The following is a 71,392-nucleotide window of genomic DNA, read 5'->3' as shown; positions in this document are numbered from 1 at the left end:
GGAAGGCTGAGTCAACCTTGAGCCGGCTACCTGAAACCAACTTCCGCCGGGATCGAACTCAGGTTGTGAGCACAGCTTTTGACTGCCGTGCTGCAGCTTTACCACTCTGCGCCACAGGGCTCCTTTTGAGAAGGTGCCACTCTTCAACTGAAGAAGGGCCAGCAATAACGGCTGTGCCCAGGGGCGGACTGGAAGCGGACAACAGCCTTGGAGCAAGACAAGGTGAGTGACCCTCTAAGGCAGTGGCCCACCGGGAAATTTCCCTGTAAGTCAAATGGTCAGTCTGCTTGCGGCTTCTGTCCATTGATTTGCTCCTGCACAAAGTGTGATAGGCACAGAGCTTCCACCTCCACCCCACCTTGCAGAGGTTTGGGCCGTTCTCTTCATGTTTCTACACTGCAGTTCCATCATCAGGAAGCAGAGGAGCGTGTGTTCCTTTCAGCCGTGTCCGATCCGACAATGCATTAAAAAAATTCCCCACAAGGAGAAAACAAGCATATTGTGCCTAGTTCTCCACTTGCGGAGCACTAGGCATTCTGCCACTCTGGGACGCTGCTGCTTCATTCTGCTGCCTCTATAGGTCCAGCTTCACAGTGGGCTGCTGAAATACATAAGGGAGGGTTCTGTCCAGTTGCCTGGAGCTGCTTATATTGGAGAGGCAGAAGTCCAGGGCTCTTTGACCATGTCTCTGGTTACATGGAGAAAACAGAAGTCTTGGAGAGTGAAGGCTTCTTATACAGGGCCACATAGATAAAAGGAAATATTTTTTCACACAACACATAGTTAAATTGTGGAACTCCCTGCCCCAGGATGTGGTGATGGCTGCCAGCTTGGAGGGCTTTAAGAGGGGAGTGGACATATTCATGGAGGAAAGGGGTATTCATGGCTATTAGTTAGAATGGATACTAGTCATGCTGCATACCTATTCTCTCTAGTATCAGAGGAGCATGCCTATTATATTGGGTGCTGTGGAACACAGGCAGGATGGTTGCTGCTGCAGTCGTCTTGTTTGTGGCTTCCTAGAGGCACCTGGTTGGCCACTGTGTGAACAGACTGATGGACTTGATGGGGCTTGGTCTGATCCAGCAGGGCCTTTCTTATGTTCTTAGATCCTGCTTACTCAGTTGCCAGGACTGGCTGTGGGACCAAGAGAATGGCTGCAGATGAACCTTCCTGTGAGAATCAATGAGAGAACCATTTTATGCAGGAAAGAGTTCCTGTAATAAATGTCGTTTCCCTACAGGAAATGTACTTACGTGTTTAAGATATTTGTAATCTTCATCCTTCATTACAAAATGCTCAAGTAGTTGGTGGAGCACCGTTTTGCCTGATCTAAGCCTTTGTTTTTAAAGTCAGACTTTTATTTTGATTTGGCCCTTCAAGCACTGTGTATTACAGTGTTTTATCATATTATTTTAATGTATTTGCTTAATTCATTTATATGCCACCTTTCTCCCCAGCGGGGACCCAAAGTGGCCGACAACATTCTCCTTGCCTCCGTTTTATCCTCACAACAACCCTGTGAGGCAGGCTAGGCTGAGAGTGTGTGACTGGCCCAAGGTCGCCCAGCAAGCTTCCATGGCATGTCTGGGGACTAGAACCTGGGTCTTCTAGATAGCAGTCCGACACTCTTAACCACTGCACCACCCTGGCTCTATTGTATTGTTTTAAATTGTATAATCCGCCTTGAGTTGCAGCAAGAGATGGACTATAAATGAAGTAAATAAATGAATAAGTTCTTCACAGATAGCAGAAACTTCTGTTACTGTATAATTGACCTCTAAATTATATTACAATATCTATGAAGTGTTTGTTAGTGGCAGAAGCGTAAGCACTGGATAAGTGCAGAGGCTTTTTGCTCCTTATAATGAACACCTTTAATAGAACTAAATATCTACAGACTACTTTTGAACTACTCTCCACATAGGGTTGTCAACCTCCAGGTGGTGGCTGGAGAGCTCCCATTATTTCGCTTCATCTCCAGACGACACAGATCAGTTTCCCTGGACAAAAATGGCAGCTTTGGCAGGTGGGCTCTCTGGTATTATACCTGCAGAACTCCCACCCCTCCCCAGGCTCCCTCCCCAAAATCTCCAGGTATTTTCCAACCCAGAATTGGCAACCCTACCCCCACATCGGGGAGGCCTCTCTGGGGTTCCTTTTTCCCCTGACCTCAATTTCGCAGAGGTCTTTGGCTTGTAGCAGTGCTGAGGTGTCACCTCCATGACTTGAATCCCACCCTTTAAGATTTGGTTCTCTTCTTGTCTGTGTAGCTTGACATCTTCCAGCACAACACAGAAAGCATTATTTCCTTCTAAAGGTTTAAATACGCCATTAGGGGGCGCATCTGAAGTGAAGTGAAATACGGTCCTCTTGAATTCCTTCCTGCATGTTTTCGCAAATGACTCTTCAATTGTTTTTGTGCGTCTGAAAAAAATTTTTTTTTTTGGGTTGGTTGATTTGTATTTCCTCCATCGGAAATGTGATTGTAAAACCCCTACTGAATGGAATAAATATTCCCTTTTAAAATGTCTCTCTTACGCTTTCTGCTCCAAGTTAGAAACATTCCTGGACGCATGCACAGAGCGCACGAGGGAATAGGATGGAAAGGCTTGCATTTTACCGTCATTTGTGAAAATGCTTTACAAGTAAGAGCGAAATGGAGCATTAAAACGACCCAAGTACATGTCCAGCTGGTGATCTCACAGGGACGACTCGAGTCAGGCTTGGTCAACAAGTTTTAGGATTGCCAACCTCCAAGTGAGGCATGAAGATAGGGTTGCCAACCTCCAGGTGATGGTTGGAGATCTCACGGAATTACAACTGGTCTCCAGCCCATAGAGATCAGTTCCCCCAGAGAAAATGGCTGCGTTGGAAGCTGGTCTCTAAGTAGGCTTGCCAACCTCTAGGTACTAGCTGGAGATCCCCAGCTATTACAACTGATCTCCAGCCGATTGAGATCAGTTCACCTGGAGAAAATGGTCGCTTTGGCAATTGGACTCTATGGCATTGAAGTCCCTCCCCTCCCCAAACCCCGCCCTCTTCAGGCTCCACCCTCAAAATCTCCAGGTATTTCCCAACCTGGAGCTGGCAATCCTATCTCTATATTGTACCCTGCTGAGGTCCCTCCCCTCCCCAAACTCCACCCTCCCCAGGCTTCACCACCAAAATCTCCAGGAATTTCACATCTCAGAGATGGCAACCCTCCCTGGAAATCTCCTAGAATTATCACTGATCTCCACACTTTAGAGATCACATCTCCTGGAAAAATGGCAGCTTTTGAGAGTGAACTCTATAGCATCACATCTGGGGTTGCCAACCGCCAGGTATTAGCTGGAGATCTCCTGCTATTACAACTGATCTCCAGCTGATAACATCAGGTCACCTGGAGGAAATGGCCGCTTTGGCAATTGGACTCTATGGCATTGAAGCCCCTCCCCAAACCCCTCCCTCCTCAGGCTCCACCCCAAAAACTTCCCGCCACTGGCGAAGAGGGACCTGGCAACCCTAATCACATCCCTGCTCACTACACTCCCCAAACTCCACCCTCGCCAGGTAGGATTGCCAGGTCCCTCTCTCGGCAGGAGATCAGTTGTAATAACAGGAGATCTCCAGCTAGTACCTGGAGGTTGGCAACCCTATCACTAGGCTCCTCCCTCAATTTCCTGGCAGTCCCATCAACTGCTGTGATGGCAGCAGGACTTCTTGTGACCAGGTCTGAACCAAGTTGCTGCACTGTGCCAGAACCTTTGGGACTATTCTGCTCAGCAGTTAGATACTGTTCACCAGTAGCCCTCAAGGGCAGTATGGAAAACTTTCCCTATATATTAAAGAATAGGGCTGCCAAACTCCAGGTAGCACCTGGAGATCTCCCACTATTGCAATTGATCTCCAGATGACCAAGAACTTTTCCCCTGGAGAAAATGGCTGTTTTGGAGGGTGGACTCTATGGCATTTTACCCTGCTGAAGTCCCTCCCCTCTGCTCCCCAATCTCTACCTTCCCCAGGGCCCATTTCTAAAATTTCCAGGTATTTCCCATTCCCAATCCAGATTTGGCAACCCTATTAAAGAATTGATCTGCCCCTGCTTATGAGAAGGGTTTTTTTGCCAGTGTCAAACACACTTTTTTTGGGGAAGGGATATTCTCAAGCAAATTCTTCCAGTTTTTTTTCAACTGAGCATGTGCAGAGTGCCTTACTCTTGCCACTAAGTAATTCTTGACCAGAGATTCTGGAACACAGGTAGATCTATTGAGAACCACCACGGTCCTCTGGGCAAAAATTCAAGAGGGCTTCTCTGTGCAGGCAAGAGGGTAGCACTGTACAAAATATTTCACAAAGTTACTTGGATAAATTGTTAGGGACTGTGGTCTCTATACTACTGTGTATAGTTTGCTGTAAGCTGGATCTTATGTAATTTTGCATCATTTAATGTGTCTTGTTAACACTTAAGCTTTGCTTCAGTCCTGCTTTTTTCACTTATGGTTGGTTCTACAACCCAAATCGTATTTTATTGTTTATTGATTGTCCCATCTTGTTTGTTATATTGCCTCACTCTGTGTAATCTTCCTTGAGTCCCAGAGAGAAAGGCAGACTATAAATGATGTAAATAAAATAATATGATAAAAAATGACCCTGATCCAAATCAAATATCACTCACAACAAAAAAAAAATCACTTGGCTGGCTGTTACCGCACATATTTAGCAATAAAATAATCTACATGTCCATCCATCTGTCCACTTGCGGCAGGCATAACTCATCAGAATCTCAAAGCAGAATCTCAGTCTAGTAGTAAGCTTTGCAGAAAGGCTTGGCTGGCAGATAGAGCTACTGCTCTATACTTTGCTCTGCCTCCCCTACGCCCCTAGTGACTGCAGTGCAGAACTGCATTCAAAGTTAAATAAATAAATAAATAAATAAATAAATAAATAAATAAATAAATAAATAGAAATGCATTTCATGAATGCAACATAAGGGGGCCCTTCAGGGGCCCTCCAGCTGACTTGGACCTCAGGAATTTTGTCTCCCCAGTGCCGCCATCTTGGCAGCCCAGAACACAGGATACAACGTCTAAGCAGGACTAAGCATCAGCGCTTCTTTTCAAGGTGTGTTCCCAGGTGACTAACATCCTGATCAACCCATAAATGATGTGTATGATCCAGACTTCGAGATCGAAAATTCTATTGCTCCCAGACCTGGATTTATGTGCAAGCTCCGTAAACTCCACTTTAAGTCCCCAGTTTAGAGGCCTCTATAGACAATTGCTTAAAATTACTAAATTGCCATTGGGGGGGGGGGTCTCTTAACCTTGACATAGTTGAGGACCTCAGCGTTTCTTCATCCAACCCTGACTGCTCCTCTGTTGGAAGAGGATTGTGAGGTAGGGCTGCCCATCCTTGGCTGGTAAACCTGGGAGGTTTCAGGGGTGGGACTAGGTGTGCAGCATTGCATGATGCTGCTACATCACTTCCAGCTGCCTAACTGGAAGCGACGTCACATGTCACTGCAATGCTCTGGCAGTCTCCCAGATCTCAATGGTTTTATCCAGTCTGGCATCCAACTGCAGGGCTTTTCTACTCTGAGTAAATAGCAAGCCACCTGCTCTTGTATCCAGAGACAGGGCTGGGTTTGTACTAGGGCTGCCAGCTCTAGCTTGGGAAATACCTGGAGATTTTGGGGATGGAGCCTGAGGAGGGTGGGGTTTGGGGAGGGGAGGGACCTCAGCAGGATATAGTGCCATAGAGTCCACCCTCCAAAGCAGCCATTTTCTCCAGGGGAACTGATCTCGGTAGTCTGGAGATAAACTGTAATATCGGGAGATCTCCAGGGTGTCACCTGGAGGCTAGCAACCTAGGGTTGCCAGGTCCTTCTTCGCCACTGGTGGGAGGTTTTTGGGGTGGGACCTGAGGAGGGCGGGGTTTGGGGAGGGGAGGGACTTCAACGCCATAGAGTCCAATTGCCAAAGCAGCCATTTTCTCCAGGTGAATTGATCTCTATCGGCAGGAGATCAGTTGTAATAGCAGGAGATCTCCAGCCACCACCTGGAGGCTGGCAACCCTATGGCAACCCCAGTTTGTACACAGATACAGCTGCTGGGGGAAGGGGTACTGGAGGGCCTCCCAAGAGATCACCACGATCAAGCATCAGAAGTGATGCGAGCTACAGATAAAACTCCAGCAGTGAAGCCACGGCCCTCTGGCTTCCAGTGGGCCTGGCCTCTCAGCCATCTGCTTGCCTGGCGTAACTCTAGCCTTGGTCTCCCTGAGCTTCCCAACCCCTGGAGCTGCTGACTCAGGTGCTGCTAATTGAAATGGCAGAGCAGGGACTGGCGGGCCAACGGAAACCCGGTCTGATGGGAACTAAATGTGCTGTTAAAACCCAATTAAATTAAGATATTTCCTCTGTCTTGCTCTCTTTCCCTCTGTCTCTCTCTCTCTCTCTGCTCAGTCCATGAGCCTTAATGCTCAGAGCACTCAGCTAGTGATGGCACTGTTGACAGCTCTACCTTATGAATAGGGTTGCTGACCTCCAGGTACTAGCTGGAGATCTCCTGCTATTACAACTGATCTCCAGTCGATAGAGATCAGATCACCTGTAGAAAATGGCTGCTTTGGCAATTGGACTCTATGGCATTGAAGTCCCTCCCCTTCCCAAACCCTGCCCTCCACAGGCTCCGCCCCAAAAATCTCCAGGTATTTCCCAACTTAGAGCAGGCAACACTACTTATGAAACCCTTTGGATTTTGGCCATTCCATGACGGTACCGGATCCAGGTTGGGAAAGTCCTGGAGATTTGGGGATGGAGTCTGAGGAGGACAGGGACCTCAAGAGGGCTCAGTGCCATAGAGTCCCCCCCTCCCAAGTGCATTCCCACTGAATGGGACCACTTCACTCAGTTGCACGGCTAGACCAGGGCTTGGAGGAAGATCTGATGTTGGGAAGGGAAAGTGAGGGGCAGGCGAGGGACATGGAAGCGGCCAGCCTCTTACCACCCTCAGTCTGCTCCCATCATCACGGCGTGGCTGGATTGGAAAAACACACACAATGACCTCTTGTGGGATGTATTATAAATATTTGATAGGCCTAATGTAATCATATACAATCAATAAAGGCAGGAATCTCTCCTCCCCCCACCTCCTCTGGCCCGCTCACTCACTCTGCCCCGTCCTTCCTTCCCTCTCTCTCTTGCTCTGCCTTTCATTAATGCATTCTTTGTTTTACATTATTTATTAACTTCCTTCCTTTTTTTATTTTGAAAAAAAAATTAAATAACATTGGTGATCTGCTGTCTCGGACACTCGAGCTAAGCAGTTTGGGGGCCAGGGTAAGACTTTTTGCGGGCGTGCCTGACTCTGAAAGCTGGGGGGAGAAAGCTCCCATCCCACCACCTCCGCTGGCGACTCAGCCCTTTCCCAAAATGCGTCAGGCGACCTCCAACAAGACCTGCTCCCTGTCTCTGACAGTGTGCAGCATGGATTCTGCTCCCAGGCACTGTGTGTGTGTGTGTGTGTTTGCATGTGTGAGAAAATGCAGAATGCAAAGAACCACTTATTCCCCTTCCTATCCCCCTGCTGTCAGAATATATATCTGACATTCCCATACCTTCATGACAATGGGCATTTGGCTCGTAAGCATAAGCACCAATGCCTCTGTGCGTGCACAGAGAGCCTTTCCTGCACCATTGCGGCAGCCAGCTGTTGCTGGAATAAGGAGCCAACACTTCGAAATAAGCGAGCCCCAGCTGGCTATGATTACGTGGCAGGAAAGAACACCCTGCGCATGCTCGGAGGCACTGTTGTCTTTATTAGCCATTAACCAAATGCTCATTGTTAGGATAGGAGGGCACCAGGAGGCCAGCAGTGCAATCGGTAGGGTTGCCAGGTCCCTCTTCGCCACTGGTGGGAGGTTTTTGGGGCGGAGCCTGAGGAAGGTGGGGTTTGGGGAGGGGAGGGACTTCAATGCCATAGAGTTCAATTGCCAAAGCAGCCATTTTTCTCCAGGTGATCTGATCTCTATCGGCTGGAGGTCAGTTGAATTAGCAGGAGATCTCCTGCTACTACCTGGTAGTTGGCAACCCTAGCAATCGGACACAGAGCTACTCCAGTCCAAGCCTATAGATTTCAATGGATTTAGGCCAGAGTAACTATGGGGGGTTGTACACGTATGTGTATGGCACACAGGAAGAGGCTGCTTATGTCTACCCTTGCCCCCCAGCATTTCCCCAACTTGAAATGGATGTGGGGGAATCTGATTTGCTGTATTGGGGAAGCCTTTGAGTACCCCATAGGTTCGTGCAGACCCCAGTTGGGCAGATAGCACCCTCAGCCTTTTTAGGTTGGGAAGATGTTGTGGGTGGGGGGTTAAGGCTAAGCCTGTTCTCATGCTTCATGGTACCAATCTAAATTGGGTTCTGTGCACCTCGGAATCAAATGCCCAGTGGGGAAATTGTAAGCATATGTGGGTAGACCAAACCCTTGAAGAACCCAGGAAAAAAATAGGGATCAAAGGTCCCCAACCTTTTTGAGCCTGTGGGCACATTTGGAATTCTGAGAGGGTGTAGTGAGTGTTACCACAACACGGCTCGCACATAGGGTTGCCAACCTCCAGGTACTAGCTGGAGATCTGCTATTACAACTGATCTCCAGCTGATAGAGATCAGATCACCTGGAGATAGGGTTGCCAGGTCCCTTTTTGCAATTGGCAGGAGGTTTTTTGGGCGGAGGGTGGGGTTTGAGGAAGGGAGGGACTTCAGTGCCAAAGAGTCCAATTGCCAAAGCAGCCATTTTCTCCAGGTGAATTGATCTCTATTGGCTGGAGATCAGTTGTAATAGCAGGAGATCTCCAGCTATTACCTGGTAGTTGGCAACCCTACCTGGAGAAAATGGCCGCTTTGGCAATTGGACTCTATGGCATTGAAGTCCCTCCCTTCCTCAAACCCAACCCTCCTCAGGCTCCGCTCCAAAAACCTCCTGCCAGTGGCAAAGAGGGACCTGGCAACCCTACTCCCACACAAAGCACAGCCAAATTCAACATGGCTGCCACAGGAGGTAGAGCCAAATTCAAATAGGCTGTCACAGGAGGCGGAGGCAAACTCAATGCCTCCCTCCTTTCTTTGCAAAAGGATTGCATGGGCAACCATGCTGAACACATGGAGCTGCCTTGTTCTCAGATTCATGCTGCTGCTCTGTCAAAGGTAGTATTATCTGAACTTTGAGTGGAAGCATGGTCCGTTGTCTGGGAGGCCAACAAGCTTGGAGAAGGAAGAAAGCTTGGAGGCCAGGAGTGAAGAGGAAATGGAACCCCACAGCAATTAAGGAAAACCCAGATGCTTCCTGCTGGCCCTACAGTGGCCATGGTTACTATTGCAGCCATTTGAATGAAGGCAGCCAATAACCAGCCACGCCTTACAATGCCCACTCTCCGAATAGCTCAGTGGGGTCCAAATAAGGTTGCCAGCTCTGGGCTAAGAAATACCTGGAGATTTTGGGGACGGAGCCTGAGGAGGGTGGAGTTTGAAGAGAGGAGGGACTTTAGTGGGGTATAATGCCATACAGTCCACCTTCCAAAGTGGCCATTTTCTCCAGAGGAACTGAGCTCTGTCACCTGGAGATCAGTTGCAATCTCAGGAGACCTCCATCCACCACCTGGAGATTAGCAACTCTAGGACAATCCACAAGAACAATTAGCTGGTGCAATTGTAATTATATCATTATATATTTTTTCAGTAATCCTGGGTTACAACCCACAAGGAATTAGATCATATGAAAGATCCCTGACCATCTCATGTTCACCATCCTCCCCATCATAAGTGGGTATCTCAACATGTCTCAGTCCTTCAATCAAGAACGGGTCAATTAGGCAGGGCATTGAACTGGAAGGACCCAGATTCAAATCCCTTCACTGCCATGAAGCTCACTGGGGTCACTCATTTGCTCCCAGCCTGGTTATTATGAGGATAAAACAGGAGAGGGAAGAACTGTGGACACTGCCTGAGCCCCTTGGGGGAAGAGGGGGATGCAAATGTGAACGGCAGAGTGGCCTGTCTGTGTCTACCTACTGAATTGATGGCGGAGATGTTAAGAGTTGCACCAGGGTCTCAACTTTACCAGCTACACTGTCTGCAAGTCATTCCATTAGTCACTCAACACAAGTGTTCACACTTGCCAATCCCCCCCCCACTATACCACAGGTGGGCTGGCAAGAGCTCTCTTTGCTATCACATTGGAGCACAGTTCTTGCTTCTGGCGTGTGTGTTTTTTAAAATAGCTCTCTTTCTCCCTCTATCTCCCTAATTAAGGTGCATCATTCGAATTGCATTCCAATCTGTTCTTCTCTTTGTTCAAATGCCACTCATCCGGAGCACAAAGCTCCGAATTTGCCTTGTTTATTGTTTTGTTCTCCCCTTGTAACCTTCTTTTTTTTTAAAAAATGTATTCCTACGTGAAACTAATTGCTCAACAGCCCAGAACTGGAGAAAAAAGTAAGTGCAGGAGAATGAAAGAAAAGTAGCAATTAAGCAAGAACTAGTGGGGGAAGAAGCTGGTACCTGGGGCCACATGAAAACATGAAGCTGCCTTATACGGAATCAGACCCTTGGTCCATCAAAGTCAGTATTGTCTACTCAGACTGGCAGCAATTCTCCAGGGTCTCAGGCAGAGGTCTTTCACATCCCCTACTAGCCTAGCCCCTTTAACTGGAGATGCCAGGGATTGAACCTGGGACCTTCTGCATGCCAAGCAGATGCTCTACCACTGAGCTATGGCCCTGCCACTTTTCATGGCACATGCTGCCACAAAGACTGTGATTCTCCTTAAAAGGTAGAGAAAATCGGCATATAAAATCCCACTCTTCTTCTTCTCTACAAAGACAACCATGCTGGGCTGTTTTAAAAAAATCCCTGACATAGGACCAAGCAGATTACCACAATGGAACAAGCAAGCTTTTGAGTTCCCCAGAACCCTTTATAAATTTTGATGTGCAGTAGAAAAAGAATGGGGAAGGGGAGAGAGGAAAAGATGTTTCAGGGCATGAAGGAAAAGCCCCAGAATTGCAGTTTGTAGCCTTCTTTAAAGGGAGAGCTGGAGGTATTGCAGATCTCATTACATTAGCTGGTGCTGGGTACAAAACAGATTTCCAGGGGCAATTGGAACAAACACAAAGATGGTGGTTCCATGCACTCTAATGATGACCCAGTTTGCATTGGCTCTTTAATGTCAGGCAATGCAGTAGGTAGTCAAGTTGGGTACTATTCCTAGTGGTTAGAAGGCCTGTAACTTCTGTAGCCAGCGTGGTGTGGTGGTTAAGAGCAGTGGACTGTAATCTGGGGAACTAGGTTTGAGTCCCCACTCCTCCACATGAGCGGCGGACTCTAATCTGGTGAACTGGGTTGGTTTCCCCACTCCTACACATGAAGCCAGCTGGGTGACCTTGGGCTACTCACAGTTCTTTCTGAACTCTCTCAGCCCCACCTACCTTACAAGGTATATGTTGTAGGGAGAGGAAGGGAAGGAGATTGTAAGCCGGTTTGATTCTCCTTAAAAGGTAGAGAAAATTGGCATATAAAAACAAACTCTTCTTCTTCTCTACCCCAGGAGCTTCTGGCATGAAATTTGTTTTGCATCCAGCACCATTGAGAGCCAGCGTGGTGTAGTGCTTAAGAACGGTGTTTTGGAGTGCGATCTGGAGAACTGGGTTTCATTCCCCACTCCTCCACATGAGTGGCGGAGGCTAATCTGGTGAACTGGGTTGATTTCTCCACTCCTACACGTGAAGCCAGCTGGGTGACCTTGGGCTAGTCACACACTCTCAGCCTCACCTACCTCACAGGGTGTCTGTTGTGGGGAAGGGGAAGGAAAGGAGATTGTAAGCCAGTGTCTGTTGTGGGGAAGGGGAAGGAAAGGGGATTGTAAGCCGGTTTTATTCTTCCTTAAGTGGTAGAGAAAGTTGACATATAAAAATCAACTCTTCTTCTTCCTCCTCTTCTAATGAAGGCAGCTTCATCTGGTCTCTGTTTCAAGAAAGCTACAAACTGCAGCTCTGGCGGCTTTTCTATCATACCCTGAAACATTGCCCGCCCAAGGAGGGCCAAATATTGTGCTAAAAGGAATACTCATGGCTAAATATACAGCTGTCTGTTGCTAACTCCCCTCTGCTCCCGTCACTGTTTTTTTTCTGTTAACTTACTGAATAGTACTCCTGAGTTCCGGGCATCTTGCTCATTTCTTTGTGGCCAGGGTTGCTTGGTCCTAAGAAAAAGGGATGCCCGTGACGTTGTGGCTCTGAGGTTCTGCTCTGCTTGATGGGAACGGGGGAGAAGTGCTGATGATCTCCCACACTGTGTAAAGAGCCCACGGGGCACGCAAACGGTGTCCGGTCCCCATCAGCAGGCATCAGGTCCTGGAGGGGAAGGAGAGCCTGCCTCCTGCAGGACCTAGGAGAGCTCCCGATGAGCTCTCCAGAGCAAGAGGAGGGATGGTGCTTCAAGCGTACTCTGAGCACCCAAATGGCCAAGCAGGCCTGTCAGGTGACTAGGGTTGCCAGGTCCCTTTTTGCCACCGGCAGGAGGTTTTTGGGGCGGAGACTGGGGAGGGCGGGGTTTGGGGAGGGGAGGGACTTCAATGCCTTAGAGTCCAATTGCCAAAGCGGCCATTTTCTCCGGGGGAACCGATCTCTTTCATCTGTAGATAAGTTGCAATAGCAGGAGATCTCCAGCTAGTACCTGGAAGTTGGCAACCCCACAGGTGACTGAGCCGTGCCCCTCAGCTAAAATGGAAATGGCCAGAGTCCTGTTATTTGTCAGGATCTGCCCCCTATGATGGAATGCTGCCGTTCACCTTCATCACTACTCCCCATCTCTCTCTTTAAAAACAAGTACAAAACCCACTTAATATCTTTTATTACTTATTATTGTGAATTATGGCAACCCCTCGAGGGGTTTTCAAGGCAAGAAATGAGCAGAGGTGGTTTGCCATTGCCTGCCTTTCTAGAGCAACCCAGGTCCCTCCTTGGTGGTCTCCCATCCAAGTACTTTTATTATTTTTACGGTCTTTGACCAGTAAAATGTATATTCACATATAGAAAACATTCAAGTGAAAAAGAAAATAATTTTCAATAGGACAACACCAGAAGACTAATTCATGATAATAGTAAGACTGTTTTACCACTTGTATAATTCCAGCGACAACGGAGGCTATAAATAAATCAGTAAAAGCTAAAATAAAAATAAAATACAGTAAAAATATTAATATAAAATTTGAAATTTAAATCCATTTAACATATTTCCCATTGCGCTTGCTGCGAACCTTTTATACAAAAGCACAGAACTTAGCAACGTTACTTGTGACCTGTGAATTTTCATCAGAGAGTTTTTTGAGTCGAGTTTTTTCAGAATGACCTGGGATTTTCTTTAGTAGAGGGTAAATAATCTTCTTAACCTGCTTAGCTTCCAAGCTCTAACAAGCTTGGCTAGTTTGGGCTGCTCCATGAAAACATTGTGCAAGCTTTCAGGCTCAGCAGAGCTCTTCATCAGGCTGGATGTTACAATGTTCTGGGGAGTTTGGAAGTTTGCACAAATTCTTGTTTCAATTTGGTTGGTCCAAATAAAAGGTGTGACACAGATTTTGTTCTTGGTTTTTGGATTTTGATGCATGGACCAATGCGGCTGTTTCAACTTCCTTTCTCTGTTCAAAAGCCTGCTGCGATGCACAAAGCTGTCTTATGACAAAGAGATTCTGATTCCCATGCAGTTTTTAAAACTAGATAATGCTCCCCCTTTGTGCAAACGTTTGTGTTTGAATTCCCAGGAGATGCCAAGAGAAATGCCCTTGTCTGGCATCAAAGCGATGCGAGAGTTATATCAATGGACATAGCAGCTGGTCAACAGAGGATGTATCATTTAAATCAGTCCGTCCTAGTGGTAAATATGCTGTCTGTCTCGTGAGATTGATGGCTGGCTATTTGGGATTCCCCCACCCCCCCAGAGGCAAATTCCGTCTGTCCTCACTTTTCTACCGATTATGGACAAAGCTGCCAAAAGATGAACGCTCCATAAAAAAAAGTTATGAATGAGCAGCTGCCCTACGCGGGCAGGGCTGATAGTTTTCAGTGACAGAGCGCTGAGCTAAAAGAGAAGAAATGGGATCGTGCGCCGAAGGGATACAGACCCCTGCTTTCAGCTGCAGCAAACCTGCGCAGGGGAATTTCCAGCAGTGGGGTGCAGAACCAGCCCCACCCATGGTGGCTTCCAAGCACAGCAGAATACCACCACCCCCGGACCTCCATGCACCCCACAGCCAGTCCCTCCAAGCAGCGGCAGGATCCTCAACGCAGTCAAAGCCAGCAATGCACATTCTCCGGTTACATAAATAAAATTTTTACAGCAGGGTGGCAGGAAATGCAGGGTGGCAGGAAATGCATTTTCAGTTCATCTGCAGCTATTAGGTTACCAGGAAATGGCTGTCTGGCGGGGAGCCAGGCCTCCAGCTTCAAGAGAGGGAGGAGGGAGGCAGGAGCAAGGGGAGAGAGAGAGAAGCCCTGAGTAATGGGCACTCTGCTGAGCCACCTCAATGGGGTATAACGCAGCAGCCTTGGGCCAGACTGAGGGGGAGAGGTTAGGGGTCTGCAATGAGGAACTGGAGTCTGAGGGAGCCGGCGCGGTGTAGTGGTTAAGAGGGGTGGTTTGGAGTGGTGGAGTTTCATCTGGAGAACCAGGTTTGATTCCCTGCTCCTCCACATGAGCGGCAGAGGCTAATCTGGTGAACCGGGTTGGTTTCCCCACTCCTCCACATGAAGGCAGCTGGGTGACCTTGGGCTAGTCACAGCTCTCTTAGAGCTAGGGTTGCCAGGTCCCTCTTCGACACTGGTGGGAGGTTTTGGGGTGGAGCCTGAGGAGGGCAGGGTTTGGGGAGGGGAGGGACTTCAATGCCATAGAGTCCAATTGCCAAAGAGGCCATTTTCTCAAGGGGAACTGATCCCTATTGGCTGGAGATCAGTTGTAATAGCAGGAGATCTCCAGCTAATACCTGACTGTTGGCAACCCTACTTAGAGCCCTCTCAGCCCCACCTACCTCACCAGGTGTCAGTTGTGGGGAGGGGAAGGGAAGGCAATTGTAAGCCGGTTTGAGTCTTCCTTAAGTGGTAGAGAAAATCGGCATATAAAAACCGACTATTCTTCTGAGAAGTTCTCCCATTCAAAGCTGCCAAGATGGCAAGGCTGATAGGGGTGTGTTGTCACATGTAGGTACTTCAGTCCCCTTTGAGGCTTCTGCCCTTATTGCAGGCAGCGTTTGGAGAGAGAGGCCGTGGCTCAGTGGCAGAGCATCTGCTTTGCACACCTAAGGTCCCAAGTTCAATCCCTGATATCTCCAGTTAAAAAAAGATCAAGTAGCAGGGGGTGTGAACGACCTTGAAGCTGAGACTCTGGAGATCTACTGCCAGCCAGCATTGCTGCTGGTGACCTTGACAGACCAATGGCATGACAGGTAGTGATGTATGTTCTGACATGTGACATGGGCAGAAATGCAATGGGCGCAGTTTTTCTGGGCGTGGAGATGCGTGGTGGCAGTATGGAAACTTTACCTGTGGAACTTCTAGCAGGCATGCAGCTGTTAAAATCACAGGTGCTCTTCCAGGAATCAAATGTGGCATGTCTGAGAATCCGTGTGATGTGGAGTTAAAGTGATAAACTAAGACTTGGGTTCGAATACTTATTCATCTATAAAGCTCAGTGAGAGAACCTGGGGCAAGAATTATCTCTCAGCCTGACCCATCTCACAGGGCTGTTGTGGGGCTGAAACAGAGGGGGTGGGGAGAGAGCCACATATACCACCCTGAGCTTCTTGGAGGAAGGGTAGGATGGATACATTTTCATGCATTGAGGATTTCATGTGACTTTTACACGTGAAAAGTCTATGTATCTCAGGGAATAGACCATCTATGTAGTAGTTCAAATATGGCATGAACCTCAACAAAGACCAAGGCTTGTTTTTGGTTTTTAATGTCCCCAGAACTACCTTTAAAGCAGGCCTCAGTGTGATATAATGGCTAAAGACCTAGACTGGAGGGACTGAGTTCAAATCCTTGTCCGTCCATAAAGGTTGACCTTGGCCAGTCTCATTTCCAGGCTAACTTAACCTCACAAGGTCATATGAAGACGAATGCGGTGGAAGAAACCACGCTCGCTCTCCTGAGCTCTTTGGAAGGTGGGACTGAAACCTAACCAATAACAACGAACTGAGTGGCCCGCGTTCAAGTTATGCCTCCATATGAACTCAGGGACAACAAACGGGAATCCATTACTGGAGAGCAAAGCCTTTGCGAACAGCGTTTGCTGTGATTCACGTTGCTGCTTTTGGCCCTGCGAGCCCCAGCCCCCAGGAAAGAGTATTTGAAAGAGTTAAATATCTTTTGCCTAGAAGAACAAAGGCTGTAGGTGAGACCAGTCTATTAATACCTTCAAGGTAACTGTTAATGAGCCCTGGAAATTGCATCCCCTCCCTGGTGCCTGGCAGAAGCTGAGGGAAAAGCCTTTTTTCAGGTTAGAGGAAGCTCTCAGAGGTTACTGCGGCCAGGATGGCTACTGATAGTGCAATCCTAAGCAGAGATATTCCCTTTTAAATCCATTGAAGTCAATGGGCTTCGAAATGTGTAACTCTGTTCAGGACCCCTCTGCGAATGCTCTACATAAAATTAGTTTAAACAAGCTGTAACTTTCTTCTAAACTCTCATCATTAGATCATCTTCAGGGTTGTGACTGTGAGCCAGCTACATTTTTTAAAGCAGATTAAAGTCCCCTGTCTTTAAATTAATCATCAATTAAATATGAATATATTTGCATCCAACCTCAATGTAAGTGACAGTCTAGAACTGGAGCGACATGGCTTCGAAACCCCATTCTGCCCTTATGCTGCATGGAGGATCTTGGGCCAGTCACAGTTTCTCAGCCTGTCCTACCTTGCAACCCTGGCGTGATGATGAAGCATGTACACTGCTCCTTGTAGCAAGTGTGAAGTCATAAACAAATTAGATTAAAGAAATAGAAGTGGTAAAGCACACTCTTTTCCTGCAGCGGGTCCTTGGTTCAAGCATAGGCGTCTCTAGTTGAAAGGATTGCAGAATCAGAAAAGGCCTTTCTCTGCCTGATTCGAATCCTGGGCAAGACAGACCAATGGTCAGCAGAAGGCAGTTCTGGGTGTTTCTGGATACACTTCTTCCAGTTATTATAGAACAAACAAAAGCTGCCACTCATTGTTAGGGGGAAATGCCATTATTTTGTTCCTTCTTACAGTGACATCCAAACTACCTGGAACCCCGGCACCAACACAGACAATATCAGCAACCCAGGAATCTGTGGCCTGAGAGAATACATAAGAACATAAGAAAGGCCATGCTGGATCAGACCAAGGTCCATCAAGTCCAGCAGTCTGTTCACACAGTGGCCAACCAGGTGCCTCAAGGAAGCCCACAAACAAGACGACTGCAGCATTATCCTGCCTGTGTTCCAAAGCACCTAATATAATAGGCATGCTCTTCTGATCCTGGAGATAATAGGTATGCATCATTTTTTAATATAATTTTTATTGCATTTTTCATAATGAAAACATAATAAAAACATACAAAGAAATCTTAAAAGAAAAAAAAGGAAAAAAAAAACATAATACAAAGTAAAAAAAGGAAAAATACATAAACAAAGCACTAATTAATTACTATTACATTGTTCAATTTAAAACCCTATTAGTGCTTTGTATGCATCATGACTAGTAGCCATTTTGACTAGTAGCCATGGATATCCCTCCCCTCCATGAACATGTCCACTCCCCTCTTAAAGCCTTCCAAGTTGGCAGCCATCACCACACCCTGGGGCAGGGAGTTCCACAATTTAACTATGTGTTGTGTGAAGAAATAATTCCTTTTATCTGTTTTGAATCTTTCACCCTTCAGCTTCAGCAGATGACCCCACGTTCTAGTATTATGAGAGAGGGAGAAAATACCACATAGGTGTGCTAACCACGTACCTCTAGGTGCCAAACCTGGGCTAATGACACTGAATGAATGGAACTTCACATCAGTTAGCCTTTTATATAAACTAGTGGTGCATTCTTGGGACTGAGAAAAAGACCCCTTCCTTTGAAAATGAAAGCGCTGCCCTTAACTCCTCCCTTGATAAAGTTTTGAGAACACAGCAAAAAAAACAACAACGAAGGAAAAACCTCAAAGAAAAATCTGAGAAAAAGAAAGGCAAGGGAACAGCAGGTAAGCCCCATCTCAAAGTCTGCCAGTTAAAAAATTAAGCAAACTAAAGTCAAAACATCCCATGTATAATATGATTTATTTAAAACATTTTTATGCCACCTTTCTACCCGATCAGGGTTTCTAAGGTGGTGCACATAAAAACATTAAAACACTTGAACAATTAAAAAACAATTAAAATTATTATTATACAATAAAAGTAATTAAATGCCAAAGATGGGGTGATCAGGACCATCTTTGCCTGGTTATGGCATGATAGTAAGGAAGGTATAAGATGGCTCTCCTTTAATGTAAAATTTCATATTTTTGGATGCCACTACAAAGAAGGCCCTTTCTTCAGTAAAAGGTAAAGGTGAAGGTCCACTGTGCAAGCACCGGGTCATTCCTGACCCATGGGGTGACGTCACATCCTGATGTTTCCAAGGCAGACTTCGTTTGCGGGGAGATTTGCCAGTGCCTTCCCCAGTCATCTTCCCTTTATCCCCAGCAAGCTGGGTACTCATTTGACCGACCTCGGAAGGATGGAAGGCTGAGTCAACCTTGAGCCGGCTACCTGAAACCGACTTCCGTCGGGATCAAACTCAGGTCGTGAGCAGAGCTTTGGACTGCAGTACTGCAGCTTAATACTCTGCGCCACGGGGTAATCCACATCTAAATTCACCAAGGGGGGGCACATGAAGAAGTCCCTAAGATAATGAGTTCACCTGCTGGGTAGCATTGACTGAGGTTGTCTTTCAGATACCCTAGTCCAAAAAAGTGGAGTTTAAATGTGTGGAATGCTTATTTTGGACTTGTGCTAAACTTTATACTGGGCCCTTATTTCATATCACACAATATCCTGGGCCTTCAATGTGGTAGTGATTAGAGTATCAGTTTAGGATTTGGGTTCAAATCTCCCAGGTACTAGTTGGAGATCTCCTGCTATCACAACTGTTCTCCAGCCAATAGAGATCAGTTCCCCTGGAGAAAATGGCCGATTTGGCAATTGGACTCTATGGCATTGAAGTCCCTCCCCAAACCCCGGCCTCCTCAAGCTCTGCCCCAAAACCTCCCGCCAGTGGTGAAGAGGCAACCCTAATGCATATATATGAGCTGTAAGTTCTTTTGAAAGGCAGTCAAAATTATGGAGGCTCTAGAGAGAGCCAGCATGGTTTAGTGGTTATTGTAGGGTTTGAACCCCAAACCCCTGGACCCCTGGCGAGCTGGCAGACCACCGCCAGAAGCACAAGGCCTTGCCCTGGCGAGCTGGCAAACCACTGCCATAGCGCAAGGCCTTGGGGGGACGGTCCAGTGGCAGTAGGGGTTTAAACCCTAGACTAGGTTCCTATAGGGTATAGGGTTTTGGCCTACCGATGGTTGCTGGCACACCACCCATCAGTGACGTTGGCAAACCAACGTCACCAGGCCTTGGGGGGGGGCAGGCTAGCAGATCACGCCATCTAACAAGCTGCCTTTGTTCTTAGGTTAGCAACTGCTCCTTGCAGAAACCTATATTGCAACAATATACCTTAGCAATGTACAAGCTGTTCTAGTCACTGAATCTAGCTGCTTTCTGCCTTGCTCAGCTTGGCTGCTGATTACAATTGCTATAAAATAAACTCAGCTCTCTGCAAGGGAGTTCTGTTTTACACTGACACTGAAGCCTCGCCTCAATCCTTCCCAATTCCCACAGGTTATGGTATCGGACTAGAACCTGGGAAACCCAGGTTCAAATCCCCACTCACGCCACGGAAGCTTGCTGGGTGACCTCAGGCCAGTCGCACACTCTCATCCTGAAACCTGGCTAGTATTTAGAATGGAAACCTCCAAGGAATACAAGGCCTGACACGGAGGCGGGCAAGGGCAACCACCTCCAAACGTCTCTTGCCTTGAAAACCCCACTAGGGGGTTGGCGTAAGTCAGCTGCAACTTGAAGTTCCGGCCCCATCAACTGAAGACCACTGCCTTCGAACATGCTTTTACAAACCGGAATCCTTTTAGTGTCCTTTTCCCAACAAGAGCCAAATCCAGACTTAATTTTTCCTCCAAGGAGGAAAAATTTGAAACACTTGGGGAGGGGCTGTGGCTCAGTGGTAGAGCATCTGCTCGGCATGCAGAAGGTCTCAGATTCAATACCCGGCATCTCCAGTTAAAGAGACTAGGTGAAAGACCTCTGCCTGAGACCCTGGTGTCTCCGGTCTGAGTAGATAATACTGACTTGGATGGACCAAGGGTCTGATTCAATAGAAGGCAGCTTCATATGCTCATGTGTTCAAATCCTCACCCAGGCTGGAGAGGTATGACTGCAATTTCCTGTGGCTTGGAGTAGCCATTGGCCATCAAAGGCTAGGTTATAAGGAGTATAAAAACCCAGAGAGAGGGGGCAATTTGCCTCATCAGCCAAACCACTTACAACACCTGGGATATCTCATCAAAACAACAACCATGAGAATTACAGGGAAAAAGCAAAAAGGAGAATAAAACAGAGTGAGAGAGAGAGAGGAAGGAAGGGAAGGAAGTGTGAACCAGAGCAAGGAGGTTTATTAAAGTTTAACAGGCAAGAAGCCCCAGCAGGCTATATTTAGCCCTGGCTAGGATGTCAGCTGTGAAAATAGTGCGCTGGCAGATGCTGATGATGCGGTCCCCCTCCCACAGCTGGTGGGGCAGGATGCTCTGGTACACCCCAGCCCAGATGCTCCTGATATCCACAGTGTTTTGGCCTCCTCGGTTTTCCAGTTGCTCCGATTCCTTGACAGTCAAGAAAAGGAACTGGGGTGGGGGCAGCTGCCAGGGCTTGCTAAATGCTAGGCCTGCTAAGTGACCAGAGAGGTGGGCGGGAGGGGCAACATTACGCCGACTCCCTCCCACTCCGACACCGGCTGGAGTCCTGGTGACATTGAGGCAGGGAGTGCTGAATCCACAGAAAAGGGGCCTGGCTTTCTGACTGCTGGATGGATGTCTGCAGAAGGTGGAAGGGGAAGGCTAAGGGGGCTCGGCCAAGCAGAGGGAAGGCACTAAGGTTGCCAACCTCCAGGTGGTGGCTGGAGATCTCCCGCTATTACAACTGATCTCCAGCTGATATAAATCAGTTCCCCCAAGGGTTGCCAGCCTCCAGGTGGAGGTACAAAACAGGAATACCCTTATGCTATTGTGCTAAAGTGAATAAAAATAGACAGCATAAGTCAGAAAAGTACAATACCAGCAGTCTGTCAAATAGTACCAAAACCATAAAATATACACAACAATTACATATGTTCTCAGACAGAGTAATAAACAAACATACAGTTATATTATATTTAAGTCTTCAGACTAACACATAATTTTTTCTCTATCTCTTGCAGGAGATTTGAGCATGGTGGCTGGAGATCTCCCGCTATTACAATTGATCTCCAGGTGACAGAGATCAGTTCCCCTGGTGAAAAAGGCTGCTTTAGCAATTGGACTCTATGGCATCAAAGTCCCTCCCCTCTCTAAATCCCACCCTCCTCAGGCTCCACCCCCAAAATATCTAGGTATTTCCAAGCCAGGAGCTGGCAACCCTAGTTCCCCTGGAGAAAATGGGCACTTTGGCAATTGGACTACGGCACTGAAGGCCCTCCCCTCTCCAAACCCCACTCTCCTCAGGCTCCGCCCCCAATATCTCCAGGTATTTCCCAACCCAGAACTGCCAACCCTAGAAGGCACCCATGCTTGCCAGGAGCATGGCTTCTTGAGCTCAAAGAGTTGTCGTTCTCAGTCAGAATCCTTTCTACATAGGGGATCAGATCTTTAACTCCGGGTAATGAACTGAGATTATCATGGGGAACTCAGTTAAAAATACCGGCAGTAAATGAAATAAAAAATGCGGTTCCTTTACCATGACTATTGCAAAAGGATAGCCGTGTTAGTCTGTTGTTGCAAAACAAAACGAATGTCCAGAGGCCCGTTAAAGTTTTAACATTTATTTCCGTCTGAAATTTTCTCAATAAAATGTTGCTAGTGTTTAAGGTGCCTCTGGACTTTTGTTTTATTTTGTTCTCCTACTAGGGTTGCCAACATCCAGGTACTAACCGGAGATCTCCTGCTATTACAACTGATCTCCAGCAAATAGAGATCAGTTCACCTGGAGAAAATGGCTGCTTTGGTAATTGGACTCGATGGCATAGAAGTTCCTCCCCCCAAACCCCACCCTCCTCAGGCTCCATCCCCCATACCTCCTGCTGGTGGCGGGAGGGACCTAGTAACCCTATCTCCTACTTAGGGTTGCCAACCTCCAGGTACTAGCTGGAGATCTCCTACTATTGCAACTGATCTCCAGCTAGGGTTGCCAACCGCCTGGTACTAGCTGGAGATCTCCTATTACAACTGATCTCTAGCTGACAGAGATCAGTTCCCCTGGAGAAAATGGCCGCTTTGGCAATTGGACTCTATGGCGTTGAAGTCCCTCCCCTGCCCAAACCCCGCCCTCCTCAGGCTCCACCCCAAAAACCTCCCGCCGGTGGTGAAGAGGAACCTGGCAACCCTACTCCTACTGGCAGTTGTGTGTGAGGTCTTTTCATTATGGAAAGAATTCCCCCTCCCATGCCTATGAAGAGCTACATCTACTGCTAAAAGATTTCACGGCCTGGGTCTTTACGCTTCCTGCAAACTTGAGGAGCAATCTGTTGTGAAATGTCTTTGCTGTCCAAAAGAGGCCCAGGTAAAAGCCACCCATTTTCTGGCCCAAAATGTATTTTTTTAGGACTCATATGCACAACTGTTTTGGTGTGCTAGGCCAGGTCGTCTCGGGTTACTGCCGGCTACTGGTCTTGAGAGCAGGCTGTTATCTCAGGAATGCAGGAATCCGGGGGAGTCCCGCCAGGAGCTGGAAACCAAAATAAAGTCGGCATGCAGAGGGGAAGTCAAAAGTCCGGTCCAAGGGTCAGAAGTCCGTTTATCAAAGTCTAGGAGCGTCAGCAACAAAGTCAGAGATCCTTTTGCAACAATTGCTTTCGCAACGTCTGTCTGTTCCAAGCCTGGGTTTAAGCTGTTTCTCTTTGCCTTAGTTCTCATCCTCAGACAACTCACAGGCCATTTATTCATGGAAGGTTTTGCATTGAATTTGCCACTCTTTAGATGCACTTTTCCCCCATCCATATTCTCAATACTCAACAATAAGCCACCATGCAGAGTTTTGAGAATTCAGATGGGGAAAATGTGCATCTATAGAGTGACAAATCCAATGCAAAACCTTCCATGAATAAATGGCCACAGTCTTGGAGCCTTCTCCTTAGAGCCTGCAGACGCGCACTTCTCCTTTTACTTTGCAACTCCATTCTTCCTTTTTTCCTGTGCTGTTGTTGAGTGGCTTCAGGTGAGCTGGGTGGGTCCTGCTTCTGTGGAGTTACAGCTGCATCTGGTTGTGCCGAAGGAGGTGATTCTGTGTTTACTTCCAAATCCTCAGCAGGGCTGGTGTTTACTCCTACCTGTTGTCCTTCGCCCTGCCCTGCATTCTCAGCTGTCTGAGGTGCAATGCCCGTTATTTCTCCCTGCTCAGGCTCTTCCTCTGATGATGCTTCGCCTGTTGAAGCCTGGGCCATGACATTTGGACAGCCATGACATCTGGACAGGCCGTCTGTGAATGTAAACTAGAAGAAGAAGAAGAGTTGGTTTTTATATGCCGACTTTCTCTACCACTTAAGGCAGAATCAAACCGGCTTGCAATCGCCTTCCCAATCCCTTCCCCTCCTCACAACAGACACCCTGTGAGGTGGGTGAGGCTGAGTGTGACTTGCCCAAGGTCACCCAGCTGGCTTCGTGTGCAGGAGTGGGGGAAACAAATCTAGTCCACCAGATTAGCCTCCGCTGCTCATGTGGAGAAGTGGGGAATCAAACCCGGTTCTCCAGATCAGACTCCACTGCTCCAAACCACCGCTCATAGGCATGCTGGGGCCCATTTTTTAATTGGGACTGTGGCATGAGGGGCTTTTAAGTAGTTAAAAATGGCCCCAGGGAAGCACTGCTGAACCCATTGTGAAACACGCCATGTGAGCTGGTTCCTGCATGCCTGCTAAGGGAGTTTAAAAAATGCTAGGAGTTCTGTATGCAGAACTTACCATGCATTGGATAGCTATCTCCTACAGTCTGGCCAGTAAACGTCAAAGCCCTGTATGGTTTGATACCAACATACCCAAAGGGCCACCTAATCCCTTATGAACCCGCCCAACCATTACAATCATCTTCTGAGGCCCTGCTTTGGGTGCCCCCATCTTCTGAGATTGCCCTGACCTGGATGGCCCAGGCTAGCCTGATCTCATCAGATCTCAAGTACTTGAGGGGCTGTCATATTGAGGATGGTGCCGAGTTGTTTTCTGTTGCCCAAGAAGGTCGGACCAGAACCAACGGGTTGAAATTAAATCAAAAGAGTTTCCATCTAGACATTAGGAAGAATTTTCTAACAGTTAGAGCGGTTCCTCAGTGGAACAGGCTTCCTCGGGAGGTGGTAAGCGCTCCTTCCCTGGAGGTTTTTAAGAAGAGGTTAGATGGCCATCTGTCAGCAATACTGATTCTGTGACCTTAGGCAGATGATGGGAGGGAGGGCATCTTGGCCATCTTCTGGTCACTAGGTGTGGGGGTGAGGTAGTTGTTAATTTCCTGCATTGCACAGGGGGTTGGACTTGATGACCCTGGTGGTCCCTTCCAACTCTATGATTCTATTCTATGAATCTATCTCAGAAGCTAAGCAGGGTCAGCCCTGGTTAGTATTTGGATGGGAGACCGCCAAGGAATACCAGGGTTGCTGTGCAGAGGAAGGCACTGGCAAACCACCTCTCTGTTAGTCTCTTGCCATGAAAACCCCCCAAAGGGGTCTCCATAAGTCGGCTGCGACTTGACGGCACTTTACACACACACACACACACACACACACACACACACACACACACCTTCTGAGATTAGGCCTTCTCGGTCATGGCACCAAAGCTCTGGAACTCTCTCCCTAAGGAGATTCTTCTGTCCCCTTCTGTTGCTGTCTTCCACCAGCAGGTGAAGACTTTTTTGTTTCATTTGGCATTCCCTCAATGAGCCCTCCTTCCGAACAATTTTTAAAAAAATGTTTTGTATGTATTTTAACTGTTTGGTACAGCCAGTGTGAGAGCCAGCATGGTGTAGTGGTTATGAGCTAGTCTAGTGAAGGGTACCAAGGCCTGTTGCATCCGGTCATCCTCTCTCAGGCAGGAGGGTGCTTCTCTGTGCAGAAATTTTTTCACCAAGCTTAACCGACAGCATCACAATGTTGAGGAGGATGAAAGAAGCACTTAGTGCACGGAAAATGTTAACTGGCAGTGTAAATGGAAAAATTAAAAAGCCACCAGCCACGTGTCTTCTGACTCCCGTTAAGCTGACAGTTGCATTACGATTCTCTGGCCGTCTGCAGCAGCAGCACTGAAACCTAGCAGAAATCTGGATTGTATCTCGTTCCCAATTCTTAATACCCCCAGTGGTGCAGAATTGCTGCCCTTGTGCCATGTAAAGCCTGAATTTCAAATGAAAACATACCCACTGAGACGTCCCAAGAAGGGTTGCCAACTGCCTAGAGAAAAACAACAAGAAAATCCTGTGTCTTCGATAGAGGCTTAATAACATGTTATTTACCAGGTGTTATTTGCCCCCATGCCATGAAAACTTTCAGCTGCCCATTTCTACAGATTGAAGCTCTACTAAAGGGACAGGACATTTCCTCCTGGCCTGTTGGCAACCCTAGTCTCAAGCAGTGACCTAGGTGGACCTACATTTTTGGGGCCCAGAAGCTTGAACTGTTATGGGGGCCCCTTCGCAACCAGCAACAATAGGGCAACATCCAACAAGGTCCAAAGGGCAAGGACCTCGAGGCCCAAATGGTGGAGAACAGGGTGGTGGGGTGGAGTCCTTGAAAATGGGTCATACAGTGATGAAAGAAAACCACAGAACTATTAAGCCGTGCACCAACGAAGGATTTGAGGATCCAGCTGCCCAAATGTAGGCTGTGAATAGATTCTGGTGAGCTCAGTGAACCCATACAGCTGGGGGTTCGAGCGCTGCAAACCCCAGAGAAAATTTTGAAATTTGACCAATTACAGGGACATTTTCAGGCCATATGAAATGGGTATTAGAGCATATTCTAAAGTCAATATTAAGTACTTCCACCCTTTGGCTTATGATTCTATCGCTAAAAAACATCGATTTTGTTGAGAAATTAACTCATTAAAAAAAGTTGCTTCAGAGAGCCCCTCCAGGATTAGGGCCCCTGAAGCTTAAGCTTCATTAGTTCCACAGTAGATCCGCTTCTGGTCTCAAGTGAGCCAATGCTCTGCCACCTATCCCATGCCCCTGTTTTGATGGCTAGAGACTCAGACCTGGAATATGCGTAATATATCCAGAGTGGTGTAGAGGGTAGAGTGTTAGATTAGGATCTGGGAGACCCAGGTTCAAATCCCTACTCTGCCACGGAAGTTCATTGGGTGAACATTGGGCCAGTCACCAACGTGGTGTAGTGGTTAAGAGTGGTGGTTTGGACTGGTGGACTCTGATCTGGAGAACTGGGTTTGATTCCCCACTCCTCCACATGAGTGGCGGAGGGGAATTGGATTTGTTTCCCTGCTCCTACACATGAAGCCAACTGGGTGACCTTGGGCTAGTCACACTCTCTCAGCCGCACCTACCTCACAGGGTGTCTGTTGTGGGGAGGGGAAGGGAAGGTGATTGTAAGCTGGTTTGATTCTCCCTTGAATGGTAGAGAAAGTCGGCATATAAAAACCAACTCTTCTTCTTCTTCTTCTCTGTCTATCCTACCTTACAAGTTTGTTGTTGTGGGGATAAAATGGAGGGGGGAGGATGTGATAAGCAGCTTTGGGGCATCATTGGGGAGGAAAGCAGGGGTATCAGCAAACAAGAGAAGAGGGTGCCTATAAATATATGCAGAACCAGGTCTGGTCCAAGACGTTTTCTTTTATGCAGAGGACATATGAACATAGGAAGCTGTCTTATCCTGAATCAGACCCTTGGTCCATCAAAGTCAGTACTGTCTACTCTGACCAGCAGTGGCTCTCCAGGGTCTCAGGCAGAGATCTTTCATATCACCTACTTGCCTAATCCCTTTACCTAGAGATGCTGGGATTGAACCTGGGACCTTCTGCATGCCAAGCAGATGCTGTACCATTGAGCCACAGCCCATCCCCCAAAGAAGGCAACGGCAAACCACCTCTGTTAGTCTCTTGCCTTGAAAACACTACTGGCTTGCCATAATTTGGCTCCAACTTGATGGCGCTTTACACACACACACACACACACAGAAACATCCAAATAGTTCTCCCAACAATAGTAAAAACTAGAAAAGATTACTGGGGCAATCCTATGCAGAATGCATTTTAGAGAATGTACCGTTCAACATATAATATTAGCCATGTGACCACTGCACCTCACAGTCAGCTGGCCTACAAAATTCCCTTTATCACGAGGGTTGCCAACCTCCAGGTACTAGCTGTAGATCTCCTGCTATTACAACTGATCTCCAGCTAATAGAGATCAGATCCCCTGGAGAAAATGGCTGCTTTGGCAATTGGACTCTATGGCACTGAAGTCCCACCCCTCCCCAAACCCCTCCTACATCAGGCTCTGCCCCAAAAACCTCCCACTGGCGGTGAAGAGGAATCTGGCAACCCTATTTATCACTAGGGTTGCCAGCTCCAGGTTGGGAAATACCTGGAGATTTTGGGGGTGGAGTCTGAGGAGGGCAGGGTTTTGAGGGGAGGGAATTCAATGCCATACAGTGTATACGAATGGAACAAAAGTTCCAGTCGGAACAATCAACATAGAATCGCCATGACCCAAGAAGCAGACGCAAAACGGGATAAAATACCGGAACCCCATTGTCAGTGGCCTCTATGGACATTTCTATTGTGTTGTGTTATGTACCACAAATATTGAAAAGCCACTTTATTGTGAAAAAATTGTAAATTGTGATACTTGTTAACAATTGTACAGCGGCAAGGTGCTCCCCTGCTAGCTGGCTACACACTGTATTTTACAAGTGTCAAGGACCTAGATAAAGGTTGCACTATTCTGAAATAGGCTTAACAGCTTTTTTATGCCATAAGTGCTCAATTTTTTGATTTCACAGTCTCCTTTGGGGAACTAGTTATTTCTGTTTGACTCCCAACCACCTGGAGGTTGGCAACCCTATTTATCACTGAACGGCTTCAGCCTAGTTCCCTGCGCCAGGGCAGGAAATGTAGTTTCCAACAGGCTGTTCCTTTCAAAACCAAGCACTGCACAAGGGGAAACAGCCTCCCTTCCCAGCTGAGCTACACTTCGTTTCTAACCACAAGTCATGAGGAATTGCCAAACGTTTTATACTGCTTATGGTTGGCGATGGGTAATATTGATGTAGGAGGTACCCTGCCCCCCCAGTTCCTTCACCCCAGTCACAGAGCATTTGGGCTGATTCATGGCAGTTAATTATTAGATTGCAAAGAGACAGAGCTGGGGCTGATGAGCCTGGAAGGTAAATGGAGAGAGAGAGAGAGAGAGAGAGAGCGCTAATGTGTCTCGGAAATAGCTCCAAGCTCTCCTTTCCCCTTGTTAGTCTGACAAGGAAATTTGGAATTTAGGAGTCCTCCTGGCTCCAAAATTAGCTACTTTGTGTAAAAAAAACAAAAAAACAACCATTTTAAAACATTAAAAAAATAGACCAAAGGAAATTGCCTGTATTACGAGATCAAAAACCATCAACCCAATAAAGAATAAGATTGGTGGGGAAATTGTACGATGTAAGATTTCAAACGTGATCGCAAATTTCAATGTAAAACTGTGTATTTTAGAGTTTGTATTTCCGTATGTTTGGTTGTTCTGTATTACTGAACTTATTGAATTTGTTTTGCTCATGACCTGTTGGTCCGCAAGCAAAAAGGACAGAAATAAATAACAAAGTAAAATATTTTCTTTGTACTACCTAGCTTGATCTCGTCAGATGGCAGAAGCTAAGCAAGGTCAGCCCGGGTTAGTACTTAGATGGGAGACCACCAAGGAATACCAGGGTTGCTGTGCAGAGGCCGGCAATGGCAAACCACCTCTGTTAGTCTCTTGCCCTGAAAACCCTATTGGGTTGCCATAAGTCGGCTGCAACTTGACAGCACTTTACACATGCATACTACCTAGCCCGATCTCTTCAGATGTAGGAAGCTAAGCACCAAGGAAATCCAAAACAGGCAAAGGCAAACCACCTCCAAAAGTCTTTTGCCTTGAAAACCCTATGGGGTCACCATAAGTCAGCTGTGACTTGACAGCACTTTCTACCACCACCACCTTGCCAAATTGCTGGTTGAACCATGGCTTTTAACATGAAAGCGCGTCACCCATCTAATTAGAGTCCCGATAAGAACTTGTAAGAAAGAATTTCTTCACTCAATGCATAGTTAAATGGTGGAACTCCCTGCCCCAGGATGTGGTGATGGCTGCCAGCTTGGAGGGCTTTTAGAGGGGAGTGGACACGTTCATGGAGAAGAGGGCTATTCATGGCTACTAGTCAAAATGGGGACTAGTCATGATGCATACCTATTCTCTCCAGGATCCAATGAGCATGCCTATTATATTAGGTGCTTTGGAACACAGGCAGGACAATGCTGCGGCAGTCGTCTTGTTTGTGGGCTTCCTAGAGGCACCTGGTTGGCCACTGTGTGAAGAGACTGCTGGACTTGATGGACCTTGGTCTGATCCAGCATGGCCTTTCCTATGTTCTTATGTAAGTAAAACTAAGTAGAGGTTACCCATGGAATTTATTCATATTTCATGTCTTTCCACGGAGTTCTCTGCCTGTTCCTTCAATAGAAAGTCCCACTATGTTTGATGGAGGTGACTCGTAAACAAGGGAACATAAGGAATAAACTCCATTCAAAAATTGCTTGCGAGGAAGTCCCACTGAAGTCTTCAGGGCTTACTTCTGAGTGAGGATGAACAGAGCCGGGCTGTAAATTTCATACTTGGTGTCACAAGATCTGGGGAATTTTCACACAAAAAATCCGTATCTGTCAGTCTTTTTCATACTGTCTGTGCATGTGTGAGAGTGAGCATACACATTTTAACCGGCAGAGGATCTGTGTTCACAGTACAGGTGGCAGGCAATGAAAAAAAAAGGTGTTTTCACATGGAAAAGAGCTAAATTGGGTTGCGCTTAAAGCTGGTTGCAATGCTAATGTACATTGGCTAGAATGTGCCTTCCGTTTCTCTACCAACAGCCACCTCCATCTGGCATTAACTTCATTTGTGCATGACTCAAAAGTGTCATATGTGAAATGCTTTTCTGGTGCCACCTGTGAAAATGCCCTAAAAGGAGGGCGGTTTTTGTGCCACATTGAAAAACCTGCAGATCTTGGAATGATGCTGTCCCAGGGAACCTCTCTGGGAAGCCGGCATGAACAGTGTGTTCTGGATGCCAGCCTAAAGAGCATTCCTGGCAGGTGGGAACCTCCATGACCCGCTAGATTGGCCCAATGGTCTGTCTAGTCCAGCATTCAGTTTCCGAGAGTGGCCTGTGAAGGACATCGGAGACACCAACATGAACACACGAAGCTGCCTTGTACTGAATCAGACCCTTGGTCCATCAAAGTCAGTATCGTCTACTCAGACAGAGGTCTTTCCCATCACCTACATGCCCTGACCTGGATGGCCCAGCCTAGCCTGATCTCGTCAGATCTCAGAAGCTAAACAGGGTCAGCCCTGGTTAGTATTTGGATGGGAGACCACCAAGGAATACCAGGGTTGCTGTGCAGAGGAAGGCACTGGCAAACCACCTCTCTGTTAGTCTCTTGCCATGAAAACCCCAAAAAGGGGTCGCCATAAGTCGGCTGCGACTTGACGGCACTTCACACACACACACGCCTAGTCCCTTTAACAGGAGATGCCAGGGATTGAACCTGGGACCTTCTGCATGCCAAGCAGATGCTCCACCACATCCTCTGATCTGGATGGAAGCCATTAAAAAAAATCCTTAATGTGTGGTTATTATGAATAGTGATGGGAAGGAACACTACAAATGTCCAGAGAAGCACACTCGCCTTTCCTTTTTGCTCCGCATGAGCCGAATCTCATGCAGTGGAGCAGAGAAAAGGTGTGCGGACAATATCACCAGCAAGCCCCATCGGGGGTTCAGGGAAAGGCCTGTAAAATAGCCTGATTGCTAAACCAACGCTCCTTCCGAAAGCCCTGCGATAGGGACAGAACCTGATTTCTTTAAAAAAAAGGTGTCTGGGCTCAAGCTTGAACTTCAGAAGCTGCCTTACACTGGGTCCGCTTTGGGCTGGGCAGCGGCTCTCCAAGCCCAGAGAGATCTCCTCCCCGGCCAGACTGAAGCGGGGCCCTTTCTAAAGGCGCTTCCCTCCTCCCCAGGCACGGCTCCTTGCCAGCCTGTCCGCAGGCCACCTTCTCTGACCCGGGCCCCACCCCATCCCCCATGAGACCTCATCACTCAGCCCATGCCCAGAGGCATTCGCTCTCCACCCGTCCCCGGCTGAGGATGAAGCCTGGCATCCTTGGCACAAGTGCAGTCGCGGATTTCTGGAGGTGGCGGGCGGTCCTAGCCCCTGAAGCAGCCGCAGCAGCAGCCGCTGCCGTCTCCTCCTCCTCCTCCTCCTCCTCCTCCTCCTCCTCCTCCATCCTCTCTCTCCAGGTTGCAGGCCAAGATGGAAGGAGCGGACGCGCAGCAGCGCGATCCCTTTGGGGACATCTAATGGGCCGATTCCATTTCAACTGGATGACGCCACTTGGGTAGCATTAAGAGCTCCGGGAAAGCAAGAGAAGGGGGGGAGGGGGGGAGGGGGGGGAGGGGGGGAGGGGCGGAGCTTAAGGCCCCGTCCCCGCCCCCCCTGGAGCTCCCTCCATTCACAAGCGCGCGGGCGAGAGGGGCTACATTCACAAAAAACCCTCCCCCCCCCCAAAAAAGAGCCCCGCTCCACGCGCTGCAGCCGGCGCCGCCCCGAGGGCGGGCTGCGGCTCGCCCTGATCCCGGAGCGCCTCGGCTCTCCCGCAGACGGCGCTTCCCAGCCGCGGGCTCCGCTTCTCGCCCCGGCGGGCTTCGGTGGGGTTCCGGGGAGGCTCCGCTCCGCTCCAGCCCGTAGCCAACTCGCCGCGCCGAGGTGAGCGGCCGCCGACGGGACGGACGCGGAGGCCGGGCGCCGCTTTCTCGGCGGGCGTGCACCTTTCTCCGGGAGCTTCTTGGGGTGGGCTGAGCAAGCTTGGGGGTGCTCTCTGGGCGGGCTGAGCAGCGCCCGCGGGGTGGGGTGAGGGTGGGGGCTCTGGGGGTGTGTGTTCGTCTGGGGGGGGGGGTCCTGCTGCCGCGGCCCCCGTCCCCACGGCGCTCCCCCGTCCGGGGAGGGGCTCCCGCCTGTGCGGGCCGCCCCGTCCAGGAGGGGGCTGGTGGGAGCGCCAGCCGGACGCCGGCCTCGACGGCGCGCACCTGGAGCGGGCGGCCGGCGAGCCTTTCTTCCTACCTGCCCGGGGGCGTCGGGGGAGGGTGGGGCGGGGCGGCAGGCGCTGGGTGAATGGGAACCGGGGGTGGGGGGGGGGAGAGAGAAGGAAGCCCGGACGACCTTGGCGGCTCTGGCCCTGCCTTGGGGACGAATTCCTTCGACGGCTGGGTGGGGTCGCCGGGGAGGGGGCGGAGGAGCCCGGCCTCCCCTGCTGGGGAGGAGGCTCCGCTGGAGACGGCTCCCACAGGTGTGGCGGGGATCCGCCGTCCCACTGGAGAGCCCGGTCCGGGACTCCGAGGTGGGGGGCGCCGGGGAGGATGCTGGCTTGGCAGGGGAGGGGGGAAACGGGTCTGGCAGCCGTTGGAAAGGCGGGTTCTTCTTTCCAGAAATGCTGGGCGAAGGGCTTTGAGGGCAGGCGGTCCTGAGAAATGGAGTCTCCCTGTGCAGAGGCTGGGGGTGGGTGGGGGCACAACTCATAGGGGAGGGCGTTCACCCCCAAGCCCTACTTCTGAGTTTCCTGGAGACTCCTAACTGACCACGGCTGGAAGCGGGGTGGAGGTCTAGTGGGATCTTTGGTCTAATCCAGCGTTTCTCAAGCAGGGTTCCCCCGGAATCCTAGGGTTCTGCCAGAAATCACTAGGGGTTCCGCGAGAAATTGTGATGAATAGGCTAATCATATGTATTATGAATATTATTTCAGGAGATCTGTAAGGGTAAAAAGGTTGAGAAAGGCTGGTCTAATCCTGTGAGGGGGAGTGTAAAGTGCCCTCAAGTCGCCACCGATTTATGGCGACCCCGTAGTGTTTTCAAAGCAAGAGGATTTGGGGGTGGTTTACCATTGGCTGCCTCTGCATAACGACCCTGGTATTCCTTGGTGGCCCCCATCCAAATACTATTCAGGGCCCACCCTATTTAGCTTCTGAGATCAGACAACATCAGGCTAACCTGGACCATCCAGGTCTAATCCTGCAAAGCTGGTATGGGAGTGGGTGTCTCTGAGCCGGCATGCTGGAGCTTGGCTGTCTTGCTGAGAAAGGTGGTCAGGATTTGGGATTTAAGGTAGAGCCGTTGAGAGGCAAGATGCCCAGAAGGGGCTGTGGCTCAGTTTGTAGAGCATCTGCTTGGCATGCAGAAGGTCCTAGGTTCGATCCCTAGCATCCCCAGTTAAAGAGACTAGGCAAGTAGGTGATGTGAATAGACCTCTGCCTGAGACCCTGGAGAGCCGCTGCCGGTCTGAGGAGACAATACTGACTTCAATGGACCAAGAGTCCATCTGCCTTCAGTATAAGGCAGCTTCATGCGTTCAAGGGGGTGGTTTGTGTGCTCCCATGGGGTCCCACTAAGGGCAAGGGCGCAGGCTGGTGTTGTATCCCGCAAAGTGAGCGGTGTAGCTTCCTTCTCTAAGAACCATGAACTCTTGGAAACAACTGGCGATGGGGGAGAACCATCCTGGGTGGTGCTGGAACGCTGCACGGGGGGGGGGAGATAAGGTGGGGGCTGTGCCCATTAACATCCTGGAGAACTCGGTGCCCGTGGGCGATGGCTCTGTGATGTGTAATCTGGGAAAGGAGAAATGCCAGGGCTGGGGGCGGAAACGGGGAGGGCTTATTCAAGTAATAGCAGGTTGCTGAATGCTAGAAGAGCATCCGTTCTTTCCTCCCGGACTGGTGCAGTGATCCAAAGAAGCCGTGGCCTTTATCTGGAGTCTATTTCAAGCAGTCCGAACGCTTCCCTCGCATCGCTTCTAAACTGTAGGTAGGAAAATATTAACCCATATTGCGGAACAGAAGGGGGGCAGCCAAGAGAGGGCGGTTTGCCTAAAGTCACCTGCTGAAGTTGTAGCTGTAGTTTTTGTGTGTGGGGGGGAAGGGGATTTCAAAGGAGCCATTGAAAAAGTGACTTGCCAGCGCCTATCCAGAGACCTCGGGGCTAAGGAGAGGTCTACGGATTGCAGGTCAAAATCCCACTCCTTCCCCCCCACCCATGGACCACACCCACAGGATACCAGGAAAGAGGGATGGTACAACTTTTTAAAGTTTCTGAACAAGAAAAACAGTTCCCTTATTGAATGTGGAGAATGGAAGTTTAGTCCATGTGTTTCAAAATGTGTTTAAGGCTTCAGCTTGTGTGCATAATGTGCCGTCAAGTTGCAGCTGATTTATGGCGACCCCTTATGGGGTTTTCAAGGCAAGAAACATTCAGAGGTGGTTTGTCATTGTCTTCCTCTGTGTAACAACCTTGGTCTTCCTTGGTGGCCTCCCATCCAAATACTAACCAGGGCTGACCCTGCTTTGCTTCTGAGATCTGACGAGGTTGGGCTAAACCATGCTGCCTTCACTCTTCTGTGTGTGTGTGTGTGTGTGAGGTTACAAAAAAGCCTTACGTTTGCAATCAGTTTTGCGCTCACTCTTGTAGAAAATAAACTATCTAAAGGAAGCATTCTGTGACAAATCAAAAGCGTGCATTGATTCTCCTGCTTGGATTTTTTTTTTTAATCACCTTTCTTATTATTATTGCATGAGGGGTGAAACAGGTAGCAGTCCTTTCCGTCTGGAATCAGGCCTGGCCATATCTTGAGAGCTTCCAGAGTTGGGGGAGGGGGAGTGTCTATAATGGTTTCATCTCAGCTTGTCCTAATAGCTTAGCTTGGATCCGGAGAAGGGCCGTTGCCCCCCCCCCCCGCCATCTGTGGGGATGGCAGCAACCCACGGCCCATTTCCGAGGGCTATCAGATGGCATCTGGACGTCCGATCCTACACAATGCACCAGAGCTGGCAACTGGAAGCGTGCCGGTCAGCTGAGCAGCTCTTGGGGAGTTGGAGAAAGTTGGCTCCGGCAAGGACACTGCTGCACTGGGCTGTGATTCTGGGAAAGAGCGAGAGGTGGTGATGGTGGATCTGCCTGGTGAACTCTGTGCCACCTGACGTAGGCAGGTAGGCTGTGGCTGGTGAATGGGGGGCATGTTTTGCAGCTGCTGGCTGCATTTTCTTAAGCTATTGAAAGCCACCTTTCAGGCTGAGGCTTGGCTCCAACTGAGTCTTGCACCAAGTTTGGGAGGGGGACTTGGTAGCTGCCCCCCCCCCAGCTCCATCACTCAGAGGGTGGCGTTGCAATGGTTCCAACCGAAGGTGCGCTGGTGTCTTTCCGAAAGTGCAGCTGCCTTTTATTTGCACGTTCAGTAGCTTGCTCGGGAGTGACTTCCACTCCCAGCTGCTGTAGCTGCCAGCTCCCTCCACTTTCCCTCCGCTGCAGTATCTATTTCAGTCCCTCCCGCCTGCTGGATTGGATTCATCGCATCCGGAATGGCAAACAATTTATTGTCATTCAATCCTCTTTTTCTCGTCCTCCCTCTCCTGCTCCCCCCCATCCTGTTTGGTGCTGGAAAATCTTGCTGGGTCCTAAAGCCGGTCTGGTCAAAACTTGGGGGCCCCGGGCCTGTGCGTAAGATCATTGCCTTTATTGGCAGGGCTCTGCATCTATGCACCCAAATTCTCTGCTGAACTCTGCAAATTGCCTACGTGATGCTTATTGGCTTCCTCTTGCATAATTTATTCTGCTAGCGGTGGACGAAGGAATGATGCAGGGCCTTGGAGCCCCACCCACTGACAGCTGGATGTTTGGTTCAATACCTTCCTGCCCTGAGACTTTGCCAGGCCTTGGGAAACCTGCATTCAGCCCCGTCTTTGTGGCCTTATGGGCTAGAAACTTGACACATTCACACACATTTTAAAAATGGAATCTGAAGTTCTGACAATGGGATATCCAATATCAACTGGCACGGCAAAATTGCAGAGTTGTGGAATAGTGGTTATTTGGTCTTAAAGAATGAAGCGTCACCTGTATTCATCTGGGCCCAAATGATCAGAGGCAGCCTTTGGTGGACAGGTGACATTCTAGTTGTTGTTTTTTTAATCCATCCTTGCAATCGCCTTGCCCTGGGAAGTCATGTCAGAATCTGCTTGTTGAGTTACCAGGTTGAAGGTGTATTTGGTTTGAACCTCTGTAGCAAAATTCCTGCTGTGTCTGGTAGATCATGTTGGGTCTCACAAAGCTGTGCATTGGTGCTCTGGCCTGAAGTGGTGGGAATCCAGATCAAGAAAGGCAATCCTGCTGCTGCTGCTGAAGAGTTGGTTTTTATAATCTGATTTTCTCTACCTTTAAGGGGTCTCAAACTGTTTTACTATCTCTTTCCCTTCCCCTCCCCACAACAGGCACCCTGTGAGGTAGATGGGGCTGAGAGAGTTCGGAGAGAACTGTGACTAGCCCAAGGTCACCCAACAGGCTTCATGTGGAAGAGTGGGGACAGAAACCCAGTTCACCAGATTAGCCTCCGCCACTCATGTGGAGGAGCAGGGAATCAAGCCTGGTTCTCCAGATTAGAGCCCACCGCTTTTTCACCACTACACCATGCTAGATCCGTAAATATCCATATTCTGTCCAGCTTAATACAGCCTGACCTGAAGAAGTCCAGGCCAGCTCTGATAAACCTCGCCTTTGCTTCATTCTCACCACTACTCCCTGTCTACCAGATCGCATCACACGCCTGGAGCACTTTCACACATGCAGCTAAAAACCGCTGCTGCTGAGACTCTCTCCATCTTGCTGTGCAAAGTGTGTGAAGTCATGGGACCAAAGGCAAGGCAGAAATGGAAGGCACTCTCTAGTCAGTGTCGGTCTGACACTTGCATTGGAGAGAGACAGAAGGAAAGGTTGGCTTAAGGTTTGTGTCTTAAAGCATCCTAAAATTTGCAAGCGAGAACGAATCTGGGTACGCTCCTAAAGATGGTGGAAACTGTATTCTGATTTGTGTGAGAACCGAATTTAGGCATAAGATTTATTTATATGCGTGTGCACGAGACTTCTTCTTTTTTGCAGTGCGGATTTCTAGCACCCACCTGGCCTAGCCCAAGGGCTTCGCTGTGTGCACCAGTGCTGGGGTTTTATATGGGATGCTATGAACACATGAAGCTGCCTTACACTGAATCAAACCCTTGGTCCATCAAAGCCAGTATTGTCTACTCAGACAGGCAGCATCTCTCCAGGGCCTCAGGCTGATTTCTTTCACTTCACCTACTTGCCTAGTCCCTTTAGCTGGAGATGCCGGGGATTGAAGCTGGGACCTTCTGCATGCCAAGCAGATGCTCTACCACTGAGCCACAGTCCCTCCCTATCTTCCTCTACCCATCTTTAAGAGGTCAGCTATAGTGATTTTGGCCCATATAATTGGAATACACTCATTTTAAGCCAGAGGCGTAGCTGCATTAGTGTGTAGCAGGGGTCTTGTGGTATGTTAAAGACCAGCCAGGATTTTATTTCAGCATAATCTTTTGTAGACTGGATTAAAATCTTGTTAGTTTTAAAGTGTCACAAAACTCCAGATTATTTTTACTGTAGATCAAGTTTCTGTAATGCAAGGTCTAAGATGGGTTGCCTCCCCCCACATTTGTAGCCCCTGGGTGGGGGACTTCAAATTCCCATTGTTTGCAGTGGTGGTGTTCACCCCCCCCCCCCCGCATTTGCAGGCAGCCATTCCATGTGGTTCCCACCTGTGCTTGAGACTCCTTCACTGATATGAATTGCTGGGAGAGCGAGAAAGCTTTGTGTGAATTGCTGGGAGAGCGAGAAAGCCTTGTGTGAATTGCTGGGAGAGTGAAAGCCTTGTGTGATGCCCCCCCCCTCTACTTAGGAGGAGCAGCAAAGAAATCTGGGAGGTAGAAATGGAGCAAAAAGAGCCTGTGAGAGGAACTGGGGAAAGAGGGAAGTGCAAAAGGAAAACGAGGGTAACCTGGTGTGGGGAGAGGATCGCTGAGAACTTTTGATACAGAGACTATGGGGTGGGGAGGTGGAGGAGTTACGGGGCGGGCCATGATTGAAGAAAGAAACACGAGTTTGCAGGAATGCAGAGAAAGCATCATGGAGTAGAAAGAGTAAAAATGGCTAATGTAAGGATTAGGTCACCTCTAGCAACACAGAGATGGGGAATGTACTCTGTGCACTGCAGAAGGGGAGAGGCACGAGGATTGACCAAGAACAAGTTAAATAAAAGAAGGACATTAAAATTGTAACCAGAACCATTCTCAGGCCACTGTGGCCTTTGGGGAGATTTGAGTTGTGCCACCCCTCCTTTGGACAAGGGCCCGCTGAGGGAGAAACTTGGTGCAGGAATCACTTGCAGGAATTCCTTCGCTATTCGTGTGTGGGAGAGAGGAAGTTGCTGTGTTCACCGTGTGCTGAGGAGAAGGCCTTCTGCCTATGCTCAGAGCCTGGGAACAAATTCTAAGACTTTGCTCTCACCTGTCTCTTCCTGTTTTCTTTTTTGTCCTGGGGAGGGTGGGTGGGCGGCGGGGAGAAACAGGCCCAGGGAAAACACCCGAAGTGGCGCTGGCTTTTAGCAATCAAAGGAGGATGCCTCTTGATCTTCACTCGCTCTTTGCTCTTCTCCAAGGTCAACCTAGCTAATGAAAATCAATCTTCTTCCACTGCTTGTTCCCTTTTGTACGGCTCCGGCAGCGTTCCTTACCAGCTGCCCTGGCTCCATTGGCTGGAAAAGCCTCCTTTTGCTATCCAGAGATGCCGTTCCTTCCCCTCTCCCCAGGGCGGACAGCTGCTAAGGCTTCCAGCAGAAATGGTTAGCTTGCAGCCTGAACCTAACCTAGCCCCCCCCCCCCGATATTACCTTGCCACTGAGAGCCACACTTTGGTCCAGGAGTCCCAGGGCTGGGAAAGAAGAAGATGAGTTGGTTTTATATGTTGACATTGGTCTTTCATGCATGGGAGTAGGGATGCCAGGTTCCTCTTCGCCATTCCTGGGAGGTTTTTGCGGCAGAGCCTGAGGAGGGTGGGGTTTGGGGAGGGACTTCAATGCCATAGAGGCCCATTGCCAAAGCGGCCATTTTCTCCAGGGGAACTGATCTCTATCGGCTGGAGATCAGTTGTAATAGCAGGAACTCTCCTGCTAGTACCTGGAGGTTGGGAGTTTTACCTGAGGTTCGTTGCTCGCTAGACCCACCCTTTCCTTTGGGGGGGGGGTCTATGCACCAGCAGTCTCCAAGCTCAAATCAGGAAATATTTGAATTCCCCGCCCCTTGAAATGCTGCTTCATAATTGGCTGTAGTTAGAGAAAAGTCCCCCCCCCAAACCCAATGGCCACATAAAAAGCATTTTAAGAACATAAAACAAAAAACGGATCAATCTGAAAAGAAGGGGGCGGGGAGAAATCCAAGCCTGGGTTTTAAAAAGCCTTTCTTCTGTTCAGAAGGAGCTCCGAGGAAGCAAGAAGTATTTGAATCCCCGCCTCTGGACATGCTGCTTTGTAATTGGCTGTAAGCGAAATGAAGCTTGCGTGTCCCGCACTTTGCCTTATGCATGGGGATTTCACCCAGGCTGAGCTCGGGAGAGGGAAGAATCAGGTTAACAGAGGGATGGGAAGTCCCAGGATTTGTGAGGGCAGGCTGCGAGGTCATCTCTAATAGAGGGAAAACTCAGGCATAACTCCAAGGAACAACCGAGGCAGACAGGTGTGTGTGTGAATGTGAGTGAAAATACCCATCCATAAATGACATTTCTCTACCTTTTAAAGGAGAATCAAACCGGCTTACAATCTCCTTCCCTTCCGCTCCCCACAACAGACACCTTGTCTTGGCTGAGAGAGCTCCAAGAGAGCTGTGACTAGCCCAAGGTCACCCAGCTGGCGTCAGATGCAGGAGAGAGGAAACAAACCCAGTTCACCAGATTAGAGTCCACCGCTCTTAACCACTCCACTACGCTGGCTCTGGTATAGGAAGGCATATTGAAGCCCCTTCTCCCCTGCGTCCTGGTTTTAAGTCAAATTGTGGCCCTGTATGCTTGGGGGGCGTGTTCCAGCAGCGTGATGCGTGACTCCCAATCTGCAAGTTGGCTCCGATGCATGACAAAGGGAGCGCTGACTCTCTAAAGCTTGTGTGTAAAGTGCTGTCAAGTTGCAGCTGACTTATGGTGAACCCCTTTTTTTGGGTTTTCATGGCACGAGACTAACAGAGGTGGTTTGCCAGTGCCTTCCTCTGCACAGCAACCCTGGACTTCCTTGGTGGTCTCCCATCCAAATACTAACCAGGGCTGACCCTGCTTAGCTTCTGAGATCTGCAAGATCAGGCTAGCCTCTAAAGCTTAAACCCCCCAAAATCTTGCTGGTCTCTAAGGTGCTACTGGATTCTAGATGAAAAATCATCATTATTGAGTTTGGGCGGGAGGTCCTTGTACTCCAGGGCTGCCTTTGTGTTGAAGTTTCCTGTCCCAGAGTTTTAGGGCAGGTAGCTCGTGAGTGACTGGTAGTTCACCAGCTGCGGCAGAGTGAGTTCACGTATCCCCGGAAAAAAAATCTGTTCAAGGCTCTTTTGTTTTTTGGTTTTTTTCAAAGCTTATTTAATAGGATTTCTCTCCCTCTCTGCTGTTTGGCTGATAGCTTCATTACTGTTTCTAGGACAGAACAAAACTGAGGGTGGAGTAGCTCTGAGTATGAACACATGAAGCTGCCTTATACTGAACCAGACCCTTGGTCCATCAAAGTCAGTATTGTCTACTCAGACCGGCAGCGGCTCTCCAGGGTCTCAGGCTGAGGTATCTCACATCACCTATTTGTCTAGTCCCTTTAACTGGAGATGCCAGGGATTGAAGCTGGGACCTTCTGCATGCCAAGCAGATGCTCTGCCACTGAGCTACAACCCCTGCCTATTCCAAAGTAACTCTTATTAAAGGATGTATACCCTTGTTCCAGGGTCTTGAGGAAAAAGCCTGCTTCTCCATAGTCTGTCGCTGTCCATATGAGCCAGCCCCTGGGCAGCTGGGTACCAAGATGAGGCAGCTGCTTAGGATAGTCAACTGTGGAAGTGGGGGGGGGCATGATGCTGAAAGCAGCGTCTGCACCCAGGCAGTTGCACTGCTTTCGGTATGGCCAGGCAAATAAAGTACAAGCCTTGGGATCTTCCGTAGGTGGTATTCTTGGATGCATTTTCAGTGGGCATGAACACTTTCATCACATCCTGCCTTTCACTGGGTCCTCCCAGGCTACTTGGTAATCCCGCAGGTGTGGATCTGATCCAGATGGAAGCCTGCTGGGAGTTCCATACAAACTTTCCTCCCCCTTCCTTAAAGTGTCAGAGGTCATTTAGGCATGGGAGTTTTACCTGAGGTTTGTTGCTCGCCGGACCCATGCTTTCTTCTTTAGAAAGCTATGCACCAGCAATCTCCAAGCTCAAAACAAGAAGCCCGCCCCTTGAAATGCTGCTTTGTGATTGGCTGTAGTTCTTTCTTTGAGAGAGAAGTCCCCCCCTCCCCGGAAATCCAGGTGCCCAGCCAAAATGCAGTTTAAAAGACAAAAACAAAACGGAGCACCTTAAAAGGAATGGAGGGCGGGGGAACCCAAGCCTCATTTTAAAAGTCCATTCTTCTGCCCAGAAAGAACTCCCAGGAAGCAGGGAGTATTTGAATGCCTGCCTCTTTACACACTGCTTTGTAATTGACTGTGAGAGAAACCAAGCTTGTGTGCCCTGCACTTTGCCTTATGCACGGGGATTTCACCTGGGCTGAGCTCAGGGGAGGTGGAAGAATCAGGTTAACAGAGGAATGGGAAGACCCGGGGCTTGTGAGGGCAGGAGCGAGGTCATCTCTAATGGAGGGAAAACTCATGCATAGCTCCAAGAAACAACTGAGACAGACGGGGGGGGGGGGGGCGCCAACGTGAGTGAAAGTACCCGTGCATAAACTACCAGGGTGTCTGGTTCCTTTCCATGTTCATGCCCCTCTGTTTCTCTCCAACCTTACAATGTCTCAGTTGGGCTTTTTTTTTTTGCTTCCTTCTCCTGCAGGATCTTCTGATGTTCCCTGCTGACCCGAGCCTTCGTCCTTCCCCAGAATGCCCCACTCATCCAGCACAGCCGAGCGCAGCCCCGAAGAGAGCGTGGACTCCATGGCCGAGGAGCTGCAACAGGTCCTCTCCCTTGACCAGATCCGTGCCATCCGTGCCTCCAATGACTACGTGGAGCCTCCTTCTGCGCCCTTCAAGCAAGCTCCCTCTGTCCTCATTTTGTCCCAGCAACAGGGGGTCCACAAGCCGGAGGTGGCACAGGAGCGGCTGACGTCCTCCACCTTCCAGGACCTGCATCAGCCACACCAGGTGCTGACTTTCCAGCAGCCTCTGAGCCATTCCAGCACTGCCAGCTCCATCTCCCACAGCACCGCCACCTCGGAGCAGCGGCTGCTCGGCGGGATCACCCCCTCACACTCCGGGCACTCCCTTGCCCGGACACAGCCCCGGGCCGGCGACCTGAAGCCCGAGGAGCTGCTGAAGGGGGCCGCTGAGAAGCCTCCTGCCTTCCACTCGGGCCACCTCTTCATCTGCGAGGAATGCGGCCGCTGCAAGTGTGCCCGCTGTGCGGCCGCCCGCAGCTTGCCCTCCTGCTGGCTTTGCAACCAGCGCTGCCTCTGCTCGCCAGAGAACCTCATTGACTACGGGACTTGCCTGTGCTGCGTCAAGGGCATCTTCTACCACTGCTCCTCGGACGACGAGGACACCTGTGCCGACGACCCGTGCTCATGCGGCCCCGGCTCCTGCTGTGCCCGCTGGGTGGCCATGAGCTTCCTCTCTTTGCTCATGCCCTGCCTGTGCTGCTACTTTCCTACCTTGGGGTGCCTCAGACTTTGCCAGCGGGGCTACGACACCCTGAGACGGCCCGGCTGCCGCTGCCAGAGCCACACCAATACAGTCTGTCGGAAGATCTCCTCTTCCAGCGGGGCGGCTTTCCCCAAGACTTTGGACAAACCGGTATGACTCCTCCTCCCCGCCCCGCGAAGGGGAAAACTGGCTGTTCTTCGTCTTCTCCTTCAGCTTCTGCTGCTGAAAGCCTCTGCCTGGGAACAAAGCACAGAGGAATGGCCAATCACTGAACCCCCTCCGTTGGATGTTGAAGCTTGTTCCATGATGGAGACCTCTTGTCCCCTTGACCTAGATGAACTTCAGGGGTTTTGCACGTCTTGACGATGGCTATGGACAGGTGGAATGGGAAGCCGAGACATACAGTACTAATTATCAGAGTCAAGGGTGGGATGATGATTTGCTACAGGATGGCTCAGGTTTCTGACCTCCAGAATGCCTTATGAGTTACGGATTTGTGGTGGGTTCCAAAAATCAGTGTCGCACCCAAGCACTACAGTATCTGGGGGTGGGGGAAGGCCATGATAACCCCAAGTTTTCAGTCCCTCTGGCAGCTTTGCTTAGGGCTCGTATCCCACACCTCCTTCTGCCCTGCACAATTTGCAGAGGGGGGGAAAGGAGAAGCTTTTAAACAGTAGGAAAAGGAGGTGGCCACACCAAACATAATGTGCTTCCCCCCCCCCCCCGTTGTAAAACAGTTGAGGATGTTTGTTCAGAGCGGGGTATGTGTGGAAGGTTAAAAGTCACAAGTATTTAAGGGGTTTACAAGGGTGTACGCCTCTTCAGTTGCATGCAGGTCAGAGACACAAGGTGTGGAGGGTAGGGGGGCTACATAGTCTGCTATCTGAAACCTCAAGTCCAGTGGGCTTGAAAGAATGCAGGCTTGATCTCCATCCGTTCTGAGCTTAGTGGGCTATCGGATAGCATGAAATGTCACTGTGGGTCTGGCCAAGGCTAAAGACAGGCGATGCCTATGACCGGCTGCTCCTTGCTTGCAAAAATCACTTCTGTAGCTGATGCATCTCTTTCTCGCCTTATCACCAAAAGCTGAGTGATTCAGAGCGAGGACTCTCCTTTGGAGCACGAAAGCTTACCCCTGCCTAAATTTGGGGCATACAGAACCACATCCAGCCGAATGGCTAAGCAGAAGCTCCCAGCCGCTCAGGGTGATGGTTTTTAACTTGGCGGCCGTGACACTTTCTCTTGAAAACAGAGAATGCGGGGGAAATGTACGAGGTGGAAAAAACGTTTGCTGGTATTCCTGTAACTGAAGACTGAGCTTCTGATTTGATGGGGTGGGGGGAGAAATTAGGAGAAAGGCCGGCTATGTGCCAGAGAGCTCGCTGGGATGGGCAGAGCGGGTTCTCTCCCTGCCTCACTGCAAGCACTTTGATTCTGTTTGGCTAGAGAAGGGGGCGTGCGGGCACGATTCTTCCAGGAGGCTTTGCACGATTGCATGTAGAGAAAACAGACCCTGGTGGAGCCATTTGGACACTGGTGACCAGTACTTCCTTGGGAGTAAGCAGAGGTAGTTCAAAGTTGGGTCCATATTCTTGAGGCTGTGGACAAGCCATAGATATCCCCGTGGGGTGGGGCAAAGAGGGCTAAAAATGTGTGGTTCAGGCACTTTACTGCATGTTGGTAGGATTTTGTTTTTCGGCTGGCTCTGAAAATTCTGGCCCAGTGATTGAAAAGCTGGGTTAAGCATTCCAGATATGAAATGTAAAGGCCACACGGCTGATCCCAAACCAATTGCAGCGTACCAGCCTGCCAGGATCTTGAAGGTCCCCTTCTTTTGGGGGGCCTAGATGGGCAGCAGAAAATGGGGTTACTGAGCTGTAGAAGAGCTGTTTTTTTGTTTGGGGGTTCATCAATGGTGCCTTTGACGCATTGAAGAACAGTGCGGTAGGCTACTGACCCAACTCAGCTTCCCTTACCTTCCCCCCTCCTCCTCCCCCAAGTTGGGAAGGGATGCCATGTGTGCCCAACCCACTGATTTGGCTTCTCTTTGTTTAGAGGTTACTTTGATATATTTTTGTATATATAGATGCAGCGGTGGTGGTTTAGGACTCCTTAGGGAATCCTCTCTTGATTCCCAGTATGAATGGTGCCATATGCAGGGCCTGTCTTCCTGGTACACATACAAATGCCAAAGGGCTACCTAAGCTCTGTGTGTGATGCCAACTTCAGGAGGCTTCAATTTCAAGGATTTCTTGAGCTGACTTGTATCAAGTGAGATGGGGGGAGGCCTGCCAAAGGCGGTTACGTTACAGTCCTGGACTGCAGTTTGCTTGCTTTGAATTTAACACATTGTCAAGAGATTGAGCTCGTCACTCTTTTCAGATCCACAAAAGAAGATCCCCTTAGATTCCCACCTCTTTTTTTGGGGGGGCGGGCGGGTAAAGGATGGGAAAAAGGGGACTTCTTTTTCAGTGGGTTGGAGACAGCAGCCTGAGAAGAGGTCATGATTTCTTCTAGGGTCAGAACGGTTTGTCGGGGATTTGTTTAGCTGGGAGACTCGGGGCAGTGGTGACCACACAGAAGTGCATTCAGACAACCAGGAGCCACAAGCTGGGGTGAACCGGCAGCGTATTTGGCCCTGTGGCAACGTTAATGTTGTGTTGGCAGGCAAAGTTGACCCTTCCAGTGTCCGAGTCGGCTGCCACTGCTTATAATCAGTCCTGTTGCCCGCTGCTTCTCACTTCCTTCCCCCCATTTGCTGCCACAATCAAATTCTTCCGTTTGAAGGCCCCCCCATCCAGACGCCAGATAGCTGCTGCTCTGAGTGTCGTCTTGAGGAAGCCCCTCCTACTTACGTGCAGCCAGGATTGATGCTTTCCGGCCTCTGTTGGGTACCAAAGGCATTCTGCGCTGTGTGCGGAACCCCTTCCAAAACCTCGTCCTTCCTCCACGTCCTCTACTCGCCCCTCCTACACCTGTTTTTTTATACTGCATTTACCATTAAAAAAAGGCACAAATATTTATTTGAAAAGTTTATTTTAAAGATTTAATTTAAAAAAAGAAAGAAATGCATCCGAACATATTTATTACAGTAACTCTCTTAGTTGTATTTTTTTTCCTTCTTAAAAATCTAATTAAACTGTTTAACCGAACCACTGCTGAATTAAAGGAAATAATTCTATGGGTGGTATCCTGAACCACTCCAAAGCAACTATTCAATAAAAGTATATTAATTTTGAATATTCTCTCGTGTTCTGGTCTTTGGACGGGATAGGAAATGTGCATTCCCACTTGGACCTGGACGGCACAGTCTGCTCTCATCAGCTCTAGGAAACTAAGCAGGGTCGCTCCTGGTTAGTACTTGGATGGGAGACCTCCAGGGAAGTCCAGGGTTCCTCCGTAGAGGCAGGCAAGGGCAAACAACCTCTGGTTGTCTCTTGCCTTGAAAGCCCTGCTGGGTTGCCATAAATCAGCCGCGACTTGATGGCACTGTCCACCAGCACATCCTGATGGTGAAATCTGGACCTGAGACTCCTGGTTCATACTTCAAACTACGAATCAATGAGTTATGACCTTTGGGCTCAGAACTTTGTCTTTAATGCTGTGGGTTTTGTCCGCGAGCAGTAGTAATCGATGTTCCAACCTTTGAGTAAGCTCAGCTTGCCTGACCTGAAGTAAAATTTGCAGGTGAGCTGATGTAGTTTCCGTTGGGGGAGGGGCTGTTAGAGCTGTTTCAGACACCAGTTTTTTTTAAAGATGCATCTATAAAATGTTTATAGTCAACATTTTGCTTGACTTCGGTGCTGGTGTGTTACCCCACTGGGCAAACTGTGGCTGTCTAAGAAGGTTTTAGGTTGAGAAGAGAATGGTGCAAGGATTGGGTGGGGGCTAAAACCTCATCTCATTGTGCCACAATCCTAATCCAAGTTGCTTTCAAGGGGGGGAAATGCTGGGAACAGAACTCCAACCATCCTGTACACTTGAGTCCAGGGGCAATTCACAATGCTACAAAGCCCCTCTGTCCCGTACCCCCGCCACCCCACATATCTGGCTGACAGATACCGTCTGGGTTTGTGTTTGGAACTTAGTAGCTAGGGGTATGGTTGTGGGCAGGCAATTTCAAGTTGGGACTGTGGCATGTGTGGAGCAGGGCCTGGAGGAACCTACACGCAGCCATCCGTACATGTCTGGTTGCCAAATCAGGCAAATAGCGGCTCTACATGCCCATTTCAGCTTAAGGTGGGGGAGGGGAATCTGAAGCCCTTCCTCACCATGAACATAATCCAGACGGGTTTTCTGTGCACCAGGGAATGGAGATCTGGGCCCTGAACTCCTGGCTCATGTCTCCTGGGCAAGACCTGTGTTGCATACGAGGCCTTTGTAATGTCAGCCCTCCTGACTTGTATATCCTGCCGTTGGTCATAAGAACGTAAGAAAGGCCATGCTGGATCAGACCAAGGCCCATCACGTTCAGCAGTCTGTTCAGTGGCCAACTAGGTGCCTCTAGGAATCCCACAAACAAGATGACTGCAGCAGCATTGTCCTGCCTTTGTTCCAAAACACCTAATATAATAGGCATGCTCCTCTGATCCTGGAGAGGACAGGTATGCAACATGACTAGTATCCATTTTGACTAGTAGCCATGAAGCCCTCTCCTCCATGAACATGTCCACTCCCCTCTTAAAGCCTTCCAAGCTGGCAGCCATCATCACCATATCCTGGGCCAGGGAGTTCCACAATGTATGCGTTGTGTGAAGAAATACTTTTATTAGTTTTGAATCTCTCACGCTTCAGCAGATGACCTCGTATTCTAGTATTATGAGAGAGGGAGAAAAGCTTCTCCTTGTCTACTCTCTCCATACCATGCATATTGTTACAGACCTCTGGTCATAAGTCCCTAACATATAGCTGCTGTTTCCTAGAGCCCTTGGGAGCTAAGTCAACAGGACCTCTTGTGGGATGGAGGTAAGGGAGGCCTAAGCGCCTGAAAGGAGAAGGACCATTGCTCGGGAGGGGGGGTGGGTCAGAGAATGTCTTTGTGCAACCTGCAGTAGATTCAGTGAGAAGAGATGGAGTTCCAAAGTTGCCCAGACGTCTGCCTCAGAAATTGGAGAGCCGCTGCCAGGCACAGTAGACCAGTAACTGTGGAAGTGTGCCTTGGTACACAAGTGTGCTGGGAGAAATTAATTCCAAAGCTCCTGTGTGCTCAGTTGCTGCCCACAGAAGTGTGTCGTGGCCTTCTTCCAACCAGCTTCTGGCAGGGGTGGTTAATAGTGCCATGTCTGTATTAGGGGTGATGAGCTCATATCACTGGTCAGCTCCATGCAGAATGCAGCAGAGGAGGCTCCCTGGCGTCTCTGTATGAGTTACTGGTCTAATCAGCAGGTAAACCCAGATAAGTGGTTCCTGGGAGCTGAGCTTCTCTGAGTGTGGGTGGTTCTGTCTTTAGCCGAAGCTTGAACATAAGAACATAAGAAAGGCCCTGCTGGATCAGACCAAGGCCCATCAAGTCCAGCAGTCTGTTCACACAGTGGCCAACCAGGTGCCTCCAGGAAGCCACAAACAAGACGAGTGCAGCAGCTTGGGAAAACTTGCTTTAGATAATAAAAGAGGAAAGTGCTTCCACTATTAAAAAATACGATGGAGTGCTGAGTATACTGGGGAACTCTGGAATAGGTGATATGGGCCAACGGGAAGCTAGCAGGCTCAACATACAGGCACTGCATGGAAAGCCAGTGTAGTGATTGGGTGTCAGATAGGGTTGCCAACCTCCAGGTACTAGCTGGAGATCACCTGCTATTACAACTGATCTCCAGCCAATCGAGATGAGTTCACCTGGAGAAAATGGCTGCTTTGGCAATTGGACTCTATGGCACTGAAGTCCCTCCCCTCTCCAAACCTTGCTCCCCTCAGGCTCTGCCCCAAAAACCTCCCGCCAGTGGCAAAGAGGGACCTGGCAACCCTAGTCATGTAATTCACAGGAGGAAGCCACAACTTCAATTTTCTTTGCAGCCTTGGGAGGATTTCCAAGGCGTAGGATTCCTGGCTTCCCCAAACAGCAGGAGACTCTCCAAAGGAATAGTCCACTTTCCACTTTCTGGTTTGTTTTTATCAGCAGTTGCACCTGTTGCTTCTGCTTTGGAACGATGAGGCAATCAAGCTTGACTACCCTATGCTCTCCTACAAAGGGACCTTGAGCTTGTTTGGAGGTTCTAGCAGGGGAGCGCAGCTATCGTATACCCTTGACCAAAGAATGGTACACTCCTTCTCTCTGGGATGGCCGTCCTCTTCCACCGAGTGGGCAGCTTTGGGAGGGACGCACATGGAGCGGTGAGGGAGATAGGGGACACCCGCCTAGCCAGCCAGATCAGCTGAATCAACCCTGGCGATCAATGGGGTGACAGATGTCGCAGCCAGAGCGGTGAGCTGGGACGTAAGAACTGTGTTTTCGCAACCGTCTCTTCCAGGGAACTTAATGTGACTTTCTGCTTCACGTCAGGCTCGGGGTGGGGGGTGACTGAGCCAATGGGAGGGAATTCTCACTGGAGCTAATGCCACCAACTTAATTGAAAGAAAATGACACCTGGCTTGCAAGCCAGTTATCTATAGCACACCTGGCCCGAAATAACTGCCTTCTGTGCATCATATGCCAAGGTGATGCCAGCCCTTCAAAGTTTAATAAAATAGGGCACTTCTGCAGGGAGCTGGATATCTCTTTTATTTTTAAATCGAGGGTTCAGAAGGGTTAATTAGCATGGGCTGCCAAGAGGGTCTGTTGCCTTCCAGATCGGTTCCTGCTACCTTAATTCAGCATTAGGTATGTGGAGCAGATAACACTCATCGATTCCACGTCGGCTGTGCCTTCTGCCCCACCGCTCATGCACTGCCCTGGCCCCCAATGAGATCCTTTCTCCTCTGCTCACTGCCTTGTATTCAGACCAGCGAACCTCTCGTCCCTGCGAGGCAGGCCTCCAAGTTGTCCTGCGTGCAAAGAGCAGAGCTGTGTTTCTCTTCTAGGCTCGACAGGGTTCGGCTTAATGCAATTCCCAAGTGTGGCTCCCGACTCCGCTCCTTGCTAAGCCTGAAATCCCTCTAATCACTTTTGTATGGCTGGCTGGCCTGTCACCTCTACGCTCTCTTTAACGTCTCAGTTAGGAACAGGTTTTACAGGGCTGGAGGTCTGCCTCTCTTTTGCCTTTCCTGCTCCCCATCCTCTTATTGGGAACTGCGAGTATCAACAGGCTTAAGTATCTAGAGATGCTTGCTCTGATGTCTGTTTGGCCTTGGAGTGGTGGCTGTTGGCACAGAGCACTGTTGGGGGCTTTATCTTTAGCACTGCCAGCACTGCATGGATAAAAACCTCTTCCACTCCCCAAATCTTCTCTGGAAATTCTCTGCAGTAACTGGCTTAATTTCTTGGTCATCCTCTAGAGCAGGGGTCTCCGACCTTTTTGAGCCTGTGGGCTAGGGTTGCCAACCTCCAGGTACTAGCAGGAGATCTCATGAACACACATGAACACATGAAGCTGCCTTATACTGAATCAGACCCTTGGTCCATCAAAGCCAGTATTGTCTAAGAGATGCCTGAAGACCGGCAGTGGCTCTCCAGGGATTCAGACAGGGGTCTTTCACATCACCCACTTGCCTAAATTCCTTTAACTGGAGAGCCCGGGGATTGAACCTGGGACCTTCTGCATGCGAAGCAGATGCTCTACCACTGAGCCACAGCCCCTCCCCTCTCCTGCTATTAAAACTGCTCTACAGTTGATAGAGATCAGTTCTCCTGGACGAAATGGCCGCTTTGGCAATTAGACTCTATGGCATTGAAGTCCCTCCCCTCTCCAAAACCCGCCCTCCTGAGCCCCCACCCCCCAAAAAAACCTCCCGTCGGTAGCGAAGAGGGACCTGGCAACCCTACTGTGGGCACGTTTGGAATTTGACACGGCATGGAGGGCACGACAACGAAATTGCTGCTGCAGGAGGTGGAGCCAGCCACAAAACAATTGCCACCACTTCGCTTCAGTAACACCTTGTAGATCCTTGTGCTGTAGCGGCAGCAGCTGCCGAAACAGCATTTTAAAAAATCTGCGCAGCCAATCAGAAGCCTTGCTGTGCAAAAGCCCTACCTGGCCCACCCACCTCCTAAACGTACGTGGCCAGATTGGTTGTACGGATTGTTTTATTTGTTAATGTTAGTAGCTGTGGCACAGAGACAGGAGAACGCAGCAGATATTGAGAAATGGCTAAGGAAAGTCTGTTATATGTTAATGGGGAAAATATCTGCATATAGGAAGTTCTGGGACAGAGACAGATAGGCACAAAATAGGTTTGTACAAGTCCAGTCACCCTTCATTACTTTTTGGAACAAAAATAAATCTTAAAGAATGAGTAAAAAAAAAAGAGAGAGATACCGAACCTTGTTTAGATTGTCAAAATCTTATCTCACGGATTGCAACATTTCTACAAGGCAGCAATCTTCTGTTGGGACCCCACATGTGGGCCCTACATTCTCTTCCCCCCACTGCCTTTTACTGGATTGGAAGTGGGCAAAATGGGCAGAGGAGGGTGTTCCTCTGTCGCCATCTGGGAAGTGGAAATCCTAGGCAGGCCATTCCACCAGGTGGGAGCCACAGCAGAGAATGCCTGGGTATGGGATGCTGTTACTTACCAATCTGCAGAGTGGAGGCTGCAGAATTGAGAGCCAGCATGGTGCAGCGGTTAAGGTGTCGGACTAGGATCTGGGAAACCCCGGTTCAAATCCCCACTCTGCCATGGAAACTTGCTGTGTGACCCTGGACCAGTCACACCCTCTCAGCATTGACCCTGGCAAGTATTTGGATGGGAGATCTTCGGGGAATACGGAGGGCGTGACATGGAGGCAAGCAATGACAAACCACCTCTGAACGTCTCTTGAAAACCCTACACAGGGCCCCCACAAGTCAGCTGTGACTTGATGGCAAAACACACACAGCCTGCAGAAGGCTTTGCTCAGTCAGGTGAACCTGTTCGAGCAGAGCATGCAACAAATTTAAAATAGTTTCAAATGTTCCTTAAAATTTAAACATTTCATAATTGTTCTAAATAGCCTTATGAGCAATTTCTGTAGTCTATCAATTCTGTAGTCTATCAGTGTGGCAAACCCACCAACCTCATATTCTTTCCCAGCTCAAAACATTGTGAGGACTTAATTTTCTTGCTTGCTTGCCTTTAATAGGTTGCCAGCTCTTAGTTGCAAAATTCCTGCAGATTTGGAGGTGAAGCCTGAGGAGTGCAGGGTTTGGGGAGGGACTTCAGCAGGGTATAATGCAGGGTTGTCAAACATATTCGTAATAAGAATAACCTAGAATGTTATTCTTATTAAGAACATCTTTGAATTAGCTAAAAGACGAATGACATTATGGATAGATAATAGAAGCAGTAATAACCAGGATCAATATAGCATTCAAGATTTGATATTATGATCTTATATTTAGTAACTAACAGGTTAATTTTTCATAGCATAATGAGCATTGGCACACTTTGGAAGGGTGGAATGACTGAATACATGTTGTGGTATGTATGTGGAATTTGTTTTGTTTTTGTAAAAATAATAAAATATTTTTTTAAAAAAAACAATGGATCGCAGGCCAGCTGGATCTGGCCCCTTGAGAGCTGTTATCTGGCCCGCGAGGAAGTAGGGAGGCCAACTCCAGGTTAGAAAATTCCTGCAGATTTTGGGGTGGAGCTTGGGGAAGGTGGAAGACCTCAGCAGAGTATAATGCCATAGACTCCGCCCTCCAAAGCAGCCATTTTCTCCAGAGAAACTGAACTTTGTAGTCTGGAGATCAGCGATTATTTCAGGAGATCTCCAGGCCCCACCTGTAGGTTAGCAAACTGGAGAAATAGGCACAAGTACCAAATGCTAAGCTGGGGAAATAAATAGTACTAGGCTCTTGCAATGCAAACAAACATCTATTATACAAAACTGTGCAATAAGTGAAAGTGCAAACTCTTACAAACGGAACAACAACACATACAATCCAGCTCCAAAAGGCTGCTCAATGTTCTACAAGAATTATCACAGAAGTGATGTAATCAGTCAAAATTGACGAACTAATACATAAATTATCTCGAGAGTGAGCGCAAGACGAGAACGCGGCCCGGATGACCCTCGCGTTTTTGCTGCTGTGATAGCTTCTTCAGTCATTCGTCTTGAATTTCATATGCAGTTGCTTCTGTAAAAAATCAAAACCTTAACATCTACGTTTCGTCTTATATTGAATATATGCTCCCTATCTGGGCTGGTAAGCCTACTGCATGCTCGCCAGCAGAGGCAGCCACCCCGCACAGTCCTGAGGTGTCAATTACCAAAGACGGTTAAATAAAAGAAAATAAGAGTGTTATTGTTTTAAGCAGGTTTGTATTTTAAGTAAAAAATAAAGTAAAAAAATAATATCATTAATTGGCTTTGCCCGTGTCTTATATAAAATTTCTACCTCTGGTATCTGGCATTAAATTATATGTTACACATGGCCCAGCTTAACCAAGTGACATTTATGTCATAGCCAACCCTCGTAACAAATGATTTTGACCCCCCCCCCCGATATAATGCCATAGAGACCAACTTCCTAATCAGCCATTTTCTCCAGGGGAACTGATCTCTGTCGGCTGGAGACCACTCATAATTCCGGGATATCTCCAGACATCTCCTGGAGGTTGGCAACCTTACTTCTTTAGACTTATCCCCCAGCTCAGATTGTCTTGAATATCCTTCCTTAGATGAGTTAGAAAAATCAAGAAACAGAGGAAAAGAGCGGCAAGAGCAAGAGGGATACCCAGTTTGGAAACCGGGCCACGAAAACATGGGTAACGTTCCGCTTTGCCCTTTGACCTTCAGGAGGCAGGTTGCAAGGTCACAAGGCTTGGGGGCAGCCTATTGATTAGGCCTGCGTTTTGCTTGCCGTATGGCACCGAGGGTTAAAAGAAAGAGGAGCCCAAAGGGAAGAATTGGGGTGGGGAGGGGAGTGGAACATACCAGTTGATCTCTTGGCCTCTAGTGGGTCAAAGATCACAGCACATAAGCCTGGCTAAGGGATTGTCTGTCTGATGTCTCTAAATAAATAAATCAACACATTTAGTTCGGTGGAAAAGAAACGATTGTATAAGGTTGCGACCGGTCTTTATTGGGGAGAATCAGGACGCTGTGCAGGTTTGGATCACAAGGTACAGCAGCATCTTAGAGCATAATGTGGGACACCCCCTTATAATTGCTTTCAAAAGGACTCAGAGGCACCCAGGTATCCTTTTGCACCACATGCCATGTATGAGTCACAACCTATCTGGATAAAAATATATTAATGATGCAACACCTAGGACCTTTTTCAGACCATTGGATTTTGCGTGTGTGATGTGATTAACGCATGAAAGTTTCTGTGGGCGGTCAGACCTTTTCCTCAAGGAAATGCTCTTGCGGTAGGGAAGTCACAACTATATACGTAATATACAATGTATTTATTGCTTTTTTTTGTGTGCTGTCAAATCACAGTCAACTTATGGTGGCCTCGTAGGGTTTTCAAGGCAACAGACATTCAGATGCATAGCTACCCTAGAATTCCTTGGTGGTCTCCCATCCAAATACTGACCAGGGCCAACCCTGCTTAGCTACTGAGACTGGATGAGATCAGGCTAGCCTGAGCTATCCGGTCAGGGTATTTATTGCTAGGCAAATGCAGTTCTTCCTTCTAGCCAGGAAGTCCCTTGCTGTTTGGAGTGCTGTGTGAAATATGCTTACGCAAGGGTCACAGCCACTAATTTAACACTGCCTATTGACATTTGCCATTTGACTACCCAGAGTGGGTAAAACCCCACCCTTAGTTCCAATCTCCTGCCCTCGAGAAACTGGGGAGAAAAAATGACTTGGAAATGGCCTTCATGGTGATGCTGTGGGAATTTCCCCATGTCTCTATGGTTTTTACCCTGAAGTTTTGGAGACATTCCTACAGCATAACCGGGAAATGATGTCACATCCTTAAACTCCACCCTCCCCAGGCACTTCCCTCATTTTCTGAAGTAGTGCTAGCAACCGACAGGGGGGTTGTGGGAGGAAGGAAGCAACCCAAGAGAAAAATTAAATGAAAAATAAGGGCTTGGGTACTTATAGAAAGTTTAGGCCATAGAGTTCTTGATGATTCCTAGAGCTACCTGGAAGTGACAAGAGTAGCTGTAGCAATCACCAGAAACTCTATGGCAATCTTAACTTGATGGTAATCTTAACTTAATAAAACCTTCATATAAGTACCGAGGCTTTATTTTTCGTTTTTTCTCCCCAGGATGATTGCGCCTAGGGTTGCCAACTCTGGGTTGGGAAATACCTGGAGATTTTGGGGGTGGAGCCTGAAGAGGGTGTGGTTTGGGGAGGGGAAGAACTTCAGTGGGATGTAATGCCATAGAGTCCATCTTCCAAAGTGGCCAATTTCTCCAGGGGAACCAATCTCTGCTGCCTGGAAGTCAGTTGCAATAGTGGGAGATTTCCAGCCACCTGGAGGTTGACAACCCTAGTTATTGGGTATTCATGATACATGCCAATACCTGTATAGCCACATTTTCTGCAAAAAGCATATCAAAATGGACTTACCCTGGGAAAGGCTCCCCTTGTGTTTTTTGGCATTGACTAGGATTGAGTTTCACCTGCCATTTTGTTATTCATCTCCAAATTTGATAAGTTAAGAATGGAAAGAAAAACTCTTTGATTACGCTGCCATGACTAGAATGACCAATTTGGTAAACAGTGATCAAAATTACGAGCTATTTCACAAAAAAATGGAAACCATTTTATCAATATGTTTAGGTTTAGTAATAATCATATTAATTGGAAGAAAAGTTAATGGTAGTTGATGATAGAATTAATTAGGCAACGAAACCTATATCCATATTCATAAGCTAGGAAAGCAATCTTGATTTCATAACCATGCAAAGTATATATGATACTGTAATAGATTTTCTCTTGTTTTTATGATTTGTATTGCCAAATTTCCCCCCTATATTTCTGTATTCCTGTCCTTCTTTATGAAATAAAAATTAAAAAATGCCCAAAAAAAGTTTGATAAGTTATTGCCAACAGATGAGAGATACAAAGAGGTAAGGTGATATCAGCGTTGGTGCAATAAAAAGTATCACCTTCCCTAGTCCATGTCTTGTTCTCTGCAGCCAACATGGCACTCTAGGTGGAAAAGGGATATTGATATCATGAAGGAACACAAAACATGTACTCAGCACTTCTTCTCTGGAGCACCATTCCATAATATATCAATGCAAAGTCCTGCGACCTGCTGTTTGCAAAGCAGATGTCCTGCCACAGGACCATACCCCTTCCCCAAAAGTTATGCCGGAGTTAACCCTCCTCAAATGTTATAATGCCCCAGACAAGGAATCTTGTCATTTTTGTGAGAGGGCTAGGAATCTCTAGCAACGAATTAGCAGCACTATAAAACTACAGTTCCCCAGGGTGGATTTGATTTGAATCATCGATTTAAATCGCAATTTAAATCACTAGTCAGTAAGATTAGATTTAAATAATGGTTTTCTACACTCTTTTATGGCCTGCTGCCATTATAAGTTTTCTTCAGGTAGGGTTGCCAGATCTGGGTTGAGAAATACCTGGAGATTTTGGGGGTGGAGCCTGAGAAGGGCAGGGTTTGGAGAGGGGAGAGACTTCAATGCCATAGAGTCCAGTTGCCAAAGTGACCATTTTCTCCAGGTGAACTGATCTCAGTTGCCTGGAGATCAGTTGTAATAGCGGGAGATTGCCAGCCACCACCTGGAGGTTGGCAACCCTACCTTCAGGAAACGAATAATGTGATAAACCTCAGGGCAATACACACAAAGATCCTAAGTCTTGTGGAGTATTCTGCTCAAAAGGTTTCACTTTCATTTCTACTGCTTGCCTCTCCCTCCTCACACTTAGCTCCTTGTTAGGGTTGCCAACCTCCAGATAGTTAATATCAACAATGACCTGTGCTGCAATAGCAAAGCTACATACCAAAAAAGCAGCACGGAGGCTCAAATATAAACCAACAAGTATTGAACACATGAACACATGAAGCTGCCTTATACTGAACCAGACTCTTGGTCCATCCAAGTCAGTATTGTCTACTCAGACCGGCAGCGGCTCTCCAGGGTCTCAGGCAGAGGCCTTTCACATCACCTACTTGCCTAATCCCTTTAACTGGAGATGCCGGGGATTGAACCTGGGACCTTCTGCATGCCAAGCAGATGCTCTACCACTGAGCCACAGCCCCTCCCCAAGTATTAATGCACAAACGTCCTAGACAACGTACAAAAAAAAGTGTACATGCCAGTGAAATATCAGTGAAACAAACACACAACCTGAGTAACACAAAAAATGGTGTAAAAACATACAATGTACAGCAAAAGAGCACTAGAACAATCAACCGTGCAAGAACCGTATGGAGTTCTATGTTCTACATAGTGAATAGTTCAACCTCAAGGAAAGACCTCTGCGGGTTCAATTTCTCTTCTCCAAGTCAGGTTTCAGACCTGCAGAGGCCTTTCCTTGAGGTTGAACTATTCACTATGTAGAACTGATTTTAGATATATTTACAATGGACTGCTGGTGAAGGATCACGAAACACAGGTATTATCTAGAACCCGCGTCTTGCTCCGTTGAACTCTGCTCCGCTTTGAGCTTTAGCATAGGACTTTAAGTGGTATACCGCTTTGTTGGATTTTGCTCCATTTTGTACTTTGAACATAGAACTCCATACGGTTCTTGCATGGTTGATTGTTCTAGTGCTCTTATGCTGCACATTGAATGTTTTTACACCATTGTTGTGTTACTCAGGTTGTGTGTTTGTTTCACTGATATTTCACTGGCACGTTAACTTTTTTTTGTACGTTGTCTAGGACATTTATGCATTAATACATGTTGGTTTATATTTGAGCCTCAGTGCTGCTTTTTTGTATGTAACCTCCAGATAGTAGCTGGAGATCGCCTGGTTTTACAACTGATCTCCAGCCAAAAGAGATCAGTTCCCCAGGAGAAAATGGCCACTTTAGCAATTGGACTCTATGGCATTGAAGTCCCTCCCCTCCCCAAACCCCGCCCTCCTCAGGCTCTGCCCCAAAAACCTTCTGCCAGAGGCAAAGAGGGACCTGGCAATCCTACTCTTTGTACAGATCTATTCTACTCCAAACAATCTTCTATTCATTGGACTTCTTGAAACGTAGTACTTAAGAGGGGAGGGATTGATTCTGTGTACATAGATTTGCAAAGGAGCAATGTGATTAAGGTCTTTTTCTCAACTCTGTATGTTTATTTTATGACATTTTTGCTGTGAAGAAGAGGCATGTTATCTCTGCAGACGCAACTTCACAGTTTTGAGAACGGCCAAACCAAGCATCTGCAATAATATCTTCGAGATAGAAAAACTGCCCAGAATAATCTTACAGAAACCTCTGGAAGAGCATGGCATTGTGAGTGGAGTAATGGCATTCATTTACCAAAAAATTTAAACATTGCATCAAAATACAGCCTAATGATACATAATTAAAAACTAATCTTTATTTCATGATGAATAACCTTTGGACTATAATGTATCTTAAATAGAAAATTATCTTTGGATAGATTTTTCCTCAAAAAACATTTTATTTTAAAAAAATGGATTTAAATTTAAAAATCCAATTTAATTTTTTAGTGTGATTTTTTTAAAAAAATTTAAATATTGATTTTTATCCACCCTGCAGTTTCTATAGATCTTTGGGAGGAGGGCATGGTGATTAAACTGTTTTGGACCTGGACTTAAAGTAGTTGACACATCTAGCATAGATACGTCCTTGGCAGTTTCTCCACAATGTAAGTCATTTATGGATTGCCACAGCAGTTCAATGCAAGGATAAGGGGATTTCCTCCATGCCAGCAGAAACTGTGTGTGTCTGTGTGTGTACGTGGGGGGTATTTGTGGTGCCCCGGGGAGAAAAATAACCTCTTAATCTATGCAACTAATTTAGAGATGCCAGCCTCCAGGTGGGACCTGGGGATCCCCCGGCATTACAGATCATCTTCAGGCGACCGAGATCATTTCACCTGGAGAAAATGGATGCTTTGGAGGGTGGACTCTGGGGCATTGTACCCCATTGAGCTCCCTGTCCTCACCAGGCTCCATCCCCAAATCTCCAGGAGTTTCCCAGCCTGGATCTGGCAACCCTATTCCCCCCGCAATCCCCTGCTGGTGGCCGAGGGGACCTGGCAACGTTAAGGTAACTTCTGAGCAGGACCTATTCCCCAATCAATCACAACAGATTCCACGGAAAGATTCAAAGAAACCTTGAAGGGGTGGCTCTAGGGTTGCCAGCCTCCAGGTACTAGCTGGAGATCTTCTGCTATTACAACAAATCTCCAGCAGGTAGAGATCAAATCACCTGGAGAAAATGGCCGCTTTGACAACTGGACTCTATGGCATTGATGTCCCTCCCCTCCCCAGATCCTGCCCTTCTCAGGCTCCACCCCCAAAATCTCCTGCCGGTAGCAAAGAAGGACCTGGCAACCCTAGATGGTTCTAAGGTGGACATTGGCTGTCAGACAGACAACACCAAAGACGGGTAAATCCAAGGTTGAAAAAGATAGATAGATAGATAGATAGATAGATAGATAGATAGATAGATAGATAGATAGATAGATAGATAGATAGATAGATAGGTAGGTAGGTAGGTAGGTAGGTAGGTAGGTAGATAGATAGATAGATAGATAGATAGATAGATAGATAGATAATCAAAATGATACATAATATAGGAAAGAAAAAGAAGAGTTGTGAAATTCATATTCAGCAATGCAAGAGGAATCGGTGCACAAACTCAACAAGGATGAAGCAGGTTCAGTCTGATTTCTTACCCGTCCTTCTATGCTTCAGGCAGGCTGTCCACTTTCTAAAAAGTCTAATGCACCACACATATGTTTATTAAATTAAGCATACATTTATTCATTAAAAAAACCAACCGCCTCTACAATCCACTTAGAGATACTTGGAGAACGGTTCCAGGCGGAGGGAAGACGACTGAGCGATGTCACCAATTTTGAGCCAATCGGTGCAGCGTCTAGCAGGCTTCTGCAAAACTGGTCCCCCCAGAGCTGGATCCATCAGAGAAGGCAGTATCTTAGATCAAAACGTGATTGCATGCATTTACATGGTAGCCTCACAGTTCAGAATATGAACATCTGTGCCCACCTTTAAAAATCAGAGGTTTCTTTGGCATAGCAGTATCGGGGCCGTGACACACCGAGACCAACAAACAGTAACAGATGTTGAATCTCTTCTCACAAGTCATAATTCTCAGACAGTGAGAACTTTCGCTCTGTCACACACCTTCCTCCTTGCCTTCGCCGCCTCCTCTGGTTGTCCTGGAAACGGAGGCCATGACACCTTGGCCAGAGTGACAGGCCCCCAACAAAGCCTGCTGTCATGGTACCAATTGGATTGAAATGTCCCGAGTCCCCCCACTTCTCTTCCCAAAAGCACAATGTGAGAGACAAGAGTGCTTGGGGGGGTGGTCCAGCATAGCAGGGGGACTCCGAATACTGACCAACCGTGGCGAGCTCTGACTTTTTTCGCCCCATGGCTGCCTTGTTTCTTTAGCTCTCTTTGGGTCAGAGGGACAAGGTTCACTGACTCCTCTTAGTTGCAAAGCGAACGTGGATTAAAGAGAGGGCGACGGCCTTTTCTTGTTACTATTGCCAGGCAGGGGACGGGTCAGCTGTCCTCCAAACCCTTCATGCACTCTGTTGGGTCCTCAAGTGTCATTCAGGATGAAGGAGGCTGTCCATCAAGCCCGGCTGCGGCCTTGTGGGAGCAAGTGAGCTTCGGCAAAAACCAGGAGGCATTTCTAAAAGCCTACGAACCAACATTTTTTAAAGGAGGTTTTATATTGGCAAAGGTGTGACGGAATAAGAGTATTTGGCAACAGTGATGACACAACCACTGGCCAATAGGTACCTGTGCCTCTTTTTTGCAACCATAGGCAACTGGGCAAATTGGAATAGATATGCTAGTTGGGAACAGAGGGAAGTGGGTGGGGATATAATTTGTCTAGTAATTAAATAATATGATTGTCCCTTGAAAAAAAGGTACTGGCCATTGGAGGGGTATTTGTGTATCCCTAAAATAAATGATAAGATAATCATTTGGGAAGACAGCTGTGTAGAAGGAGGTGAAACCAAACCAGATTTTCAGGAGTTTCTTGTAGTTAACTGGAACTGAAGATTAAGGTAACCACGGATCTTAATTAGTTCAGAATAACTTCATGTGACCAGCTGAAGTCCTAGAGGTGCCAGCAGTAACCTCTACGTGTCTTCCTTGGTTCAAAATATGCTCCGTGGGTGACTTGGGAAATCTGTCTAAATCTGGGGCAGCCAACTAATGATTTCTGGGCTATATGCAGACCCAAAGTTAATTTATTGCATTTGTGATAGGGGCCTTATCAAATTCAATTAATTGAATTCAAACCCGCCCCCCCCCCAATTGTTCCGAACCAGCTTGCCATGGTACAAAATTCTTTTCTCCTATGTTGTAAACTAGTTCGAGAATATTTTACTGAGCTAGGTGTGTTTTTAGTGTTTTACAGGAATACATAAATAAAACAAATCAACTATAACTATAAAGAACCAGTGTGGTGTAGTGCTTAAGAGTGGCAGACGCTAATTTGGAGAATCGGTTCGATTCCTTGCTGGGTGACCTTGGGTCAGTCACGGTTCTCTCAGGACTCTCTCAGCCCACGCAGAGGCAGGCAGTAGCAAACCACCTCTGAACCTTTTCTTGCCTTGAAAACCTTACGGGGTCGCCATAAGTCAGCTGTGACTTGGCCACGCTTTACACACACACACCTAATAAATAATACCAACTGTAATTTTGAGAAAGAGTAGGGGGTGCACACTCAACGGTTGCCATGGGGGACAGGACCAGTCACAAAATGGCTTCCACAGGGAGTGGGGTTTGCAAATGTGCAGGTGGGGCTTGAAGATTCCTGGAATTATAACTGATCTCCAGATGTCAGGGATCAGTTCCCCTGGAGAAAACGGCTGCATTGGAGGGTGGACTCTGAGGCATTATACCCTGCTGAGGTCCCTCCCCAGGCTCCACCCCCAAATCTTCAGGAATTTGCCAACCCAGAGTTGGCCACCCTAATGGGAGGATCATCTCTTTTCGAAAGAGGGAGCTATCATTCAGTTTCCATTTCCAAAGAAAGGGAAGGGGGGTTAGGGTAAGGGTTAGGGGTTTCTCCCTTTGCAATTACAGGAAGACGCGTCCAAGCCCAGAGATAGAGTCGCTAAGTCCCCCTAGGTCACCAGTGGGGGATAGGGGGATGGGGTTGCTAGATCCAGGCTGGGAAACTCCTGGAGATTTAGGGATGGAGCATGGGGAAGACAAGGACCCCAGTGGGGTACAGTGCCACAGAGTCCACCCTACAAAGCCGGCATCCCTAAGTGCAAATTTAAGTTGAGGTTGCATAGCTGTGATGCATCTACTGGGGCAAGCTCCGAATTTTGCTGCCTGTCACTATATACAAGATAGTGTATATACACTTTACTATATACAAGTAAAGAAAGAAACCCATGCCTCAGTTTGGGGGCCCGGCTTCTCCTGACTCCACATCCCTTGGATGAATTGTAGACAAACTGAAAGCTGTCTATGCCAGCACAGCCACAGTTCTACAGCTGCAGCTTGCAAACACTGCCTCCCAAGGATGTTGAGCCAAGGCATAACTTCCTGCTGTCATTCCTCCCTCACTGAGCATGGAGCTGAATCTCAGGGCCGGCTTGTACGTTCAGCGCAACCAACAAGTAATAATTTTCCTGGACTATACAATTTCAGGCTAGTGGTGGGAGGGTCATGATTTTTAGCCCCCCACCCTCCAAATCTCCCTGCACATAGAAAATTAGCATGGCTGACAGAAGACGTGTGCTTATCTGTCGCTAGGGTTGCTGATCTCCAGGGACTAGCTGGCAATCTCCCGCTATTACCACTGATCTCCAGCCGATAGAGATCAGCTCACCTGGAGAAAATGGCTGCTGACAACGACTGTCCCAAGATCACCCAGTGGGTGGAGATTTGAACCCAGGTTCTAAGAGCCTTCACCCTTTACCCACCACACTCACCCTACTTAAAGAATTTGGGGAGGGGCTGTGGCTCAGTTTGTAGAGCATCTGCTTGGCATGCAGAAGGTCCCAGGTTCAATCCCCGACATCTCCAGTTAAAGGGACTAGGCAAGTAGGTGATGTGAAAGACCTCTGCCTGAGGCCCTGGAGAGCCGCTGCCGGTCTGAGTAGACAATACTGACTTTGATGGACCAAGGGTCTGATTCAGTATAAGGCAGCTTGATGTGTTCATGTATAATAATAAGTGCCATCAAATTGCAACTAACTGATGGAGACCCCTGCAGGATTTTCAAGGCAAGAGATGAGCAGAGGTGGTTTGCTGTTGCCTTCCTCTGCATCTCCTGGTTTTCCTTGGTGGTCTCCCACCCAATACTAACCAGAGCTGACTCTGCTTAGCTTCCAAGCTCTGATGAACTCAGGGTAGCATGGACTATTCAGGCTGCTTTAGTTAACATAGCAGATGCAAATAGATCCGCAAGCAATAAATCTTTTAAATAACTAGACAGAGCCTTCTGGTTAAGGGAACTGGGTTGCAGTAGTCCTAGCCAGCTCAGGTATAGCACAGAATTTAGCATGAGACATTTGAATTTTGTCCTAAACACCTGATAGCCAAAATGTGCATCATCACTGCCCTTGGCAAATATATTATCGATCTGCTGTCTGATTCCTTTGTGAAGTGTTGTGGCTTTGCCTTTGAAGTCTTGTTTGAGTAAAGTGGCATTTGGGGAAAAAAAGAATGTGAATATTCCTTTAATGGTTCTCAGTGGTCCCTGATTGGGCACTTCACCTGGAAAGAGAGTGTTCTGAGCCAACCAAGTACTGGACCATAAGAAGTGGAAGAACTGTGGCTTTGAATGGGGGGGGGGGGAGAGAGAGGGGGGGGAGAGAGAGGGGGGGAGGGGGAGAGAGAGGGAGAGAGAGAGAGAATGTTTTGAATTTCTAGCTTCAGTTAGTTGAAAATAGGGAAAAGGCCTTAGGGAATCGATCTCTGTAGTCTGGAGCTTGTAATTCCAGGAGATTTCCAGGCCCCACCTGGAGGTTGGCAACCCCTCATTCATTTATTAAGAACAACCAAATAACACAACACATTGTGCAAGCTTTCGAGTTCTCCTGAACTCTTGGTCTGGTTGGATGAAAACTCTTCGTCCAGCCTGATGAGTCCAGTTGCTAGGCGTCAAGGTGAAGAGAGGCACAGTCATCTAATCTCAACCCCCCCCCCAGTCAAAAATAGCTATGCAGCAGCAATAACAGATCACCTAGGACAGAGAGTGTTAAGCTGCAGTACTGCAGTCAAAAGCTCTGCTCACGACCTGAGTTCGATCCCGACGGAAGTGGGTTTCAGGTAGCCGGCTCAAGGTTGACTCAGCCTTCCATCCTTCCAAGGTCGGTGAAATGAGTACCCAGCTTGCTGGGGGTAAAGGGAAGATGACTGGGGAAGGCACTGGCAAACCACTTTGTAAACAAAGTCTGCCTAGTAAACGTCAGGATGTGACGTCACCCCATGGGTCAGGAATGACCCGGTGCTTGCACAGGGAAGGGAACCTTTACCTTTAGGACAGAGAAAAACTTAGGCCCTGCAAGAAATCCAACTGCTGGCTTTGTCCCCATGCCCATTCTGGCATCAGTATTATGGGGCCATTGCCATCAATCATTCCTCAGTTCATCCTTCAATTTCATGCGCCATCACTGGCCAACAATGCCCTCCACCTGTCTACATAGGATAAAGATTAGTCTCAGTGCAAAATAAGATATAGACAGAAACTTGACATTAAAAATGACAACATTCAGAAACCAGTTGGGGACAATCCAGTCTCCCAGGATGTTCCCAGAAGAGCCAGCGTGGTGTAGTGGTTAAGACTGGGTGAACCAGGCTGGTTTCCCCACTCCTACACATGAAGCCAGGTGGGTGACTTTGGGCTAGTCACAGTTCTCTTAGAGCTCTCTCAGCCTCACCTACCTCACAAGGTGTCTGTTGTGAGGAGAGGAAGGGAAGGAGATTGTAAGCCGGTTTGATTCTCCTTAAAAGGTAGAGAAAATAGGCATATAAAAACCAACTCTCTTCTTCTTCTTCTTCTTCTTCTTCTTCTTCTTCTTCTTCTTCTTCTTCGCTTCTAATCTGAAAGTCACTATTTTTCAACAAAAGAACTTCAAAGGGAGACTCCTGGAAGGGATTTGCTGAACTGGAATTTATCCCCAAGGTTGATTCTGTTGGTTTAGGGCTCAGTGGTTTCCTTCCTCAGGTGTTAAATTAGCATAGCAAAGCTGGGAAGATTGTGTTATCACCAACTGCTGTTATCACCAATTGCAGTTGTCACCAAGTGGTCAGGGAGGGGCTGTGGTTCAGTGACAGAGCACCTGCTTTGCATGCAGAAGGCCTCAGGCTCGGTCCTCAAGATTTCCTGTTAAAAGGATCAGACAGGAGGTGCTGGGAAAGATCTCCATCTGACACCCTGCCAGACAGGGTAGACAGTGCTGATCTTATGGTCTAAGTATATAGCAGTTTGGGGTGTATTTGTTATGCCTGCCATGTCAAGGGCATTGGCCTGAATCAGCAGAAATTCTGAGAGCATCCTTAGAACATTATTTTAAAATTGCATAGCAATTTTTAGATTCGCAACAGAAAAGCGTGGGTTGAGCGAGCATCGAACTCCAGGTAAAACTCATGCATAGACGACCCAAGTCAAATTCTGACATTGCTCTTAGAACTCCTGTTAATTCAGGCCGATGTTGCTTAATGCCTCCTATGGACATGGACCAATGGACAATGGGATCCAGCAATGTCTGAGAAGGAAGGAAAATGAGAGGCCAGTGTGTGTAGTGGTTAGAGTGTCGGACTAGGATCTGGGGGGCCCAGGTTCAAATCCTCACTCTACCAGGGAAGCTTGCTGGGTGACCTTGGGCCAGTCCCACATTCTCAGCCTAAAGTACCAATGGGGGGTGGTGGTGGTGGTTGAGAGGATAAAATGGAGGAGAAGAGAATGATGTAGGTTGCTTTGAGTCTGCACTGGGGAGAAAGTCGGGTGTAAATGAAGTGGAAAGCGTCCTTAGTGCAGATCTGCTTGTGCAAGCTGTAGCCCAATGGCTGCAGCAACACACAGCGCATTAGTATAATTTGCAACGAAACAACAGGGCGCATACGGAGCAACAGAAGGCAGAACAGCCGGTCCACACAATTGTCATTTAATATGGTTTTGAAATTGTATGAGAAGAAACCCCTTGTCTCGTGCATGCTGCAAAGATAGTGGGGACGCACTCACTTTCACTTAGAAGTAGACAGTGAGGAGTCATTTTACCTGCGCATGACTGTTGCGCGCATGGAGAGCTTCCATGGGATCCAGTCCACCAAGTCCATTGTTCTATTTCACATTGGTCTGCCATGCAGGGGGCAATAAATGAGGCTGGCTTGAGTGAATAGATTTCAGGCTGTACTAGAAATCTGGATGTTACCTAATGATTGAGGTTAAATCCTTCTTTCTAGCACACCCTGAAATCCGTTAATTCAGGTCAACAATCCCGTAATGCTCCCTGCACTGCAGAGATGGACCGATGTGATGTGATCAGGTCACATCCTCATTTCAGAGGCCACAGGAATGGAGGCAAAGGAAGACGGAGTTTCTAGGTCGTTTCAACAGGTGCAGCTTGCCAGGTGGAACGGAGAGAAGCCGCATCTCTTGAAATCCTCTCTTCCAAGCCCCCGCCCCTTGATGAAAGCCCATATCTTTTCTAGCGCACCCGACAATGCAGGATCCAGCCCTGGTCAGGCAAACTGCCCGGAGTCTGCAATCCAGCGCCACTTGCTGCAACTCCTTCTCTTCGCTCTCGCATTATTGGACAGGGGTTGTCTGCCTTCCAGGAACTGTGGGGTTGTTAATGGGCTTCTGAAGCGGAGGTTAGACTAAGCAAATGGCCCTTCCATCCCTGAGCCAGCTTGATTGGAATGGATTGCCGGCGGGGAGGGAGGGGAAGGGAGAAGGGGTGGGGGAGGATGCCAGCTCGGCCAGTCAGCCATAGAGGGGGGGGGGAGAGAGAGAGAGAGAGAGATTTTTTTCCTAAAGAGAGTCTGCTTCCATCATGTATCGACCTCCTGTCAGGCCTCTGAGAGCCACTCTCTAGGGCTGGGTGGAGCCCGCAATTGCTCCAGGCCAGAGGGTCATTCTGAGTATGACATTCTCCTGGGAGAGCTGGTCATCTTTGGAAGGAAAGTTCCTCCACAGAACCTAATTGGGGTCTTTTATTTCAAACACCCTCAGCTCTACCTGGGAGAGCTCCTGAAGTTTGGAAGCACCTTAAACGTTAAGGCCTTTCAAATGACAGTCCAGGGCTTTCAGGGAGGTTTGTGTCAAAGCACAATCCTCCCTGCACCCACTCCCACAAGGAGCCATAGATGTGTGTGTGGGGGGGAGGGATCCACATCAGGCAGGCCATTTCCCTATTGCCTTGAGACATGCTTGTGTCTCTCCCTGGCTCTGGTAGGGTTGTCAATAACTCTTGTCAATTTCAGAACTGTGTGTCCATTTAAAAGGGGGGAAATCCCATGCAAAAGAACAATTGTCTTGTCTGTTTGGGGCTGTGAATGCCCCTGGATTCAGAGGGGGTTCTTTGGGATTCCAAGTTCCATCCTGCTAGATCTCAGTGCTTGGGGTGGTGGTAGGGGGGATGGGCTGCCCGGTTTCCTTTATCGCTGGTGGTTTTAGGGGCTGAAAGGGGGCTAGTTTTCTGATGCAGCTGGCTACACATTTGTAGGGTTGCCAGCCTCCAGGTGGGGCCTGGGAAATCTGGAATTACATCTGACCTCCAGATTACACAGTACTGTTCCCCTGGAGAAAATGGCTGCTTTGGAGGGTGGAGTGGACTTAGCGTTGCCAGGTCACTCTTTGCCACTGGTGGGAGGTTTTTGGGGTGGAGCCTGAGGAGGGCGGGGTTTGGGGAGGGGCGGGACTTCAATGCCATAGAGTACAATTGCCAAAGCAGCCATTTTCTCCAGGTGAGCTGATCTCTACCGGCTGGAGATCATTTGTAATAGCAGGAGATCTCCAGCTAGTACCTGGAGGTTGGCAACCCTAGTTGGAAGAGGCAGTGGCCCAGAGGAGTGAGAGTCAAGAGGGCAGGAGGAGAAGGCAAGAAGGAGGAATCTGAGAGAGGAAAAACACTGGTAGAGAGAGTGGTCAGGAGCGGCAAAGGTGAGGACAGCGGATGTCCACATTTGAAACAACCGGCCAAGTCTTCAGCTCCAGGCCTCGAGAAGAGGTACAGCATTAGAATAGTCAAGAAGCCATCTGATCCAAACCCTGCGTATCTGGAGAACTGGGTTGGTTTCCCCACTCCTACACATGAAGCCAGCTGGGTGACCTTGGGCTAGTCACAGTTCTCTCTGAACTCTCTCAGTCCCACTGACCTCACAGGGTGTCTGTTGTGGGGAGGGGAAGGGAAGGCGATTGTAAGCCAGTTTGATTTTTCCTTAAGTGGTAGAGAAAGTCACATATCAAAACCAACTCTTCTTCTTTTTCTTCTTCTTCTTCTCCTCCTCCTCCTCCTCCTCCTCCTCCTCTTGACCTCAGTTGTGACTGCTGCCCGTCCCCCAATGGGATGGTGCTCCAGCCTCCAACTGTGCTCTAAGCCCCACTCACCAGTTGGCGCTTGCATAGCGGTTGGCTGGAGGACCGCCATCTTCTGCCATTGAGTGGAACTGCAAGGAAGAGGAGGGCGATTCAGTGGCCTTCCTGAAGGGCAGCATGACATAGCAGCAGTGGAGGCACAAGGGCTCCTCAGGAGTTTCTGCTGCCGCCACCCACACACCCACCCCTTTGAGACTCAGAGAGGGGGCTTCCAGGCACTGTACAAAATCCACAGCCTGACGGAAGAACTGCAACCAACTCCACCAACGATTATTCTCCGCAGGCCAGTCCAAACTGAAATGACCCCAAACCCAATGGAAGGGGTGTGTATTCTAATGTGGACAAAGGGGTTCCATCTAAAGCCAAGGACTGCTGCTGCCGCCGAAAACTGTAGTGTAATGGGGAGAGGAGATTAGGGTTGCCAGGTCCATCATTGCCACCAGTGGGAGGTTTTTGGGGCGGAGCCTGAGGAAGGCGGGGTTTGGGGAGGGGCGGGACTTCAATGCCACAGAGTCCAATTGCCAAAGCAGCCATTTTCTCCAAGTGAACTGATCTCTATCGGGGGGAGATCAGTTGTAATAGCAGGAGATCTCCAGCTAGTACCTGGAGGTTGGCAACCCTAGAGGAGATCAAGTAGCAGTATCTAGCAGATCTACTAATTGTGAGCCAAATTGAAATTTATAGTGCAGACCTGCCTTTTGATCCCTCTGTGAGAGCTGGCATGACATAGTGGATCGAATGTTGGACCAGGATCCTGGGAGACTTGGATTCAAATCCCCCATTTGGTCACAGAAGTTTGCTGGGTGACCTTTGGACCAGTCACCAACTCTTACCCTGGCTTACCTCGCAGGGCTGTTGTTGTGAGAGAATGGAGAAGGGGAGAACGATGGTCTATGCCGATCCGAGTCCCAACTGGGGAGAAAAGCGGGCAACAAACAAACAAACAAACAAACAAACAAACGTTTTGTCAAAATGCAAACAAAGAAAGCATCCACAGGGGAGGGAGAGGATATGGGTGGGGGGCTGTGACCTTGGGCTAGGGGAGGCGTTAGCTCTTTCCTGCACTGCTACCTTATTTCATTTACTTTATTTATATCCCAACTTTCTCCCCAGTGGGGACCCAAAGCAGCTTACATCATTCTGTTCTCCGTTTTATCCTCACAGCAACCCTGTGAGGCAGGTTAGCCGGCTCAAGGTCACCCAACAAACTTCCATGGCAGAGTGGGGATTGTAATTCCAGGAGATTTCCAACCCTAACCCTAACCCAAGCCCCAGTGTGAACCGGACTCCCTTGCAATACATGCCAAAGGATCTTTCTTGCCCTGTCTGATGTAATTTGACCACAGTCTTAGCCCCGGTGCAGCTCTTCATCCTGTTGAAGGCATCTGCAGAAGAAAGGGGTCCTCCCCTCTCCACCCTCTCCTTGAGAACCAGCGTGGTGTAATGGTTAAGAGTGGTGGATAGGAGTGGTGGACTCTAATCTGGAGAAGCAGGTTGGTTTCCCACCTCCTCCACATGAGCGGTGGATGTTAATCTGGTGGGTTTCCCCACTCCTACACATGAAGCCAGCTGGGTGATCTTGGGCTAGTCAGAGCTCTCTTAGAGCTCTCTCAGCCCCACCTACCTCACATGGTGTCTGTTGTGGATAGGGAAAGGGAAGGCGATTGTAAGCCGGTTTGAGTCTTCCTTAGGTGGTAGAGAAAGTCAGCATATAAAAACCAACTCCTCCTCCTCCTCTTCTTCCTAATCTGAACTGGATTTGTTTCCCCACTCCTACACACGAAGCCAGCTGGGTGACCTTGGACAAGTTACAGCTCTGTTAGAGCTCTCTCAGCCCCACCTACCTCACAGGGTGTCTGTTGTGGGGAGGGAAAGGGAAGGTGATTATAAGCTGGTTTGAGTCTCCCTTAGGTGGTAGAGAAAGTCAGCATATAAAAACCAACTCCTCCTCCTCCTCCTCCTTCTTCTTCTTCTTCTTCCGCGAGGGCTCCGGCTGATCTGACCCTGTCGGCAGAGGAAGCAAACAGGAAGCCTCAACGCATTCCTGGCATAGTCTTGCAAGCAGCCAAACGAAGTCAAACTAAGTCAAAAGTGACCCTTAGAGTTCAGTGCATCCCTCCATGTTTAACGCTGCTCTCCTTTGCACAGAACACGCAGCTGCAGAAGTGAAGCACGAACCGCCCCCCCTGTGACAAAAGGGGGAGACTTGAGGGATGGCAGGTGGCTGCTACAAGACCCTCTACCCCTACCCTTCCTCCCCTGCAGCCTGATGGCCCTGGCTACCTTTTTCTGTACCCATCGGCAG

At 48.4% G+C, this 71,392-nt stretch overlaps 1 protein-coding gene and 1 non-coding gene across 2 annotated transcripts; one reads left to right on the top strand and one right to left on the bottom strand.

Moving 5' to 3' along the window:
* Nucleotides 1-42,527: 42,527 nt before the first annotated feature.
* SPRY3 (sprouty RTK signaling antagonist 3) lies at nucleotides 42,528-43,601 on the top strand. The gene has a single exon (XM_056859703.1). It carries the CDS (start codon nucleotides 42,571-42,573, stop codon nucleotides 43,483-43,485), a length of 915 nt encoding a protein of 304 aa, XP_056715681.1. The 5' UTR covers nucleotides 42,528-42,570; the 3' UTR covers nucleotides 43,486-43,601.
* A 7,388-nt stretch (nucleotides 43,602-50,989) lies between these two features.
* Nucleotides 50,990-51,064, bottom strand: TRNAA-CGC (transfer RNA alanine (anticodon CGC)). Its single transcript has one exon. It is a non-coding gene; the product is annotated as a tRNA-Ala (tRNA).
* Nucleotides 51,065-71,392: the final 20,328 nt, after the last annotated feature.

This window comes from Euleptes europaea, chromosome 13 (assembly GCF_029931775.1).
Source record: "Euleptes europaea isolate rEulEur1 chromosome 13, rEulEur1.hap1, whole genome shotgun sequence".
In the NCBI taxonomy this organism is placed as follows: Eukaryota; Metazoa; Chordata; class Lepidosauria; order Squamata; family Sphaerodactylidae; genus Euleptes; species Euleptes europaea.
Note: the sequence above shows the minus strand (reverse complement) of the source record. Positions and strands in the feature narration are given on the sequence as shown.

Coding starts and splice junctions, on each gene's coding strand:
- SPRY3 (XM_056859703.1), top strand. CDS start 42,571: ATGCCCCACTCATCCAGCACAGCCGAGCGCAGCCCCGAAGAGAGCGTG.